The sequence below is a fragment of the Acomys minous genome, assembly GCF_964271855.1.
Source record: "Acomys minous genome assembly, chromosome: 18".
NCBI lineage: Eukaryota > Metazoa > Chordata > Mammalia > Rodentia > Muridae > Acomys > Acomys minous.
In genome coordinates this window covers 49084267-49143491 of record NC_140501.1, presented here as the reverse complement: position 1 = coordinate 49143491, position 59225 = coordinate 49084267, and the positions used below count along the sequence as shown (strand labels likewise).

General features: G+C 51.2%; 2 protein-coding genes across 5 annotated transcripts; both read right to left on the bottom strand.

Moving 5' to 3' along the window:
* Window positions 1–5356: 5356 nt before the first annotated feature.
* On the bottom strand, window positions 5357–52963 carry BMP1 (bone morphogenetic protein 1). Of its 3 annotated transcripts, XM_084768234.1 has the most exons (20): window positions 51979–52963; window positions 43388–43501; window positions 40114–40278; window positions 39821–39938; window positions 39340–39518; window positions 38844–38949; window positions 36464–36588; window positions 35772–35887; window positions 26393–26495; window positions 24166–24282; window positions 23827–23972; window positions 23513–23708; window positions 22421–22546; window positions 21627–21787; window positions 21199–21379; window positions 17187–17312; window positions 10710–10837; window positions 10111–10324; window positions 8507–8757; window positions 5357–6045 (listed from the first exon to the last, which is right to left on the bottom strand). In XM_084768234.1, exons 1-20 carry the CDS (start codon window positions 52157–52159, stop codon window positions 5911–5913), a joined length of 2988 nt encoding a protein of 995 aa, XP_084624360.1. In that variant the 5' UTR covers window positions 52160–52963; the 3' UTR covers window positions 5357–5910. The 3 variants fall into 3 exon arrangements, with proteins under 3 accessions (XP_084624360.1, XP_084624361.1, XP_084624362.1); XM_084768235.1 differs by lacking the exons at window positions 43388–43501; window positions 51979–52963 and having other exon boundaries at window positions 39340–39555; window positions 40114–40252; XM_084768236.1 differs by lacking the exons at window positions 5357–6045; window positions 8507–8757; window positions 10111–10324; window positions 10710–10837; window positions 17187–17312 and adding an exon at window positions 17639–17996.
* A 130-nt stretch (window positions 52964–53093) lies between these two features.
* SFTPC (surfactant protein C) lies at window positions 53094–56126 on the bottom strand. Of its 2 annotated transcripts, XM_084768237.1 has the most exons (6): window positions 55969–56125; window positions 54704–54862; window positions 54283–54405; window positions 53947–54057; window positions 53497–53647; window positions 53094–53243 (listed from the first exon to the last, which is right to left on the bottom strand). In XM_084768237.1, exons 1-5 carry the CDS (start codon window positions 56035–56037, stop codon window positions 53507–53509), a joined length of 603 nt encoding a protein of 200 aa, XP_084624363.1. In that variant the 5' UTR covers window positions 56038–56125; the 3' UTR covers window positions 53094–53243; window positions 53497–53506. The 2 variants fall into 2 exon arrangements, with proteins under 2 accessions (XP_084624363.1, XP_084624364.1); XM_084768238.1 differs by lacking the exon at window positions 53947–54057 and having other exon boundaries at window positions 55969–56126.
* Window positions 56127–59225: the final 3099 nt, after the last annotated feature.

Here is a 59225-nt window from a genome sequence, read left to right as displayed (position 1 = left end):
AAATTTCTTTTTGAAATTTCATGTATATGCCAGTATACCATGTGCATGCCTGGTACCTGGCCAATAGAAGGCACTAAAGGCCGTGAGCCACCATGTAGGTGCTGAGATTTGAACCTGGGTCCTCTGGACAAGTAGCCCATGCCCTTAACTGCTGAGCCATCTCTCCAACAGGCCCTCTTTTTTTTTTTTTTTTTTTAAAGGTAGGGTTTCTAGTCAAAGTCTAGCCTCCAACTTCCTATGTGAGATGAACTTGAACTTCTGATCCTCCTGTTTGTGCCTCCACAGTGCTGGGGTTGCAGATACGTACTGCCACGGCTGGTTTGTGTGAGCTGGAGATTGAACCCAGGGCTTTTTTGTGTGTGTGTTTTGCATGCCAGACAAGCACTCTACTGAGCTACATCTCAGCCCATCCCACCCCCACCCCCTTTCCTAAGGGCACTAATCCCATTCATAAGGCTCCACCCTTAAGAAGGGTAATGCCTCCTAAGTCTATCACTGTGACATGGACTTTGGGTTTGGGGCACATGTAGGGCAATCACAGTAGTGCCTCTGATGGAGGAGAGCTGTCCAAATCCTACAGTGGATGTCAGGGCTCAGAATACAGGCTCACAGCTTTACCCGTGAAAGAGACTTTGAAAGCCATGTGGTCTCACCCCATACTTCCCAGATGTGGCATTGAGGCATCTAGCGAGGCTTCTTTGGGACCTATGCCTAAAATCCCTGGACCCCTGATGGAGTCCTCCCTACAGGCCCAGCCTGCCATGGCTCAGACCCAGGTGCCACTGGATTTCCCTCTCCAAGAGCCCTGTGTCCCCTCCTCCCTGGCAGGGCTCCTCGGTTGCAGATCTGAGTCACCTCTGCGCCTATTATTATAGGCTTATTAAAATGGTTCTCGGCTGCAGTGGAAATGTTCCAGAACTGTCAGAGGCACCTTACCAGCACTGCCTGAGTCAGGGCCAGGCTTACATGTGTCACGGGGCATGGCTGCTTTGGGATAAAGGAAAACTGAAGGGCAGCTCACCACTGTTGAGAGCCTGGGCAGGCACTGGGTTGCTCCATCCACAACAGCAGTTATGCTGGTCTGCATGGAGTGGTATTATTTCTACCTCACGTACGGGAAACTGAGGCACAGAGCTTAGAGGACTGCACATGTCTATGCCAATTCCGAAATGAGAATCTTCCATTCAGTGTCCCCTGCGGCTGCCCCCTATAGAGCACGTCAGTTTACATGTGGGACAGTTAGACACAGGCAGAGCCTATCTCCCACACAGTGGCCCTTCCCACTGCTCTTTCAACTAACCAACCATGTGCCTAGCTTCAGAGTGACACCAGGGGGGGGCTGTAGAGTCACAAATGTCACCGAGGTTTATTTTAAAGGAGTGGGTAGCAGCGCAAGATTGAAGGATGGGGGTGTGTGTGACTCTTTTGCCTCTGGGCACCGTGGCATCTCAGAGTCCTTAAGAAGAGTGGGCAGAATTCTGTCTTCCCTTCGAATGCCCTTCTGGGTCTCTTGGAAAGAGGGACTGGCTTTCAGTCCTCATTCTAGGGGACAAGTAAGCTTGCATCTTTCTCCATCTGGATGGCCATGACCATCTCTGGACTGGAAGTACCTGTCAGAGGACCCACTACAGGCCGTGCTGGCATTCTTTCACTCCTAGGGTCTAATCTGACCCAGGAAAAGGAGATGCATACTACATACACACCATCCATACTGGAACACACACACACACACCTTCTCTTGGTCTGGCCTTGGAGGAAGCATAGGAGGCTCAAGGATTGACTATAACTAAAGGGCCTGAGTTTGTTTCCAGTGCTGACTGTAAAGGGAACTAGAGGCTAGGCTCAGGGTTGTTGGAGATGACTGTTCCCGCTGCATAGGCACAAAGATGTGGACCTACTCATTTCCCTCTAAGGCACACTTGACCCTCGCATTCTCCTCTGCACTGCTGTCCACCCAACTTCCCTGCTTCCTCTTTCCTCCCTTGCCAGTACCTATACTTTTAGTCCTTGGTGGAAAAGACTTTTGCCTGTTAAAGCAGAGTGAGCAGAAGGCCAGCCCCAAGGGCTTCAGAATTTCGTCTGCCTTCTGTTTGTGGCATCTGTCATGTTAGGAAGAGAGGTAGCCAAGGTCCCAAAGAAGGGGACAAAGAGGAACTGTACCCTGAAATGGAGAGAGGCCTGATTTAGGAAGCTGAACTGAGGTGATTGCCCATAAGAGTGTGGCTGCAGCAGCATCTGGAAAAGATTGGAGCCAGATGTTCCAGGATGGGGGCAGGGAGGGCGTCATGCAGGAACAGCAGTTCTGGGCAGGAGGAGGCTAGGATTAGGGGGGCTCGTGGCACCCTGGGGAGAACACCTGGCTGCCCTCTTCCCCCCCAATTCTCCAAGGCAGGCACTACTATTTTTGCAAACTGGAGCAGCCAAACTTTTCACGGATTCCAGAATCTGCCTCGTGCGTAGGGACAATCAAGCACAGGGCGGAACTTGGGAGGTACCCAGAAAGGCCACCAGCTGGCTAGAAATATGCCTTGCTACAGGCTGAGCATCCTCCCCCTGGCAGAAACCAGTGTACCCAGATGTGTTTTCAGACCGGGGAGGGGCAGAGAGCAGGACAGGACAGAGAAAGTCGCACCATTAAGAACTTACTCTTTACTAGACACGGTGACAGTCTGTCCTCAGAGGTCCCTTCCTTGCTTCTCCATAACCATGTCAGGTGTTCCTATCATTAGGAACATTGACAGTATGACATGACCAAGGTTAACTGAGCATTCGGTGATAGAACCAGGGATCGGAAATGTGTTGTTGGTGTTGAAGCTTGGGACCTTCCTGTTTCTGAGAAAAGGAGGGAGGAAAAGATAGTGAGGGGCAGAGTTGGGCACCCAACTTTTCTTATTTGGCAGTCGAGGCCACAGTGGGCTCTGAGTTCCTCAGAAAAACTCCCAGGGCCTTCCATGGCCTGGGCTGCATCCTGGCGGCTTTAGAACCTCGGTGCTGGGGTTTCTTGACTATCTCTGACTGTGTCAGGAAGGGAATTGAAGGCAGGTGGCAGGCTTAGAGAGCAGACAGCCAGAGGTGAATTGCCTGGGCAGTGTCACAGAGGTTACTGTCCCTGGGTTGTGCTGGCCTCTCTGCCGAGGGTTGAGATGTGCTTCCTGACTCCGGGACCGGAGATGAGGTGAAACTTATCCTTGGCTTTTCCATCATCAGCTCTTCAGGCCCTAGGGACACTCAGGGAGACATGAAGGAGTCCCTGGGCCTTCTCGGCCATGGCATCACATGGCCTGCTCTGGAGTTGTTCTAGTGTGGATTGCTAGTAGTTTAGAGGTGACAGTGGGATGGTTCTGGGGAGCACCGTAATTTACTTAACTCCTTTTTTTTTTCCTCTTTCTTACAGACAGGGTTTGTGTGTGTGTGTGTGTGTGTGTGTGTGTGTGTGTGTGTGTGTGTGTGTAGCCCTAGCTGTACTAGAACTTGTTCTGTAGACCAGGCTGACCTACCTCTGCCTCCCAAGTGTTGGGATTAAAGGTGTGTGCCACCACTGCCCAGAGATTTACTTAGCTCTTAAAAGAAAATGTTTGTGCATCCTGCAGTCAGCTTGAAATAGCTCCCAACACTCCAAGGAGAAGAGCCCCGGTCTAGTCTAAATGCTCTACCTCCTCCTCCTCTTCTCCCACCATCTTACTTTGCATCTACTCCACACACTTGTTTGGGAGCCCATGCTGTGGCTCTAGTCCTATGCAAAAGCTCCTCCATGCTGCTCTGTGCCTTCTACTATTGGCACAGTGCCCCCTATTGGTCACTGCCTGGAACTGCGAGGCCACAGCTCTGAGTCTCTGGGATGGACTCAGAAAAGGTCTGGAGGCTCACTCTGGAGTCCTCTGAGGAATACAAGACTTCTTGGGTGGTGGAATCTTGGGGCAAGTGCCTGGGGGAGGCTGCAGGGGTAGGTATCTACCTCTAGCCATGCTATTGTTGTTGTTGCTCATGAGACCCACTGCCCCTGCCTTCATCAGAGTGGACGAACAGGTGCGTGTGAGTGTCTGGAAACCTCTGGGTTTAAGCAAGGCTGTAATCTCCTTGGCTCCTTTGGGCCTATGCTTTGAAATCTGGAACTGCATTCCTTTGGATTTCACAAGAAGCTGGAAGGTTGGCAGGAAGAACTGTGAGCACTGACTCTATATTCTGTGACAAAGGAGTCAATGCTAAGTTGGTAGGTAACCAGAGGGTACGGGAGATGCCAGGAGCATCTTGGATTCAGCTCGAGGACCTATAGGCTGCATTGAACACTCGTACCATAGGAGTAGGATTAAGGATAAGTGAAAGCACCTCCGGGCATCTTCTGTGTGCATGTAGGTCTCCAATGCCTCATCTATGCTCATGTCTAGCGGGCATGGCTTCAGGCTGGCAGGGGAGCATTTGGTGTTCCAGAAGGCTCTGGGTGCATTGGCTACTTTCCACCAGTGCTTTCTGCATACAAGGCTTATGTGAGGTCAGTCAAGCTATGTTGCTCCCTAGGGGTGGGTCCAGATGGCCCCGGGAGAGTGCATACATCTGCCACAGGGAGGAGTTTAGGGTTGATGGGAGCCTGTCAGGGAGCCCTGCCTCAGGGCAAGCCACTGGCTTGCTCCAGCATCAGGGTCTAGCTAGAATGGAGAGAAAAGCCCGGTCCTGCTTCTTTCCCCTGTAAGATGCAGGCAAAAATCCTAGGAAGAGCCTCCTCAGAAAGGAGGAGCCAGGGCTCTCTTCTGGCTTCTCGAGGCTCCAGTCTGGGCCTCACTGTTGGCAACAGGAGGAAGGAGGAGACTGGACAAGACAGCAGCCTTTGTCGCCTGGGGAGAGCTAACCCCCTCCCTCCCCAAGCTGGAATGTTTTACCCAGTGACTGCTGAACCATCCTGGCTTCCCTCTCCAGAAAGCGTAAAGGATAGCTGACGTGGGGACCTGTCTTAGCTGATGCAGGTCTTCCACTTCTAGAGGGCTTGCCAACTAGACACTCTCACACTCCCTTCCTCCCCTCCCCAGACCAAGAGACAGATGGACAAACATACCCTAAGCCTCTTTTAAATGCCTCCACCCTCCCCCAGACAGCCTCTTTATAGAATGTTCTACTCTGGTTGTGTGGGAGGGCTATAAGCTGTGTGTGTGTGTGTGTGTGTGTGTGTGTGTGTGTGTGTATGTGTGTCCATCCACCCTAGTGCAAAATCGCACCCTTAGGACTCCTGGAATTTTGAGAGGGAAGGGCAGCCAGCAAAACCAGGTGTATTGGCTCCATACTGGCTTTAGACGCCCGGAAAAGCTGGCCCATCTGGAAGAAACCACCCTGCCTCCACATCACAGACAGCATCTGGCACAGGATATTGGCTGTAACACTCTCTGTTTATTGGCTGGTGCCCTGGTATGGCTGACAAGCCAGTGGGCCCAAGAGAAGCCCTGTCTTCTTTATTCACTCCCCCCTCTTCAACTCCCCCACCATGGCTCCGAGGGGATACCCAGAAAACATGGAAGTGGGGGGGGGGACAAAATAAAACCAAATTGAGGCTGGAAAAGGGACAGGAAATGTACGTTACAATGAAGATTAGGGCCGCCGGCTATACACAATACAGTGTGTAGAGACGGCAGGGAAGGCGGCAGGGTCCTGTCCCAGGCAGGATCCCAAGGAGAAATGGTCACTTCAAGTGTCTTGGTGAAAGCTCTGGTTCCCTGGTCCCTCTGACGGGAGGCTGTGAGGAACCGGCTTATAAGGAGTCCAATTCCCCTACCTCACTCTGACACCTGACCCACTGGCCCTGTGGGTCTCGGTGCCAGGGAGGTGAGGGACACTGTGTCACCATCTGCCTGTCACCACCATTGTCCAGTCTGGGTGACCGAGGGAGGCAGGACTCCGGTTCCTGCTACCGTGCAGGGGCAGCGGTCACTTCCTGCTGTGGAGCGTGTCCTGGAACTTGGTGCTTGTGTAGCGCAGGTGGAAGCCTTTCTTGGAGATGGTGTCATCAGAGTGGAACTTCACCAGGACGGAATCTCCGGCTGAGTACACTTCCTCAGGAGGCTGCCATGGGAGAAGGGTGCCCATGAGGAGCTGGGACGGGGCTGGGGTTGCTGTCTTCATTCCCTGAGGTCCTCAGTGTCCCCAGATTCCCCATGAAGCAGGGTGGGATGTGCCTGTAATCCCAGCACTCAAGAAGCAGAGCCAGAAGGAGAGCGTTCTGGGCTCTCTAGTGAGAATGAGACCAGCTTGGGATGGAGATGATATATATATATATCCATATCCATCCATATATATGGATATATATAATGTGTGTGTGTATGTGTGTGTATTTTTTTTTAAGAAAGAAGAAAGATGAATGTAGGGGTTGAGGGATGGCTCAGCAGTAAAGTCCACTTCCACTCTCTATAGGACTTGAATTCAGTCCCTCACAACCACCTCTAACTCCAGTTTCAAAGGATCTGATGCCCTTGTGTAGTTTCTTCTGCTTCTTCACAAGCCACCTCCCCTACCTCCTCACATACCCACAATTAAAAAGAAAGTATTTAAAAAAAAAATGAAGCAGAGTTTCATGTGACCAGGAAGTTAAGGTGAAATCTGAGAGAGGGCAGCTTGTTTTAAGGTCAGAATCAGAGCTGGGCAGGTGTAGTGGCCTTTAATCTCAGCACTTGGGAGGCAGAGGCAGGCAGATCTCTCTGAGTTTAAGGTTAGACTGGTCTGCATAATGAGTTTGAGTCCAGCCAGGTTTTCACAGTGACACCCTGACTCTAAACAAAACAAACTCACCAACCTAAGCTCAGAGTCAGCCATTGCTTTATTTTACATTTGTTTACTTATTCACTCTCTGTGTCTGTCTGTCTGCCTGCCTGCCTGCCTCTCTCTCTCTCTCTCTCTCTCTCTCTCTCTCTCTCTCTCTCTCTCGTGTGTGTGTGTGTGTGTGTGTGTGTGTGTGTGTGTGTGTATGTGTGTGTTTGTGTACAGGTTCAGAAGACAGCCTTGGGTGTCATTCCTCAGGTGCCATTCATTATTTATTAACTAATTAGTGAGACAAGATTCCACTGGCCTGGAGCTTGCCAAGTAGTGACTGGCCAGTGAGCCCCAGGGGTCTGCCTGCCCGTCTCCCTGGTGCTGGGATTACAAGTACATGCCACTCAGAGAGGAGGGAACAGCACACGTCTCCGTCTACCAGGCTAGGCAGGGAGCCCAGTTGTGGGCTCCACACTTCTCCACCTATTTCCACTCCTGCCCTGGTTCCAGTTCTAGACTCAACTTTTGCTCTGCCTCCAGACCCTGAAAAGCTCTCAAGCCGGGGGCCAGGGGCTGAGGAAGATAGACAATGTCCCTCTGAGGTGACTTTATGCCGTGGCCCTCCAATCGTAGAAGGAATCATTCCCAACAGAAATATTGAAGACATTTCCAATAACTGGGCCAAGAAGAAACCACATGCCCTCTGCTGGCCCCGGCCTGGGGGTGTCCCTGGAAGAGCCTCCCCTGGAGACACGTCATCAGTGGTGCAACTAAAAGAAAGGGGCTGTGCAGGGAGGGAGCACTGCCATGACAGCCAGGGATGCCAGAGAGGCTGGGAGGCAGGCTGAGGGCTGTACATTGCCTCTGCCCACACTGCCTGCTCCACCTTGGCCCAGCCTCCGCTGCTCATGCTAGCCTGAAGTTCGGCCTCTAAGGAGAGGTTAGGCCAATGCTAGGTCTGGCATGGGGAAGGATGACAGGATGAAGACAGAGAGAGGGGAAAGGGGGGTGAGGGAAAGGAGGGAACAGGGGAATGGAAGGGAGGAAAGGAGAGAGAGAGAGACAGAGACAGAGACAGAGACAGAGACAGAGACAGAGACAGAGACAGAGACAGAGACAGAGACAGAGAGAAACAAATGTATCCATGAGCTGGGCTTGGCCTTTCTTACAAGCCAACCAAAGTGATCGTGCCCACAGTTAGAAAGAGTTGGAAGCCGCCCCTAGGTCCTACTTGGATAGCAGCAGCAAAGGCTTTAGGACACAGGGGTCTCTCACCAGGGGAAAGACAGGAACGGATAAAGTTGTTTATAGTCCAAGTATTCTGTTGAGTGTGACAGCTCAGGGCTCCTGGCCCTGGCCTTTGTCCCCACCCTCTATCAACCAGTTCAACCCCAGGAGCGGTGGTGATGGTGGGGTCAAGGGTTGAATGGCCCAGAGAGAACTGTATCACCTCCACTTCCAGACGTATGCAGTTGTTCAGCAAGCCAGGTTAAACTGGTCCTAAGGAGACCTAAGTCTGGATGGCAGGCCCCCTGGACCAGGGGTTGTGGAAACTTTTATGCTGCCTGGAAAGGACCCTGGTTTCCTGGGTAAGGATGGTCCAGGGTGTGATGGCCTCTGTGAGTGCCCCGGGTTTTACCATATTTAGTTTTTGCCGAGGGCCAGGCAAGTCTTTATGCTCAATCTAGTATCCTAAGCCTTCAGGGATGCTCTGGGTCTGGGGAGTAGGGTGAGGATTGGAAGGCAATGTGAGGTATGAGGTCAGAAGGGTGCTCACCCCAGAGCCACAGTAGCGCCCCAGTCTAGGAGCTGTGCTGTCATAGCCGTCGAAGAGTTCCATGTAGTCATAGCCACAGTCAGTCTCCTCCTCCACCTCGAAGGTCTGAAACACCAACTCCACACCATAGCCTTCCTCAGCCACAATGACCCACTCGCAGTCCACGCCTCCCGGGTAGTTGTTATCACCAAACTGGGCGTGCGAATAAAGGTCTTTGGTCTTCACATCTGCCCGCACTTGGCCCCCACACTCTGCAAGGGAAGACACGACAAGACAGAGCACCGCTGATGAAGACACCGGATTTACAATCCTGGGCAGTACCACCCAGAACCACAGAGACAAATTGGCCAGGGCTGCGTGGGATCTGGCCCAGCCCCAAGCTATGCCACCTTGGGATAGGGACCTAAGGAGGAGGCTGGGAATACTCAAGGGTGAGACCCTGAGTAAGGGGTAGCATGGAGCAGAGGGGTTGGGAAAAGGTAAGTTTTAGCCGAGAAGGAGCTGTTCCAGCTGAGGGCTGTCATGGGAGAGCACGGCCCAGCACCTGCAGACTTTAAACTTGAGAAAAAAGCGATACATTTGGGTTTTGTGTGTGAATTGATATTGGCTCACAAACAAACAAACAAACAAACAAACAAAAACAAAAATCAACCAAACAAGAACAAATAAACCCCGCTACTCCACTATGAGTCAAACACTGAAGATTTGCAAGCAAGATGGAATTCCAACTTCCGGTTGGTAAACTTGTGCAGGGCAAGGCAAATGGCCTACAAAAGCACAGACCTAGCAACCAGCCTCCTCTGCACGTCCCTGGCCTTCCTCCTATACCCAGGCTCAGTTTCCGTGGAAGAGGTGAGGAAGGGAGGCAAAAGGAAGAAGGGTGGGGAGGCTGTGGACCTACCAGATGGGGATGCCCAGGACCCACCACCAGGAGACAGATAGATGAAATTCAATACTGCTATCCTTGGCCTGCCTTCTGGCTTCCCAGGACTGGTCCCCAGCTCTCCTCTGCTCTTCTCACCCATCCCCTGCTCTAGTCAGACCCGCTAACTTGCTGTCCACTCGAGTGTGCTGCTGGAGCTTTGCTTCCACCACTTGGAATGGCTCCAACAACTCCCCCAAGTCAGTTTTTTCCCCCCTTTTCTTTCCGCTCTATTTTGTCTTTCGCTGTAATCATTAATGCCTGGCTTATCTCTCTGCAGGACTATGAGTTCCTCGGGCAGGTACGGTAAGAGCTGGTTCACTGCCACCAGGTCAAATAAACAAATGCAGAGCGAGCTCCTTGTGGGCCGAGAGCTCCCGCTAGGCTCGCTTTCTGACTGTTACTTAGAATGAACCAACCGTTCCGAGGTTCCTTAACCATGCCTTCCTCCGATGGCTGTCACTAAGCCCCGTTTCCTAACCTCCACGATCTCTGTGATTTCTTCTTCATCCCTTGGTGGTCACTCCGAGTACCTGGTCCTCAGAACACAGTATTGGCTCTGGGGCTACCAGGCTCTGTTCTATGGACCTTCAAACTCAAGGCCAGGGTTGGCAACCAGGGTCAGCGCTGTACCTGGAGCAAAGCTCAGTGTAAGCTCAGTCTAGCCCAAGGCTGGCCTCACCTGTGGAGTGGGATGCCTGGAAACCTTTCCTCTGTACAGAGTTGTCTGAGTAGAAACGTAAGAACATGCGGTTGCCTGTAGCCAGGACGGGCTCAGGCTTCTTGCTCCCACAGAATCGGCCGAGGACCGGCGCCTTGGCATCACGTCCGTCGAACACCTCCAGGTGGTCATAAGTGCACTCCGGCTGAGACTCTATATCCATCTCCACGAAGGTCTGGAGAATACAAGAAAGGGGTCCCAGGTTAGAGGCGTGGCTAGGGCAGCTGGGGGAGGGCCGGGCAGGGGTTCCCAGATCTCTACATCTTTGGATCCCAGCTGGTACACAACAATGGTAGCAATCGGGGCTGTGGGGTGATGATGGTGAGGGAGGACTCAGGAGTAAGCAGTGGCAGAGGCATCCTCAAAATATATTTGGCAAGAGGGCTCCTGTTCAGGAAGACTTGTTTCCATATGGATGGGCAGGTACTGGGGCTCAGCCAGGCCACCCTGCCTACAGAAGACACCCTGGACTCACACAAGTCTTTGCAGATGGCAGAAGCAAATGGCCACATGCCCTGGAAGAGCGGGGTGTCCACGCAGGGTGCCAAGTGGTATCTTACCAGCTTTACCCGATGCCCAGGGGTGCTGGAGATAGCCCATGTACATTCCTTCTTGCTGGGGTACTTGTCAGGCCAGTTGGGGCTGGTGATGGTGCCACTGGTGGATGTCACCTTGTGTTCACAGCCAGCTGTGGGATATGAGTGATGGAAGGGGGTCACCAGGGACCTCCCACCCCACGGCCTCCTGTCAAGAAGGAGCTCCCCTCCTACCCACTCCTCTGCTCTGCCTCTCGTTGTCAGTTACAAAACGAAGACACACATCATTTCTTCTTCATTGAGTTACCCCTTCTAGGAGAGAATTTAATGACTTACTTACTTACTTTCTTTCTTTCTTTCTTTCTTTCTTTCTTTCTTTCTTTCTTTCTTTCTCTCTCTCTTTCTTGGTTCTTCGAGACAGGGTTTCCCTCTGTAGCCTTGTCTGTCCTGGACTCGCTTTGTAGACCTGGCTGGCTTTGAACTTCTGCCTCCCTGAGTGCTGGGATCAGCACGCCCGCCCAGCTCAATGAGTTGGTTTCTAATGAAGCCCTGCGCAACAAATGAGGTCCACTACCCTTTTCTGACCGTCTGGCCACACCACTTCTGTCCGGCTGTCATACTCTTTCTCCGCTCTGCAACCTGGGAACCTTTGTGCACTGAGAGGCTCTGTCATGCTCCGGAGTCACCAGAGACTTTAGCACCTGACTCGGCCATCTACAAACTGCACTCCTGCTACCATCACAGGTGACAGCAACAAACAAGCGCCCCCCCATCCTTCTCATTATGCCCTCTCTGATTTCTGACCATCTCAGTTCTTCTGGTTCCTATCTCTCCCTACAACTTCCTTCTGGATTTTCCCAGTGTGCATCACGCCTTGATTTTTGCCCCCCCCCCCCCCGCCCCGAGAATACTTAGAAGTCTCCACAAGGGATTTGAGCAAGAATCTTGACTACCAAAATCCATAATGCTCAAGTAAGTCTCTTACATAAAATGAATATTTGCAGAGACCCCACACATACCTTCCCATATTTATTCCCCCCTCCCCTCTCTCTCTCTCCCCTTCCCCACCCCAATGGTCTCACATAGCCCAGGATGTTCTTGAACTTCCAATCCCTCTGCCTCCATCTCCTAAGTGCTGGGATTGCTGGCATGCGCCTGTCATGCCTGCTTTTATATGGTTCTGGGAATCAAATCCAGGGCATTGTACATGCTAGGCAAGCACTTTGAGCTACCTTCGAAGCCCATCCTGTGCACTTTAAATCTCAGGGGTCCTTATATCATATTTAACATAATGTAAATGGGATTTTTTTTTTCATTTGTTTGTTTAGATGGGGCCAGGCAGGGCTTGAACTCTGAATCCTTTTGCCTCCTGAGCACTGGGACTACAGGTGTATACCACCACATTCAGCATTATACTGCATTGTTTGAGGAATAATGACGGGAAAAAAAATGAATCTGTGCAACATTAATGCAGATGGCCCCATCATGGACCTAGCTGTATTTTCAGATAGAGGTTGGCTGAATTCAGATAATGGAGCCACCACCTAGAGGTCTGTCTCCTCCATAGCAGATCAGTTAGCTGCCCTCTGCAGCTGGAGTACACGGCTGATCACCAGAATGCTGACATACTGCCTTCAGCTGGGGCTGGTAGCATATGCTGTAATTCCGGCTACAAGGGAGGCCAAGGTAGGAGGATCACAAGCCAGCTAGCTGTGGAGTGAGATGAAGGCCAGAATGGGCAATTTAGCAAGACCTTCCCTCAAAATAACAACTAAAAGAGAGATCTGGGAATGGACCTCAGTGGCAGAACACTTGCCTGGGATGTGTAAGGCCCTAAATTCAATCCCCAGTGCAAAGAAAATGAACAGGAGCCAGGTGTAGTGACACACGCCTTTAATTCCAGCATTCCAGAGGCAGAGGCAGTGGCAGTTGGATCTCTGTGAGTTCAAGGCCAGCCTGGTCTACAAAGTGAGTCCAGGACAGCCAAGGCTACAGAGAGAAACCCTGCCTTGAAAAACAAACAGAAGCAAAGCAAATGAACGAACAAACAAGAGGAAGATTGTAGAGAGATGGCTCAATCAATAAAGTGCTTGCCAGCCAGGCAGTGGTGGTGCACACCTTTAATCCCAGTACTTGGGAGGCAGAGGCAGGTGGATCTCTGTGAGTTCGAGGCCAGCCTGGTCTACAAAGCGAGTTTCAGGATAGCTAGAGCTACACATAGAAAAACTGTGTTGGAAAAATTAAAAACCAGCAAACAAACAAGTGCTCGCCACACAAACACAAATATGAATATCAGAATTCAATCCCCAGCGCCCACATAAAAGCCAGGTGTGGTACCACACACCTAAAATCCCAGCTCTGGTAAGGCAGGGACAGGAAGATCCCTGGAGACTGTTAGCCTTCTAGTCTAGCCAAGTCACTGGGCCCCAGGCTCAGGGAAAGACCCTGTCTCAAAAAATATAGTGGAGAGTGATTGAGGGAGACACCTGATGTCAAACTGTAGTTTCCACTTGCAGCCCCGCCCCTCCCCCTGAGTTGAACACATACACAAAGTGGAAAAAAAAAAGAAAGCAGAAAGTCCATTTGTGGTGTCCTACCTCACCAGGGCCCCCACATCATTAGATCCTCATTACATTTGTCCCTCACCACCCCCATCTTTCAGCAATTGTTCAAACCTCTAGCCTTCTCTATCTATTATCTCAACTACCTTCGCCCCAACTCACACCCCCCTACCCCAGCAGCAGCAGACCAGTCTCCCTCCTGAGCCCTGAAGAAATGAGGCCCTAAGATGTGAACGCTCCTTGCTGCTCCTTCCATTCCATCCTGGGGCCTCGTGTAATGCCTTCCTGTGAAAATGGACTGTGCTTTTGGGAGCTGGTGTCCACTGCTGCCAGTAGCCAGGGTCTGCTTACACAAAGAGGACTGACCCATGGCCACTCTCTCCCAGTTCTGGAGCCCATGAGCTCCAGAAGTCACCCTCCCAAGTCTCTGGAGCCCCCCACCTCGGTTCTTCCATCTGCTTTTTTCTTCCAAGCTGACCCCACCCCCACCCCAAATATCTGGCCACGGCCATATTCGCTTTACCTACGCCTCCCCTATCTGTAGCAACCTGACTCCCAACAAAGCGTGGCCTCCCAAACACACATTTAAAGCTGATGCTCACTGCTACAAGGTCACGTGAAGGCTAGCCCGGACTGTGGTGTGAGACCCTTGTCCCCAAGCAATGTGGGACAAAGCCAGTGCTCACTATTCACAATCATACATTAGCAGGACCCTTAGAGACAAGGGTATGAATTAGATCCAAAATGTTCCCTAAACACTCAAGAGATAAAAGCTGCGTCCCCATGGCAGCAATATGGCTTTTGGAATGTCCCTGGACCACAAGGGATCTGATCTCATCAATGGGTTAATACACTGACCTGTTCATAATTGAACAGACTGTTGCGGGAGAGAGAGTTGGGAACACTTGAAGGTAAAGCCAATTGGAGGAAGAGCACCTTCCTTTTTTTTTTTCTCCTTTCTTTTTTTCTCTTTCTTTCTTTCCTTCTTCCTTCCTTTCTTTCTTTCTTTTTCAAGATAGTGTTTCTCTGTGTAGCCCTGGCTGTCTTGGACTCGCTTTGTAGACCAAGCTGACCTTGAACTCACAGAGACCCACCTACCTCTGTCTCTCCCAGTGCTGGGATTACAGACATGCGCCACCATGCCAGGCTAAGAGCGCCTTTCTAAAGATATGTTCTTGAAGGGTACATATCTTGTCCCTGGCCACTGCTGCCTGTCTGCTCCCCACCCCCTTCTGTGTCACCATAAGTTGAGCAGGTTTGCTTGTTGCTCCATCATGAACTCTCTGCCATGATCTTGGCCTTGCCTGAGGTCCAAAGTGACTGAGGCAGGTGACTAGGGACCAAAGCCTGCATGAGCCAAGGTAACTCCTCTTTAGTTTTTTGGGGTTTTTGGTTTTGTTTTGTTTCGTTTTTTCGAGACAGGGTTTCTCTGTAGTCTTGGCTGTCCTGGACTCCCTTTGTAGACTAAGTAGGCCTCTAACTCATAACGATCCACCTGTCTCTGCCTCCCGAGTGCTGGGGATTAAAGGTGTGCGCCACCATGCCTGGCCTACTTTAAAGCTGTTTTCTTCAGATAGTTTTTTTTGGATGATACAAAGCTGGCTACTACAGAAAGCAGTCAGTCAGCGTGTGGTGGGGTTGTCAAGGGAAAAGAGACAGGCAGACACAGGCCACACACTAGAGCCAAGGCTCGCCTAACCCCTGAGCCCTCAGATCCCCGTGGTTGTCTCACATACCTGCCTCCCTGCTGCAGTGTGCAGGCTGTCCCCATCACTCACCTGTAGGTCCCGACGGCCACTCTGCCCACCCTACCTCCACAATGGCTTTCCCGATCTGCCTCCCATGCACCCCCACATGTCTTCTCAGGCTTGGTGCCATATCTCTGTGCTCATTCCCCCAAAGAAGCCTTAACAGAACTAGATCCTCGGGGGGTGGGGGTGGGGGCAGAGATGCAGACTGATCTGCCATTGGCCAACCTCCAAGGGAGGGATCAGGAGCGTTTCTGAGCATGCCAGAAGGTGGACGGATGAGCAAGCCACCATCCCTTTCCATCTGACTGTAGAAGTAGAAAGCGGCTTAGAAAACCACTGCAAGCTAAAGGCAGTGGGTGTTCTGTGAGTCAGAGGCTCCGTTCCCGGGCACCCTCGGCGGTTGGCAGAAGCTCTCATCTCTACATAGCTTCCCTGTCGGGTGCTTCGGCCCTCTTAACTCTGCTCAGAAGCTTATTTATTTATAGTTGGGCTGTTCAGCTAATGATAGTGAAGAGTCATTTGTTAGGGACTATCTCAGTGTGCAGAGTATAGCTGTAAAGCTCGGCGCTCTGAGGAGTAGGGCTATGTTTGTTTATCATGTAGTGAATGAAGAAACGACCTCAGAGGGGTTAAGTGATTCACCCTAAGTCACACAAACATTCAGTGGCAGAGGCAGGCCTGGTAAACTGCTGCGATTGCAAGTGCTCAGGACACAGGACACAGAACTAATGAGTCGGAGCAGTGTTGTATCATGTCCAAGGAGGCACTGGATGCTTCAAGTGTTGGGAGGGAAGCCGCCTTAGTAAATTGGCTGAGCATCCTTTATCCGAAGTGCTTGGGACCAGAAGTGTTTGCAATATAGGAATGCAGGTAATGAGCTCTAAGGATGGGAACTCAAGCCTCAACTAAATTCATTCATGTTTTGTATGCGCCCTATAAACATAGTCTGAAAGCACTTTTTACATTTGTAAAATTCGGGCCTGGAGAGATGGCTCAGTGGTTAAGAACTCATACTGCTCTGCTACAGGATCAAAGTTCAAGTTCGAGCATCCACATCAAGTTTCCAGCCTCAGGGGAATTCAGTGCCCTCTTCTGGCCTCCACTGGTAACTGCACTCAGTGCACATGCACATGCACACTCCCACAATTAAAAATAAAATCTAATTTAAAATTTTATGATGACGTGGAAGTCAGAGGACAACTCTGTGGAGTTGATTCTCGGCTTCCACCTTTATAATTCTAGGACGCAGACTGAGCTGTCTTGACAATCCCTAAAGGTATTTCCCACAATATTTTTAGTGTGCCTGTGCTTTGACTACAACCAATCACATGAGGTCAGGGGTAGAAATTCCCGACTTGTAGCGTCAACATGGTGTTCAAAAAGTTTCAGATTTTTTGAACATTCTGAATTTTGCATGTTCAGATTAGGGGTGCTTATCATTTATATTCGGGGGCTCTATTGTCAGGAAAGTAGCAGCCCCACTCTGAGAGTCCCCAGGGTGAACAGTGTGGCCAATAGAGGCAATGCACTTGAATTGACTGTGTTGCTGGGAAAGCTCCCCTACTTCCCAGCCCTGCTCTCATTTAGGAGTGTGCGTGATCTTCATTTTATACAGGAACAGTCCAGGCACAGAGTGAGTAAGCAGCCACTCAAGGGCACACAGTTAGCCAAGTGACAGATGCAGGCCAGGCCACTTAGTTTCAGAGTCCATTTGCTTAGCTGCTATCCTATCTGTTCTGTGTGTCAGAGGAGGCCATAACAAACAGAAAGGCTTGGATTCAGGAGTTTGGGGGATTTTTTTTTTCTCTTTCAAGACAAAGTTTCTCTGTGTAGCCCTAGCTGTACTAGAACTTACTAGAACCAGGCTGGCCTCGTACTCATAGTGATCTGTCTACCTCTGCCTACCAAGTGCTGGGATTAAAGGCATGTTGGATTCGGATTTTTAAAAACTAGAACTGGACCTTCAGCATCGGTGGACTCTTCTCCTGATGTGGACAAGGAGAGAGCACTTGTGTACCTGACCTGGGTACCATAGTAAGTGAAGATGGACCATGCACCAGATGGGAGGAGCTAGTCTTCCATCCCTTGGGATGGAGATATCCCAATGAGGATGTCTCTGGGCATTGTGAGGTGCCTGGCAAGCTCTGGCCAACCCTCTCCACTTTCTTCACCGTCTACACAGGTCTTACCTTCCTTGCAGTCATGTTTGTTGTCATGAAGGACAAAGCCACTGCGACACTGACACTCGTAGCTGCCAAATGTGTTCACGCAGTCTTGCTGGCAGCCGCCGTTGTCCTTGGAGCATTCATCCTTGTCTGTAAGGGCACAAATAAGATCAATAATGGGTCTGCGTGGGCTGAGGTCTCGTCACCCCAGGGAAAGTGGGAGGCCTGTCAGGGCTTCCTCCGGTGGGAGGGAGTTGCGCAGGAGGACTGGGCGCTGAGTGGGAGCTCAGGACGATGACAGAGTTCCGGACATGCATCAGTGGAACCAGCTGAGTGGGCCTCAGCTTTGGGCAGAGAAGGTAGAAGTGGGTGGAGGGAGGGCTAGGGTCTGGAGCTGACCAGCCTGGGGACCTCTACCATTACCTGCTTACTGGACAGACGGACAAGTGGAAAAACAGACACAGGGACAAGCAGACTGCAAGAGAAAGGAGTAGGACGCAGGGTCCCCTCTTTTACTTCACAACAGGAAATGTCACAGACACCATCAAAAAACGGGAGGAGGGGCAGGGAAGGTTCCCCTGTCTGCTGAAGGGGGCAAGGGGAGAGGAGAGCACCAGTTCTGTCCAGCCCAGGGAGGCGGCTGGAATGGCAGAGTGGAGGCAGGGAGTGGGCGGACTCCAAAGCCCCCAGCCCACTCCGTCCGAGGGTAGCTTCCTGAGTAATGAAGGGTCTGGGGGCCTGGCCGGCCTCATTGGGGGGTCCGGTTTCTTTTCTGCACTCGGAATTTGAGCTGGTGGGGGCGTCCCCGAGGGGGCTGCAGAGCTGGCCTCTTTTCTGAAATGAGAGAGAGAGAGGGAGAAAAGAGACCAAGGAGTGGGGGGGTGGAGGGCAGGAACCAGGCAGGGAAATCAATACAAACTAGATCCCAGGTCTCCAGACAGGTGGACAGGGCAGTTGGGACAGGAGGGCAGGCAGACCCACATGCAGGACGGCCATGTCACTACGGCTGGGTTAGCAGGAGGCACAGCAACGGGGAACAAGTCTGAGCCTGTGGCAAGGAGAAGGGCTGGGCGGACGACACGCTCTGAGGCGTGCACACTGCGGAAGAGAAACTCAGAGCTGGTGGCAGAGGGGAGCAGTGGAAAAGACTCTGTAAGAGCCCTGCACAGCCTCATTCTGACAGAGTGTGTGAGACACAGACATACACACCCACAAACACAACCATAAACACCGCCCTGTGCGTGCAAGAACTGATGTACAAATGTGGAGGCACAGATAAACATGTACGCATGTCCTGTATCACACACACACACACACACACACACACACACACACACACAGGCAGACATGTACAGTAAACCATGAAGGCTCAGACACAAAGTCATAGTCACACACAGACAACTTACTCGCCCATCTGTGTGTGGATGCACAAACAAGACCCACATGACCTGTTCAATGTGTGTGTGTGTGTAAACATATGCAGATAGAAACACACAGGCAGGAGCAGACACATATTAGGGAGACAGACGAACCTGCAAACGTGGAGTCATGAGGACCCAATGTGGATTCAGACACTCATCCATGCAGAGGTGCTCATGCTCATCATATGGGCCCTTACACAGAGCTGTTCACATGCACGCGTGCACACGCATGCATGCACGCACGCACACACGAACGCACACACACAGGTACACAGTTGCAGGCTTATGTGTGCCGCACTGTTGTTCTACGCCTGTGTCCCTGGCCTAGAAGCAGGCACTCAGGACAGGTGTGTGGATCCCAGTCACACCCACAATTCCAGAGATGCACAGTGGAGTGGGAAGATGGCTGCTGGCATTTCACTGACCAGGCAGGTCTGTGCTAAGTGGACCTTGTTCCTAGTCTACCTTGAGGAGAGGAGCCTGAGGGCTACAGCGCTCTCCTGGAAGGCCCTGTTTCTCTCACCCATGCTGAGGTGGGTTAGACTCATCAAGAGTCCGCAGGAGCATGTGACTAAGAGGTAGAGTTGGCAAGCCCCTTCTCAGAGGCTTCTTCTCTGGATATCAGAGCCTGACAAAGGAAGAAGCTGCCATTGCCCTGGTCTGTGAGACGTGTCCTGGGGTATTTGGGGTACCTCTCCTAGAACTCTGCTAGGAGTTCTGGGTCGGGGGCTCAGCTCATGAAGTAAGTCACAGTTTCTCTCGCATGTTTGGAACCACAAAGCCTTCATATATTCTCCCCCAAAAACCTCGTCCAGTGCCTGGAACACAGGTGAGGTAAAATAAGAACATTAAGTCAATGAGTGGGTGGGTCAGTGTGTGAATGTGAGAATGCTGGTTCTGCGGATGGCTCCCTGAACATCTGGGAGGGGACTCTGGCACACCTTGAAGAGTAGACGGCCCATTCTGTGACCGGAGAACACATTGCAGGGGGGGGAGGTCAGGGCAGGGGAGGTGGCACAGACCCCAACAAGGAGATGGCACTCACCCTACAGTGCCCAAATGCCCCGGACGTGCTGGGGTCAGACCGAAGGTCTTCAGCCTCTTGCTTCTCCTTCTTGTCTTAGGGTCTCCTCGATGGGTGTCCCACAAGTCCATACAGCCCCATCCTGGGGGCCAGAGTCACATGCCCCAGACCCCGAGGCTGAACCCTGATGCCCATCGATGAGGGTCCTCTGCGGGTTTTTTGTGCAAGGGGCAATGCATACGCATGCGTTGTGTGTGTATGCAGGTGTGTATGCATATGGTGTGGGCATGTGTCCATACATATACATATACTGTAGTGTTGAGTATTATATTATGTTAGAGATGAGGCGACAAGGCAGTAACTCCAGACAAACATGAGTACTGCCCTATCCTCGCCAAGACTGGACCAACAGAAGGGTAGAGACAGACAAGAGTAAGCAGGTAATGGTTTCTCCGAGAGGCCCACCCTGGCAGGTATTATATCTCCCTCGGGCCTCTGGAAAGCACCTTTTTTTCTAGGTGGGCCTAGGGAAGGATGGACTCGGGGTGACAAGGACAGGGTCTCAGCAAGCAGTGGGGCAGGAGGCTGGGGGCAACAGCTCAACGTTAAGCAGAGCAGGGCAGCTGGCAGTGCCAAGCGGGGAACCAGTGCACAGGGGCAGGTGCATGGCATCCAGGTGGGACAGGCAAGGGTGCAGGGCAGCCACATAGGGGGCTGAAGGATGCAGGACCCTGGGTAAGGAGGGGAGTAGGGAGGCAGCATGGAGGAAGTCATGGGTTTCCTGCTTCCTGCCCACCCTGTGTCCCCCACACCAGGAGAAGTCGGGGTGAAGGTCCCTAAGCCACCCTTCTACAAACCACCAGCTCCAGCTGGTCCACTAGCCTCCTGCTTTCTTCACACCCCACCTGCAAAACGTTCCCACCCTTCACTGTTGGGTCTGGCCCTTTTGCTCCTGGTGGCTTCGTACTAACTGGGGGTGGGGGTGGGGAGGTGCAAAGACTTAAGGGATTCCTAAAGCAGGGGAGAAGTCTCCCAAGACCCCAGAGGTTGAGCTTGGGAAGGCTGGGTTTGGACCACCCAGAGAGGGACTGCAAAAGGGCCAGATGAAGCTAAGGGATGGATCAAGCCAAGCCTTCCATTGGCTGGAGAAAGGGCCGCTTTGGTACTAAAGGGCGGAGGTGACTCCTCTTTTGGGAAGGCCTGGCATGGACCCAGTGGGCCGGGTGGGGTCTGATTAGAAGTCAAGCTGCTGCCACATGAACTGCCCCCACATGGTCCAAGGCCAACACCTCTCTTCTCTATCCTCGTGTTCTCAAGTAACTGACCCCCCCCCCCCCAGTCCCGGGACCTCCCCGTTCAGGCCTTGGCTTGCAGGTCTCCTCATTTCTGCACTTAAATGCTCAGCCCCTCCCTAGCCCTGGCATAACTAAGGGTTTAAGGGCTTCCCAGTGAAGAGATTCAGATGCCCCAGGGGCTAGACTGATGAAGAATAACAAGTTGAGGAGGCAGAGAGGGCTAAGGTGACCAGGGAGGGCAGGGGAGCCCCATTTTCATGGAAGGCGGGGCTAGAGACCAAGGAATCCAGGGTTACCTGAGAAGAAATGGGCCTTGAAGCCCTTTTTGGACACGGTATTGTCAGACTTGAACTCCACACGCATATTGTTGTACTGGGAAGTGATGACCTCTGGCTTCTCGGAGCCACAGAACTTGCCATGTAGCTTAGAGTCAGCTGTGAGTCCACTGCGCACCTCCACAAAGTCGTACTTGCACACCTGCAGGAGAGCCTCAGCTCCAGCCGCTTCCTCCAGGAAGCCCCTCCCCTGGCCACCCACTTCCTAGGAAGCTATCAGGGTGAGCTTCTGTGTGCACTGCAGAGCCCCAAGGCCCCCTCAAACCCTCCAAGCCTCCACGCATCGGGTAACCTCCCCTTGGGTCTCCCCCAACGGTAGTAGGCAGGCACTGAGCCAAGCCCCTGTGCCCCCACACCTCCCTACCCACCTTGGCTCCAGAGGCACTTACATCATTGCCCTCAGTCTCAAAGAAGTCAAATTGCAGGGAGATACGGTACTGCGTGGGGGCCACCAACTGCCAGATGCAGTTTTTGTTGGGAGGATACTCTTTGGGCCAGCCGGGGCTGGTGATGGAGCCATTGAGCTTGGTGAGGAATCCACCACAGGCAGCTGGAGGGGCAAGGGAGTGACGTCATCTACCAGGAGCCCCCACTCTAGGAAGGGGCCTGAGCCTAGGCTGGGCAGCAGTCAGTGGAAGATGAGGGTCTTCAGGGCAGGGGTGGGGGGATGCCCAGGACATGGGGCAGATGGTAGGAGCCTTTGAAGGTGAGCCCAAAGTTTAAGAGCAGAGGGAACTTGTACATACGGTCATCTCTACCACCATTTTGGAAAATGGACCAACAATCTGCTGGGAGGGGACACAGAGGGGCCTGGAGCATGTGTATAAGTGGGCAGTCCTGGGAGGCACCCAAAGGAGCTTTTCAAAGGCGGTAAGACCAGCCTGACCTGGAGCTGCTACCCCAAAGAGCTGTCACTAGCACAGAAGGCAAACAGTGGCTTCCGAACTGTGGGTCATGAGCCTCTGGAGGGTGGTGACATCAATCACCAGGAATCAGAATAAGACCCCCTCATGGCAGCGTGTTACACACTCTGCCAGCGTTCTGGGGCCTGACACGTAAGACAGCCTTCCCATTCATGGCTGGGAATGGTACTAGAAAACGTCTCCAGCTTGTCCTGGAATGAGATCTACCGACGGCCACAGGAAAGAAATCAAAAGCCCTGGGGACAGAGTGGGGCGCTCACCCTCGCATCGACGCTTGTCTGGGGCCAGCTCATACCCGGGGTCACAGCTGCACTTGTAGCTGCCCAGGGTGTTCAGGCACCGCTGCTCACAGCCCCCGCGGTTGGGCCTTGAACACTCATCCACCTCTATGGAAAGAAAGGGGTGTCACGAACCACAGGCCGGGCTTCGCTCCTTCTCCTACCCTGTGCTTCAGGTTCAAGGCCAGAGGCTCAGGGTTCTTGTGACCCCGCCCCATTGCAGGGGGGAGTCAGCTGAAAACCTCACTTGCCTGTTCAGCTCTTAACTACCCCAAGTCCCCATGGCAGCTGAGAACAATACGAAACCTTCCTTTTGGACATGAAGGGTTGGGGACAACTACCATCTCCTCCGAGGGACTAGATGCCCTGAAGTCTGTCTTCTCATTTCTCCTTCATTCATTTTTTTCTTTTATTTATTTTTTTAAAAGATATATTTATTTATTATTATGTACACAGTGCTCTACCTGCAGGCCAGAAGAGGGCATCATATCATAGTATAGATGGTTGTGAGCCACCATGTGGTTGCTGGGAATTGAACTCAGTACCTTTGGAAGAGCAGTCAGTGTCCTTAACCTCTGAGCTATCTCTCCAGTGCCTAATTGTTTGTTTTTTTGAGACAGGGTTTCTCCATGTAGCCTCGGCTGTCTTAGACTCACTTTGTAGACCGGGTCAGTCTCAAACTCACAAAGATCTGCCTGCCTCTGCCTCCCAAGTGCTGGGATTACAGGCGGTGAGCCACTGAGCCTGGCTCTTCATTAACTTCTTGACACCTAGTCTGGGGGCAGCTATTGTGTCCACTGTATAGGTGAAGAACCGAGGCTTGGGAAATAGTGTGTCCTAGACCACACTGGTTCACAAACATCCTCCTCTGTCTTGCTCTTCCCCTCCACAGCTCTGCTTCTCACAGGACTGACCTTTCTAGTGTTTGTCCACAGTGTTTTCATAGCATCCCTGCACTTGCATCTATCTCTCTCACAGAGTCCCACATCGAATGAACGAAGAATAAAGAGGGAAGGGACTCGGTATCCACGGCAGGGGAATGCACGGGAGAAGGGGCACGGGAGGTAGAAGCACCTTTGAAAAAGTTGACCGCGAAGCCAGCTTTGTTAATGGACCCGTCGGAGACGAACTTGAGCCAGAGGCGGCTAGACGTGCTTTTGATGTCGTCAGGCTTCTCGTAACCACAGTAACGCCCAATGAGGTCGCTGCTCTCGCTGTGCCCGTCACGGACTTCCAGGTAGTCATAGGCACAACTGTCGTGGCGCTCAATCTAGGCGGGAGTCAGGGGCTTTATCAGGGAAAGGAGCTCGGGTTTCCAGGGTCCCCAACCCCGGAGCCTTCGGGACCAACGCAGGCACCGTAGGGTAGATCACAGGGTCTGTGGCTACCTCAAAGGACTGGAACGTGAGGCCCACGTGGAAACCCTCAGACACCTGGATACGCCAGATGCAGACTTTGTTGGGCCGGTAATCGTCTGGGTAATTGGGTGACTGGATGTGGCCATTATCCTTTTTCACGTCACCACCGCAGATGGCTTTGGGAAACACAGGGTAACGGTGGTCAGCGTGCTCTGCCCTGCCTAAGTGCCCCTTGCTCGCTCTTCCAACATACCCCGCTCCGCATTGCCCACCCGGCAGACCCTGCCGGAGGAGCCACTACCCGGACCCTGGAAGCAACAGGAAGGTTCTGGAATGCCCAGGGACCCCCCCCTCCCCCTCCCTCAGTACCTTCATAGACGGCAAAGAAGCCCTTTCCAACCCAGTTGCTGCTGCTTCGGAATTCCACCCAGAGGCGGCTGTCGGTGGAGACAATGGGCTCGGGGAGTTTGCCCCCACAGAACCGGCCTGCAGACAGTAGAGGCAGATGACTCCCGAGTCCCAGGTTTCTCCACTTAAGCCCCAACTTTCCAGGAGGCCTGGGGCTCCAGTCTGCAGCCACTCTACTGCACAGATTCCTTAGACGGCCAGAAACCCCATAAGAGACAGGGCAGGACCGTATGAGACAGGGCAGGAGTTGACAGACATAGGTGTTTTACCGATTTTGGCTTTTTTGGTTATTTGGCTTTATTGGTTACTCCCCCCCCCCCACGTGTGTCTCTCTCCAAGTCTCACTATATAGCCCAGGCTAGCCTTGAACCAAAAGCTCAAGGCCTCAGCCTCCCCAATGCTAAGATTACAGGCCTGAGAGACTGAACTAAAGCATGGCTTTGTGCATGTTTGGCAATCACTCTTAGCAGATGAGCAAAACTCCAGGCCCTAGCCTTGAACTTTTGTTCTCAGCCTCCAAAGTCCTGGGATTAAAGTTTTATTTACCTGCTTTCTTATTTGTTTATTTATTTAGGTTTTTCAATACAGTGTTTCTCTGTGTAGCCCTGGCTGTCTTGGAACTCATTCTGTAGACCAGGCTGGCCTCCAACTCAGAGATCTGCCTGCCTTCCTAGTGCTGGGATTAAAGGCCTGTGCCACTACCACCTGGCATTACTGACCTTTTTGAAAAAGTATATGGCCCACAGCTTTGATCCCAGCACTTGGGAGGCAGAGACAGTCAGATCTCTGTGAGTTCAAGGCCAGTTTGGTCTATAAAGAGAGCCCATGACAGCCAGGGTTCAGTTAAACAGAGAAAACCTGTCTAAAAAAAAAAAAAAAAAAAAAAAAAAAAAAAAAAAAGCATGTTACTGTCATTACTAATCTTTATGGGATCTCATGCAAACAAGCAATGAGAGGGAAACAGGCACAGCTTTCTCTACATATAATGTCACAGCATGCTCTGCCAGGCATGGCACCACTGGGTCAAATTCGGGGGGATGCCTTTGGAGCCCCAAAGTTTAGAATCTGGGGACAAGATTCTGTTCAAGTAAAGCCCAATAAGAATCAAAACGAGGGGTGAAGTGGTCATCTGTAGAGTCATTAGCAGTCAAGAACTCATTGGGGATGACTTGTGTGTTCCCAATAAGACTGGGTGCTTCTCAACTGTCAGACAGAAGGCGGGTGCTGGCCTAGGAATGCCAGGTATGAGAAAGAAATTGTAATCTTGGAGACAGAACACATTTCGGAGGAAATGTAATGTCCGTTGCTTTGGGTGAGTGACAGGTCTGCTCGAATATCAGAGGCGGAAGTGAAGAGATAAACATCTGAAAGCATCTTGCTCCTTCCGCACAGACTACAGGACATCCCCTGAGGATGAGGGTAGGCAGCTTTGTGTCACTTCCCATGGCGTACAGATGGAACAATGTACAGCGTCACACAACACCTCAGGCTCGATGCAGACGCCCTTTTTGCTCTAATTCTATGTCCACTGAGCTGCCTCTGTGTCCAACGGTGCTTTTTAGTTTTTGTTGTTAAGAGCAGGTCTTGCTATGTAGCCCAGGCTGCCCTCAAACTCAGGATCCTTCTGCCTTGGCCTCCCCAAAGTTGCAAGTACAACACTACCATGCCTAGCTTTGGGCACCCCTTTCCACTCACTTTATACACACAGATACACACACACACACACACACACACACACACACACACACACGTGACCAAGCAAGCATCTTGTACAAACAGAGCCAGGCTACTGTTCCAGGCCTACAGTTATCAAGGTAAGTCAAGGGCCTGCCCTAGTAGGTTTAGAGCCAGGCCATATCACGGGCACCCAAAAGTTGGACCTTGTAGACCCAGGGAGCTCCAGTGAGGGTGCGAGCCTGCAGCGATGGGATATTCCTGTGACTCCCCAACCCACATAGTCAAAAGCATCTTTGAAGGGTAGCCCAGAAGCCTGCACTAAGAACTGGACGTCTGGATCACAGACAGGCTTCGCCCACTGTCACGGCACAGTGATAAAACCATCTGGGATAATCTACACCCGAGCTTGTAGCTTTCATATCAGGGTACCACCCCACCTAGGGTACTGGGCTCTGGAGTGTTCCAACAAAGAACCTGGGGCTGAGGAGGCTGAGTGGCCAGTGCCTCTTACCTCGGAGGGGCGCCTTCCTCCAGAAGCCGTCACGCACCTCCACGTAGTCATACCAGCATAGGCGGCTACGGTACAGGTCCATGGACGTGAAATTCAGAATGATCTAGGGGAAGCAACAGGGGTGGGGAGAGAAGGTTACGTTGCTCCCACTCGGGACCTGACCCTGGAGCCAGGTGCATGTCCAAGTGCCCGTCAAGTGGGAAAGTTAACTGCAACCAGCCGAGGTCAGCGTTGTTCCCACACAGCCCTTGTCAGACTGACTGAAAGCACCTGTGTATCGTTCCCATTACCAAACAAACACCCAGGAGAGCTCAGGGCTTTCTCTGCCTTGCACTCCTCATCCGAGTACAGGGCTATTGTGCTAGGTTCAACAACAACCAGTCTTTCCTTACAGTCAGTGTAAATAGTGATGTCCTTAGAGAAGAGGGCAGAGTCAGGATGGGCCCAGAACGGTGTGAGGGTAGTGGGGTGGGGGAGGGGTCTGAGATGGCCGAGGAAGGAGGTTGAGACACCCTGGGCCCTGACTGACTCCCACAAGGGGCATGGTGTCTGCAGGGAGTGGATCGAGGGTCACAGTTCCTCTGGGGAATGGGTTTAACGTATGTCTCCTACTTCATGGAGCCTAGGGATGGAAGACTGTACAGAAAAAGAAATGTTAAAGTCCAGCCCAAGGGCCTGGGTTTGAACCTGCTGTATATTTCCTGTTAAGTCCTAGGGTGAATCACCAACTTCCCTGATCCAGTATCAACCAGCTGACGTTGACAGCCTCTGACACATTCCCTGGAGACAGAAAGGATCATGCTGACTTGACACCAGACATGGTCCCTTGGTATGTCGCAAGGACCCATAACCCAAACCAAGAACTTTTAAAAAAAGGATTTTACTCTAGAACCAGGCACGGTGGCACATGCCATTAGTTCCAGAACTGGGAAAGCAGAGGCAGGAGGATCTCTGAGGCCAGACTGGTCTACATATATATTTCTAGGACAGCTAGGCCTACATAGAGAGATACTGTGTGTGAGCTATAGTTTATGTGTGTCTGCGTGTGTCTAAATATATGTATGTATAACACCTCTCTCTCTCTCTCTCTCTCTCTCTCTCTCTCTCTCTCTCTCTCGTTTTTTGAGACAGGATTTCTCTTGTGTTATCTTGGCTGTCCTGGACTCGCTCTGTAGACCAGGCTGGCTTTGAACTCACAGTGATCTGCCTGCCTCTGCCTCCCGAGTGCTGGGATTAAAGGCGTGTGCCACCACACACCCGGCTCAGCATGAGTCTCTTGAGCTGGAGTTATAGGTGGTTGTGAGTCACCCCAAGTGGGTCCTGAGAATCGAACTTGGGGCCTCTTAACCACTGAGCTAGCTCTCCAGGCCCCAGGCCAGCGGATCTTTAAAAGGCAGGGTATTTCTCCCTAAAAGAATTCACTTGTCTGGAAATATCCAGAGGGCTTCCCCAAGCCCCCTGTGCTGTAGAGTCCCCACAAGGTTCCAGGGTCAGGTTTGTTGTGACCTGTGGGGTGTGTGTGGTGGGCTTTCCTGCCAAAGAAGGGACAAAGACCCCTTGTCCCCTCTGTTTCAGTGGAGGAAGAGATGCTGACAGCAGAAGCCAGAATGGGACAGATTCCACGGCAGGCACTGGCACCCAGTGTCCGTATCACTGTCAACAGGTCAAAGAACTGGTTCCTGGACTTTCTCCTGAGCCAGCTTTGTAAGTGCTGGGCGTGGATGGTTTGCTTATTTACTTAGCGTGCGTACGCACAGGCACATGGAGTTCAGAGGACAGCTTTCAGGAGTCAGTTTTCTCATTCCATCAGTGGGTTCCAAGTATAAAACTCAAGTTGACAGGCTTGGTGGCAAGTGATCTTGCCAGCTCAACTGAATGATTTTTTTTTTTTTTGAGACAGGGTTTCTCTGTGTAGCCTTAGCTGTCCTAGACTCACTTCGTAGACCAGGCTGGCCTCGAACTCACAGCAATCTGCCTGCCTCTGCCTCCTGAGTGCTGGGATTAAAGGCATGCGCCACCACATGCAGTGAGTGGTTTTAATTATCACCTAGCTAGTCCTCTTCCCTGGGCTCTCAGTTCTACGGCGTCTTCGGTCCCATTCTCTAGATCCTTCTGGGCCACACCCCAAGCACACCACGCCCTAGACTCATTAATATGCATGGATCCCTTCCATAATCTCCACTCCGAGGACCCTGCTCTCATATCCAAACTCCACCTAGATTCAAGCTCATACTGCCAAGAGTTCTCAGGGTGACCTTCAAGGTCTTGAGACTATAGGCATTTCCATCACCCCTCCCTGCCCACTCCTTAGACCACAGTCCTTTTTTGTTGTTGTTGTTTTGGTTTTTTGTTTTGTTTTGTTTTGTGAGACAGGGTCTCTCTGTGTTAGCCTTGGCTGTCCTGGAGTAGCTTTGTAGACCAGGCTGGCCTCGAACTCACAGCAATCTGCCTGCCTCTGCCTCCCAAGTGTGGGGATTAAAGGCGTGCTCCACCACCGCCCGGCTTCCTTTTCTTTCTTGCTTTATTCGTGTGTTATTAGTTGTGGTAATTGGAGATGTATCTGAATGAGACTGTACTTATGAAAAGTGCATTACGTGTTGTGCTCAACTATTAGTCACCATTATGGGAAGTCATTGCTACTGTTACTAACATCAGCATTTTCTAAGAGTGGAGCTGCAAACCCATTCTAGCCCTTTCCATGGAATCACCATGTCTCTCTCTCTCTCTCTCTCTCTCTCTCTCTCTCTCTCTCTCTCTCTCTCACACACACACACACACACACACACACACACACACACCCCTACCTCCTCCCAGAGACTCCCTTTGGAGAAAAAGTCCTCCCTTTGAAGGACCTTTTCCCATCTCATCTGTTACCTCTGACCTTGCCCCCCACCATTCCTCCTTACTAGGCTCCAGCCGTGTGGACCATGCTCACCCTCAAACACACCAAGCCTATCTCAGAATAGTTGTCTTTAATGGCTGGAAGCTCTTGCCAGATTCCTGCAGGTGCCACGTCACTTCTGGTAGACCCACCCATGAGTGAGATCTCTGAAAACCCCATATGAATCACCTTCCTTCCTGGTGATCTCCGTCTCCCTGCTCTCAGGGACTTGCTAATAAGTTCTTTATCTGTTTCTCCTCGAGACACAGAAAAGCAAACCCAGGCAGGCAGAAATCTCATTTGCCCCCTCTGCATTGTAGCACTTAGGAAGTACTTAGTAACTATCTCTCAAATACAATTTTGCTTTTAGGGATCTTCAGGCAGGCTTGTCTGAATGTTTAAAGATGGAAGGATAAATATGTCCACTGAAGTGTTTTTTTTGGGGGGGGTAATAATGAAAACTCAAAAAAACTCACAATCAACCATCCTTCATTAGAGCCTGCAAGGGGTGGTTGAAAAATGAAATGAAAGGAGGCAGGTGGAGGTAACTACCCACACCTTTAATCCCAGCACTTGGGAGGCAGAGACAGGCCTCTGTGGATTCTGTGAGTGTGAGAGACAGAGAGAGAGAGAGAGAGAGAGAAAGAGAGAGAGAGAGAGAGAGAGAGAGAGAGAGAGAAATGGCCGCTGATGGGTAAGCATCCATGAAAATAGATGAGGCAAATCTATCCCAGCTGATGCAAAGCAAGGGCAGGGTCTACTGTAAGTGCAAGTCAAGCTGCAGAAACCCATTATGAGAATGCGAAGCCCTTTTTGGCTTTATGTGTGTCACAGAGACAAACTCATCAAAGCTTAGTCCCTGTTGAGAGGCTGGATATAAAAGATTAAAGAGGAGAATATTCATTTTTTACATTGTGTTTATGGACTGTTCAGGCATTTTATATCATGCACATGTTATTTTTATATATCTAACAAGTGACAAAAATATCCTTCGTGGAATGCCAGATGGAGGAAGGGATGTAGAAAGCCGAGGCGCAGCATCCCGACTCCCACACTCACACCCTCTGCCCCTCATGCAGGCGCCCCCTCTGGGCTGCCCAGCAGCTGGAGTAAGAACAAACATCTATTTTTCCTCACACAGATGTACATGGAGGTTGAGCTCCAAAGTCACCACACCCAGAGTAGAGAACCCCAGAGGGCCCACCCAAGATCTCCCAAGAGGCTGAGACGACGGTCACCTGACTTGGGAGGAAGAGACCTGTGTTGGTGGTCAGCAGCATCCTCAACGGAGCCACAGCAATGGCTATATTGAGACCAGACATGTCTAATTAGGAGTTGTACTGACTTCTGTCATGTGGACACAGCTGTGCCCTGGTGGCAGGGGTGCTGTCCTTTGCCAAAGAAAATCTGGCTAGCTCTACTGTTTCCTGGCTGAGGACTTGGGGTATTTAGCTCAGCTTCCTTGAGCCTCTACCTATTTGTCTACAGACTGAATGGGGTCTCAAAGGCTGCACTGGAGACACAGGGGACTAAGTGAGGTATAGCGTAGCCATCTGTGGAGAGGTTCCCTCACACATGGCGGGTGCTCTCAAGGAAGAACCAACAGAATACTCCCCTTCTCATTTTGGGTGGAAGCTGCATGAGGCCTTTAACCTCATCACCCCTTAGACTCACTGGCTTCGAGGCGGCCTCACCTCCACAATCTTAGACACATTATTGAAGTCCTTGGTACTATCTCCCTTATCTGTGAGTGGGTAATAGGACCTGCCTCACAGGGCTCAGGGGAGATGAGTAAAGCTTACATCGTCAACTGTGACAAGCTAGGCAGACAGTAAGCATGTTTTTCACTTTTAGGATTCAATTTACTCAAGTCTTTGTAGCATCGGGGATTGAATGCCACATGCTAGCCAAGTGCTCTGTCACTGACCTGCACTTCGCTAGCCCTTCTTGGGATTCTAGTCCTGTGCCACCAACCCTAAGCTGTTTAAGGCATCTGCACACATGCAGTGGTTCAGGTCAGAACCCTGAAAGCAGAGAGAGAAAGAGAGAGAGAGAGAGAGAGAGAGAGAGAGAGGGGGGGGCATCCGGGAAGCTGACTAGCGCTTACCCATCTAGCATTGGGAATACAGAGAAGACATCCGCAGCCAGCCTTCGTTGAGATGTCTCTTCGCGCTAGGCACTGCCCAAGCCCTTTCCGGATATGAGCTCCTACAATCCTCATATAAATCCACAAAGTACAGGCCCCATTTTTCAGGTAGGAAAACTAAGGCGCAGAATTGTTCCATTGTCTGGGAAGCACTGCCGAGTCCCAAGGGCAGCGGCTACTGCCTGAGTGTTGAGAGGCACTTGGTTTATACCATAAGGCCTTTGAAGGGACTGATTCTCAAAGGTGACATACCCATGTCATGCCGAGATGGGCCTATCATTCCCACTTTGGGCCATAAACCAAGCAGTAGATAGCAAGTGGAAAACACCTTCCCCACAGCCAGATTTGATGTCCCCTTGGGCAGGTAGCTTTACTGCTGACAAATCAGGCTTCAGAGTGACACAGTTTAGAACTCCCTGGGTAAACCTGGTCCGATTCACATGTGAGCGCTGTGAGCCTCACTTCCCTCATCTACACAGTAGAGGTAGCAATGACAAGCTTGAAGAGGGATACGGGCTTCAAGAGAGCGTGTGTGTCATGTGCCTGAGTCATTGCTTGGTGCATGACTGTTCCAACTACAAATCCAGTGCCCAAGGTTACCATTTTTAATGTAAGATACAGAACAGGAATAAGAGAAAGTGGCCATAATTCTGAAAGTATCAGCCTCCAGGGTCCTTTCAAGGTTCCTGTCCCCCAAGGTGCCATCTTGGATTTCTTTCTTTCTTTCTTTCTTTCTTTTTTTTTCCAGACAAGTTTACAATGTAGCTCTGGCTGTCCTGAAATGCACTATGTTTCTGCCTCTGCCTCCCAGTGCTGAGATTAAAGGCCAGTGTCATGGTGTTGGCCTGGATTCACCATTTTTTAATTGATACTTTATACAACCATGCACTGTTGTATGGTGCATTTATGATTTTTATCTTGAATCCACTTCTTGCCTTGGAGCCCTAAGCAGGGTTTTGAAAAAGGACGAAGGTCTTTCAGAAGTTATGGAGGGTTTACAGGCCAGGAAGACTCCTGATTCAGGGCCCTGTGATGACTAAAGAGCCTAGAGCCGCCCAGCCCATGCCGTCAGCAGCTTCTGGGTAGAAAGCTGATCTAGGCCTCACTCTTGATGACTGGGTCACGCTCCTGACCAGGAAAGGAAGCCATGTTGTACCTTGACGGCCCTGGTCCTTCCTTGGCCCTGCACTAGGAGGCACTTGGAAGGCGTACAGGTTTGCCTGCACTAGGCACTTAGTACGCTTACAGGTTTGCCGAAGAACCCCAGAACAATTGTTGAAAGGCTGCCACACAGCATCAGAAGAGTTTTGTAATCACAGACCTGCCTTTTCTAAGTTCACTTTCTCATACGCAAAACAGAGGCCATGTTGGTACCAAGACTATAATGCTGCCTTGCTAATTCAAAAGCACAATCCAGGCTGGGGATTAGAGCTCAGTAAAGCCTTGGACTAGTAAAGCCTTGGACTAACTAACCCTGGGTTTGATTGCCACAAAACACACAGAAATCACTGCACACATGCTTGACAAATCATAAGCTCAATAACCGTTAGTTATTGCTATTATTATTCCCACTTGTGAATGTGATTTCCAGAGAGTGGAGTAGTAGAACCCCTTGGAAAAGCAGGGAGGACTCAGTAGTAGAAACCATTGGAAAAGCAGGGAGGACTCAGCCTATTCAAAATAGCAGAAAGGCTTGCAGTTTTGAGATTTGGAATGAGGAGACCAAGGGACGAGATCGTGTTTGAGGGAAGATGGCAGGATGCCAACTAAAGGAGAGATACCAGAATTACCAAATTCTCAAAAAGAGTCTGTCACATGAAAGCACGGTCTTCAAACTGCGAAAGCAAAACCACACACCATTTGGAAAGCCGCCACCCAGTCAGACAGAAGGGAGAAGAAAGAGTTCTACGTTGACGTTTGTCTGTCTCTAGGCTTCACAGATGACGTCAGAGGACAGTCAAATAACTTGCAGATGTGATCAGTGTGTGTTATCTCAAAGCTCACAGCAAAAGCTTTCTCAAGTTCGAAGAGTGAGTGAGAGAGAGAGAGAGAGAGAGAGAGAGAGAGAGAGAGTGTGTGTGTGTGTGTGTGTGTCTGCCCGCATGCATGTGCATGTTGAAAGATGGGAACTGCAAACCATAGAGTTGAACATCAATCCATAATTAAAAAGAGAGTCTGTGGCTGCTTAAGAAATAAGTGCTTGGGGATGTGTGTGTTGGCGGGGGGGCGGGGTGGGGGTGGGGGGGGTGTTGGTGCACTGAAACAAGGCCCATTGACCAGTACATTTGCTTCTTTCTAAAGGGACTTTTCTCAACATTGGGGACAGTGGGGGTGACCTGGCAATGCATTCCAGCTCTGTAGGCTAGGGGAAGGTACCAGAGGTTTCAGAGGAGTGCAATACCCATCAACAGGTGGTGGCCTGTGGCTAGGGGTGATGTCATCAAAGCTGGTGAAAACCTGCAACTTAGCAGGGTGGTGGCAGTTTGGAGGAAGACCCTTAGACCCACTTTGGCCTGTGTCCTGCTCAATATTCTGATTAAAACTCAGGATGGGGTGGCAGATGACATACCCATCCAATGAGCAATGGTGGGGTGAGAAGGTAGTAGCACTTACTGGACAGAGGAACTCTTTTGATTCTAAACCCTCTTTGCAAGAGGTGTTGGAAAGCTCCTATGAAAACAATGTAACACTAAATTAAACACCCATTAAACACCACATTCCAATTATGGAAAAGAATGTAGCAGCTCACTCTTGGGAACAATAAAAGTATGAAAGGTCAGGGTTGGCTGAGAAATCTAGACTCCATGATACAAGCCCATGCCTGGGCCTAAGAAGTCAGGAGAGAGGTTTCTGCACTTGCAGAGGACCCAGCACCCTTACCGAACAGCTCACAGCTGCCTGTCACTTTAGCTCCAGGAGGTTCCGATGGCTCTGGTCTCCTTGGGCACCCGCCCTTACATACCTCCCCTCTCCCACACGCACATGATGAAATGTAAAAAGAATGGAGAAAAGTAGCCTTCCCAGGTCAGGAGGGCTGCCTGGGAAACAAGCTCTGAAGGAGGGCACAGTGGCACAAGCCTTTAATCCCAGCATTTGGGAGGCAGAGGCAAGCAGGCAGACCTCTGTGAGTTGAAGGCCAGCCTGGTCTATAGAGTCTTGAGAAAGAAAAAAGAAAAAGAAAGAAAGAAAGAAAGAAAGAAAGAAAGAAAGAAAGAAAGAAAGAAAGGCAAAGAAAAAAGCACTGAAGGTTTTCAGGGGTGAAAGCTCCCCTTTTCCCTGAGAGACTTTGTAGCATTAAGAGTTAGGGAGAGAGATGGCTCAGTGGTTAAGAGCACTGGCTGTTCTTCCAAAGGTCCTGAGTTCAATTCCCAGCAACCACATGGTGGCTCACAACCATCTATAGCGAGCTCTGGTGCCCTCCTCTGGCTGTAGGCACACACCCAGGCAGAATACTGTATAAACAAATAAATTATTATTTTTTAAAAAAGAGTTGGGGAGAGAACAGAGCAGACTAGTAAGAGGGGTCTGGAGCTCTTGTTGCCTCAGGCATTCAAACAAGGCTGATCAACCGCGCAGTGGGAGAGCGCACTAGGCAAGCTCTAGGGTCTCTCCTGCATTTGGTGTCTATTCTGCTCAACTGCATGAGCATCAGGCAGAGAAAGGCCCAAGGGTCCCAAAACTGCCAGGAAGAACAGCCAGGACCAGAAGCATCTTGCTGGAGGCATTTGCCTTGTTCTTAACTGTTCTCAGGACCACAGCTTGGGAGACTTGAGAAGGGCCCTTTGGGAAACCCTGACTCAAGCTCTGCTGATACAGAGCAGAGCCCCAAGGGCTGGGCTGAGTGGTTCACTCAAGGCCACCCAGGGCACCTCAGAAAAGGCTGGGTCTGAACCCTGCCCTAGAATCCTCCCCTGTCCTTGTTTACTGTATGACCTGGGTAAGTTACTTAATTAATCTATCTCCCTGTGACTCAGTTTCCTCCTCTGTAAGATGAAGACCCAGGTGGCCATAAAATATAAAAAGAGGGGCCACGTGACGGGCACTTTAAAAAAGCAGCAGAGACGAGCTAGACAATCACAATAGAACTGCATGGCAACGCTACATAGCAACACTATCTTCGGATTAGCACTGATTGCACAGCTTGCCGGGGAGGAGGGAAGCAGAGCAAGGCAGCTAGCACTGGTGGGAGCCCTCCTTATCACATACTTAATGCGTTCATACAGATGACCAGGCAAGTCACCCTTGTGTCGGAAGTCCCTGGGTTGGAGCCCATGAAGGGTGATGCTATCCCATTGCTGGGATCCCAGTAGAGGAAGGAAGGGAGAGGCAGACAGGTGGGCAGTCCCAGTTACCTTTTCCCCGGGTGTGACCGAGATGCGCCATACACAGTGCATGTGGGCAGAGTAGCCATTGGGGTACTCAGGGGAGGAGAAGTTGCCAGTGCTGTCTTGGAGGGTCTCGCCACAGGCTGTCAAGGCAAAAAAAAAGTAGCTGCTGACTGCAAGTGCCAGACCACCATCACCACCACCACCACCAGACCCCTCCCCACCACCCTTGGCTCACCCCTGAGCCTTGGAACCCTTAGGGGAAACAAAAGCAGCTGAAGAGAGGTGTTCTGTCCCTTTAAGATGTACCCCTCCTCCTTACATACATGCATAAGCCATCCTACTCCTCTGGTCTAGTGCTGCCAGGGTAAACAGATGCCCTGTTGTCAAGGCAACTTGGATTCCAGAGTTCAGGTCACACTCTTTTGGTGGGCCTGGCCTCCTCCTCACTAACCAAGAGAGAGGCTAGTTGCACCCCTCCCTGCCCCTCTTCCTCCTCCTCCCCCTCCTCCTCCTCATTTTTCTAGGCCCTCCCTACCATCTACCAGCCCAGGCCCAAGATGGTCCTTTACCAGAACACTGTCCTTCCTCATGGTCCCTCTTCCCTTCCTTCTCTGAGACTCACAGCTGTGACTTTCTAGGGGGTTCTGGGCCCTGGCTTCTGTCTTCCTTGGACCCTACCCTCCATCCCTCGTGGTCCGTCCCTTCCTTGTTCCAACCTGGGCATTTGTAGAGCTTCCGGGCCTGCGTGATGTCCCCCTTGCTGAGTCGGGTCCTTTGGCCAATGGAAGGCTTCACCCCGTTCACCTCATACTTGGGAACAATGGTGTCCAGGAAGATGCCCCTGAGGAGGACATGAGGAGACCGAGGGCATAAGTCTGCTGGAAGATGGGGGAAGAAGGGCGGTGTGCACATCTGCACCCACAGGGCATGGCCGCCAGGGCCCAGACATTCCTCAGCCGGGTCAACGAAGGGCGGAGATGTCTCACCCTGTCATTAAGCTGCCCACTGACCAGCAGCCACCCTGTTCCGTGGCAGCTATACCACAGGAAACTGGTGGGGGGTGGGGGTGGGGGTAGGGGTGGGACTGGGGGAGGTGGGGGGGAGAAGCCCCAGAAATTCTTTGAGAGATCAGGGGCCCAGGCCCTTATGCTCAGACTGCCTTCAACTCCATCTGCCATCTCTGCAGCGCCATCCCACCTTCCACCTCCAGACCTCAAAAGGCTGATTCAGTCCCGGTCAGCTTCTCTCTTGACTGCCCAGGTCAACTCATTACCGTCTAACATGGCTGTGACTGGAGCAAGGGTCAAAGGGTAACATAACGGCAGCTCCCGTAGTAGCCAGTCAGCTCTCAGGGCTCAGTGTCCCTCTTTCCCAATTCCTTCCTGCTAATCTCTGTCGTTTCATAAGGGAGGAGCAGAACAACAACAAAAAAAAAAGAGAGAGAGACAGCAGTTCTCCCTCCCCACCCAAGGTCCTTGACTCATATCTGGCTAGGAAGGGCCCAGCAGGGGGTGTAGGTATGATGGGAAAGAGAAGGAGGGCCTGTGGGGGTGGAGGGCTGGATGGGTGAGTTCACCCCTTTTCCCGGTCTCCCCCCATTCCCAGGCCCTGAGCAGGAAGAAGGGGTCTAGAGGAGTTTAGAGATGTAGGGGGGAAGGGCCAGCACCCAGATAGGGACCAGATAAATGCAGGAAGGCCAATCCAGGGAGGAGTGTGAGAAAAAGTGGGGCATCACACCCCCACCCCCAGTTCTGCAGGAGGATCTTCTCACATCAAGCCCCGGTTAAGGAGGTATCTTGTGAACTGACAGTGGGGACCAGTCCAGGGCAAAAGCCAAGCTTTGTACAAATTAGCCAGTCCCAAAACAGACAAAGCCAGTCCTGCGTGTAATCTCTGCTACTTGAGGGGCTTTAATCCCAGCACTCAGGGAGGCAGAAGCAGTCAGATCTCTGTGAGTTCGAGGCCAGCCTGGTCTAAAAAGAGAGCCCAGGACAGCCAGGGCTACAGAGAGACACCCTGTCTTGAAAAACCAAAAAAGAGTTCAAGTTCTGCAGATTAGCAGGACAGCTCAGAGAGTCAAGACACTTGGCACCAAGCCGGTAAATAGAGTTTGATCCCCAGAGCCCACATTGTGGCAGGAGAGAAGCAACTCCTGCAAAGTGTCCTCTGACCACCACAAGGTACCGTCTGGCACGTGTGTGCATATATGCACGCAAATAAATAGATGTAAGAGAGAGAAAAAGAAAAGAGAGAGAGAGAGAGAGAGAGAGAGAGAGGGAGAGAGAGAATTTTAAGTTCAAATCCTGCCTGGGTTACATAGTGAATTCAAGGCTAGTCTGGGTAACTTATAAAGACCCTCTTCCAAAAATAAAAATTAGCGGGGGGGGGGGCAGCTGGAGAGATGACTCAGGGGTTAAGAGCACTCTTTCAGAGGACCAGGGTTCCATTCCCAGCAGCCACATAGCAAGCTCACAACTGTCTGTAACTCCAGTTCCAGGGGATCTGACAGACACATGTGCAGGTAACACACCAATGCACATAAAATAAAAATAAATACATTTTTAAAAAATCAACAGTACTAGGCATATAAGCTAGGGGTACAGTATTTGCCTCCTGTCACAAGGCCCTGGGATCGATTGCTAGTTTTGTGAAACAAAAACAAGCTGGGATTTGGGGGGGGGGGGGCGGCGGGGTGGACAATTAGAAGGAGGTAATCCCCTCTGGCCACCACTGGGAAAAGAAACTGCCCTGGTGGCAGATGAGGAACAAACCTGGCCACTTTGGCTTGGCACACTCTGGAGACCCCACACAGCAGGATCTGTGACCTCAGGTTTTCGGTCTTCTAGGCCACAAACCCTTGCTTCACACAGCAACAGGCATAGACCTGGCCTGCCAGCTCCGCACTAATGAGAGAGACTAGTAAGACAGACATAGCCCCCCCCCTTTTTTAGGGGCTGCAGGCACCCTGAAGAATACCCTTATCTTTGGTGCCTTCTGGGGCAGGGCAGAACAAAGAAGAGGAAGTCAGCAAGGGAACAGCTTTCAGATGGCAAGCCGGGGCTTCCTTGGGCAAGGACCAGACCATCCATTTCTCACCTGGAGAACGTGTTCCGGGCATAGTGCATGATACTGTCAAAGTCATAGGTTTCTCCCAAGGACTCCACTTCCTGAACCTCCATCTTCAAGAAGTTATACTCCTGCCCTGCAAAGACCGGTGAGAAAAGTGGGGGTGTGCAGTCAGGGGAGTGGCCTGTGTCCTCCCTGTACCTGAGAGGAGCTGCCCTATCTGAAGGCGCAAGGAAAGTGAGGGGAAAGGGGCGTCTACAGAGGAGGCCTTCCCAGCAGAAAAGGCTGAAGAAGATGCTGAAGCAGGGTCAGGAGACCACGAATAAGGAGGAGGAAGGACAGAGAGAAGCAGAGTAATGATGGAAGAGTGCAGAAATAGCAAAGGAAGGGAGGGCAGGTAAAGAGATAAGTCTATGGGGCTGGCTTCTGGCTACTTAACCTGACCCCTATGTCCAGGACCTGAGTCAGACCCCCCACGCAGCTCCATAAGCCCTAGAATAGGATGCAGACCCTGGGGTGTGTGTACCTGGCTGTATGTTCTCCCGTACAATAGAGACATGGCGGTCCCGGTCGGGCCGCGTGTGCTCGTGCCAGAAGCCAATGACATGGCCCAGCTCATGGACCACGATGCCAAACTTGTCACAGTTCTTGCCGATGGAGATGGCCTGGGGGCCCCCACCTCGGCGACCCACGTAGGAGCAGCACCTGGAGGGCGGGGCCAGCTCAGGGGGGTGGTCCCGAGCTGGGGGAGTGCATCCACTCAGGGGCCGGGCCAGGCTGCTGGGGCTTTGTTGTGGGGGTGCGACGGGGGTGGGTGGGTGGGGTGGGGGTGTGTGAAGATGGCCCTGAGCACTCAATGCTATGGTCTGAGCCATGTCTACGGGAGATGCCCATAGCAGGGAGAGGGCATGGGCAGGCCCAGCTGAGGGCAGCAAGAGTGCCTAGGACAGAACCTGGCTTGGGAATGCCACCAAGGGAACAGTGCCCAGGGGTCCCTCCCTGCTCACCCGCAGGGTCGGTAGGTGAATACAATATAGCTGTCCTCATCTGTGCGCTCTAAGAAGGTGACACAGGTATGCTTCTCCCAGTGTCTCATGGCCTGCCGGAAGACCGCCCTCTGGCTGCCTGTGAGAGGATAAAAAGCCAGGCTGTCATAGGGTCAAGTGAGTGGGGGATGGGGGCACTTTCACCCACCGATACAGTGCCTGGCAATTTGCATGCGCACTGCCTTGCCGGGAGGGCAGGCCAAAGGAAACAAGGCCAAGGCCAAGTGTAGACTCTCTCAAAGCAGCACACTTACCAGTGAAATTCCCTCCAATAACAAAGGGGATGACCCCATCAGGCCACACTCGCTCTGGTCTGGATGTCGCTGCCCGCCTGCTCCGAGGCCTGCCCCTCCACCTGCCCCGGGTTTCCCTCTGTGGCTGCCCACTGGTGCTCTGACCACCCAGGGCAGATGAGTTCCCTGGAATCAGAAGAGTTGAAAGAGTCGGTGGTAGCAACTGATTGGCTAGGAAGAGGAGTAATGAAACCCATTATTTGTAGATTCTGGATTTGCAAATTCGCCTGCTTTGCTAAACCTTTATTTGCACCTCTCAAATCAATACTGTCAGGCTTTCATGGTCACCCATGAACTTGCACAGGGCAGTGAAAAACAAAGCTGAGTGGTCCAATGTGTGCCCGTTCCCAGCCAAGGCTGAACAAGGAATTCTGTCTGCCTGTTTCACCTCTCACACTATAAAGAAGTATTGGGGGTTTTTGGGTGAACCGAGTGCCACTTTTTTTTTTTAGTACTATTGTTGTTGTTATTGTTGATTTGGCTGTTTAAAATGGTTCCTATGCAAAGTGCTCCTGTGTTGTCTTATGTGTGTCGTCCCCCACCTCCTGCAAAAAAAAAAAAAAAGCTGAGCCCAGCCTGGTGATACAAACCTGTCATTCAACTCCTAAAGAAGCTGAGGCAGGAGAATTATGACTTCAAGGCCAGCATGAGTTCTACAGTGAATTTAAAGCCAGCCTGGGCAACTTTAGGGAGACCCTATTGCAGAGTAAAAAGGTAAAATGGAGCTGGGCTTGTACCTCCGTGGTAAAATGCTTGCCTGGCATGCCTAAGGCTCAATCTCCATTATCACACGCACATACGAAACCAAAACAAAACAAAAGCTGGGGTAAGTCTTACCAAGAAATACCCACATTCACGAAATTTGTTCTGGCTGAAGTCAACGCTGCTAACCACAGCGTTGGTTAACTAATGAAGCAACTTTATATTAAATAAGGCATCTTTAAGAGAAACACACATAAAATGTGGTCATATAGGGATCGGTTTACCAAAATGTGACTAAAGGCTGGTGGCAGCAGCCGGGCGGTGGTGGCACACACCTTTAATCCCAGCATTTGGGAGGCAGAGGCAGGTGGATCGCTGTAAGTTCGAGGCCAGCCTGGTCTACAAAGTTAGTCCAGGACAGCCCAGGCTACACAGAGAAACCTTGTCTTGAAAAACCAAAAAAAAAAAAAAAAAAAAAAAGGCTGGTGGGAGCTTTCGTTACTCCTACAAGCAGTGACTCAGTCTTTGCTAATACATTCTTCACGGTGACTATGTAAAATAACTATAAAGTTCTGTAACAGTTGTGAGGTTGCGCTCTAAGTGTCTGGAGCTGCCGAGGACAGCAGGGAACTAAGCCATTTCCCAGGAACTGTGGGGGGCCTGAGGGATCTGAGGTTTGGAAAATGTCCCTTTTTGACTAAGAAGCCTTGATACCAGAGACGACTACAGAGCTACATGCTTTCTCAGGGCTTCTGGGCTCTCGTTCCCACGTGACACAGCAGCTCTATAGCCCTGGGGCAAGTGCCACTGTGTGCATCTGAAGGAAAAGGAGGCTAAGGTCAAAGTTTAACCCCAAATCGCCTGATGGCAATAGCGCCCTGGTAAGACTTTCCCCTTGTGCTATTCCCACCAGCCTCCACGCACGCAGCTCCTGTAAACGTCTCTTGTCATTGAGACACCAGAATGCCCTTTGATGTCAACCGTAGTTGACTTAAAACCCCTACATTGCCTACACCCAGGATCATCCTTCCTGCAGGACAAGGAAGATGGCCCGGCACACCCAAGTGTGCCCAGAACTGACCCCTCGGTGGGAATCTATTACTTGGGCAATGGGAGAGCTCTATACCGGCTTTCTGAACCAGGGTCCAGGGCCATCCTGCTGATAAGACTGCCCCTCAGCGTAGCAGTAAGAGGGCTGGGAAGAGCCAATCCAGGCACTCTCTTTCCCCACCACCAATGCCTCATAGGTTGGTAGTTACTTGGGAAACTAGGAAACAAAGAGCTTTGAGGTCAGCTTAGGGACATGTGAACAACTCCTTTCTGTGTGGCATGGAAAGATACTAAGCTGTACACACAGAACACAAGAACGAAGAAAGCAAAGGTGGCCGGTTGAGTCTTGGTGACAGTTTGGGAGGGGGCGCTGAAGAGGCCTCTGAGGATGGCTCCGGAGAACGCATAGAAACTCATATGCAGAGGGATTGTGATATGGGCACAGCATCATGGATTGGAAGACAAAGGTTTGGAGTCTAGCTCCAGCCCTGCCTAATAGCTCTGGCTGTCCTGAACCTCTCTTTATAGGCCAGTAGACCAGGCTGGCCTTGAGCTCACAGCAATCCGCCTGCCTCTGCCTCCGGAGTGTTTGGATGAATGGCGTGCGCCCACCACTCCTGGCCCTGGAAGAATTCTTTTTTTTTTTGTTTTTTTTTTGTTTTGGTTTGGTTTGGTTTGGCTTGGTTTTTCGAGATGGAGTTTCTCTGTGTAGCCTTGGCTGTCCTGGACTAACTTTGTAGACCAGGCTGGCCTTGAACTCACAGTGGTCCACCTGCCTCTGCCTCCTGAGTGCTGGGATTAAAGGTGTGCACCCACCATGCCCGGCCCCGGAAGAAGAATTCTTAACTGACAAAATCTCTCAGTAAGATTGGCTTGTAGGCAACTCTGTCTAGTGTCGTCTTGATTAATGATTGATATGGGAGGGACCGCTTACTGTGGGAGGTGCCACCCCTGGGCAAACAGTCTTGGGATATATAAATAAGAAAGCTGAGCAAGTCAGGAGGAGCAAGACAGTAAGCAGCATTCCTCCATGGCCTCTGCTTCGGTTCCTGCCTCCAGGTTCCTGCCGTGAGTTCCGGCCCTACGTTCCCTCAGTGATGGAGTCTGACCTAAGCTGAGGTAAACCCTTTCCTCCCCAAGTTGCTTTGCCTCATGGTGTTTTATCACAGCAATAGAAGCCCTAACTAAGACACTCTTGGAGGTGGTTGGAGACAGCCAAGTAGGATAATACTTTTCAAAGTACTTTGTAAGCTGTATGCTTGAAAAATACTGCCTTTTGGCTCCCATGGATGTCAAGGTTTATTTCTCTTCCGGGGGTGGGGGGAGATAAAGCTATCCCAGAGGAAGACAAGGCCCTGTGATGGGTTCAAGTTTATGGCCTCTGTCCTGGGAGGAGCCTAGCTGAAAATGGGGGAGGGGGAGCTTGATTCCCAAATCTGAAACACATTTCTGAGACACAGAAAGGCAGCCTGTCCCAGTGTACCTGCAGCTTTGATGGATGACCTCCGGGCTGTTTGCCGTCTGAGGGCTGTAGCCTGCTGCACCCGGAAAGCCCTCAAGTCCTCTTCATCCAGGGCAATGTCCCCAAGGAAAGCAGCTGGAGAAGAAAAGAAGTGGCCAGAGGCTGAGTTAATCCTCTTACCCTGGGCTGCACTCACTCCACTTAACCCTGAGCCAGTGGGTACACAGCCCTACGCTTACAGCCATGCTGATCCTCGAACGCTGGCTGCTGGCTGCTGGCTGCTGGAGGAGGAGGATGGCAGGTCAGCCTCCAGAGTCTCTCTAGAGATTATACTTGATGCTTACTTCAAGTGCCAGCAAGAGTGAAGTGTGATAACACATGCGTATAGCCACAGCTATTCAGGCAGCTGAGGCTGAAGGACCATGTGGGTCTGGGGTTTGGAGGTTAGCCAAAGAAGCATAGCCAGACCTAGCCTGTCTCTTAGATAGTGAAATGGCTCACCGAATAGAAGTGTCTGCCTTTAAACCCAATGACCTGAGGAAGGAGAGGACAAACTCCTGCAAGCTGTCCTCTCATACACACACACACACACACACACACACACACACACACACACACACACGACGCAGTTGTGTCACCCTTCCCATCGTCCTTAGCAACTGCTAATTATTACCTACTATGGGCCAGTCATTAAGTCAGAAACTAGCAAGGCAGAAGACATTTCTAGCCCTATGGAGCTAACCTTTACAATACAAAGTTCACACAAATACTGACTCAGCGAGGTCCTCCGAGAGACAAGTGATCTGTGAGACACTTGGAAGCAAAGGTGCTTCTAGCGTCTAAGAGCACATGTGGCTTCGTCCCCAAGGTGGCGCTCCTGAGAGGTTCTGTGCATTCTTAGGAAGTGGACCCTTAGAGGTACTTATGTTGGTGTGTGTGTGTGTGTGTGTGTGTGTGTGTGTGTGTGTGTGTGTGTAGCTATGCACGGGTGCGTGTGTGTGCACCCTTAAAGGGGATCATCATGAGATCTGGCCCTTTCCTCATCCTATCTTTTTTTTTGTTTTATTTATTTATCATGTATACAATTTCTGTCTGCACATACACCTGAAGGCCAGAAGAAGGCAACAGATCACATTATAGATGGTTCTGAGCCACCATGTGGTTGCTGGGAATTGAACTCAGGACCTTTGGAAGAGCACATAATGCTCTTACTCTCTGAGCCATCTCTCCAGCCCCCTCATCCTATCTTTGCCTCCTGGCTGACTAGATGAGCCATTTTGCTCTGCCAAATGTTCCCACCACAATCTACTAGCTGTAAGAGGCTCCACTACCATGTCTTCCACTATCTTGGACTGGAAACCCAGGAACCGGGAGCCAAAATAAACCTTTTCTCTAAGCCAGTCCTCTCAGGTGTTTTGTTACAGTGTCGGAAAGTCTCTCTGTGAGCCTGTGCTGAGTATGTGGTATCACATAGTAAATGCCATTTCAAGCAAATTGGGGATATGGAGTATCGTAAGATGTCTAGTATACTTACCTGGTCTAACAAGACTTGGCATGGGTACACAAATCTGGGAGGCCAAGGAGGTTCCCAGCTCACAGGGAAAGGTGTAACAGTTGTCAAACAAACCCTAAGTTTCTGAGTCCTCCCTCTGGAGGGGAAAGGCCCAGTGGTAGGACACCGTCCCCTTCATTTCTGAGCCTGAGAAAAAAAAAAGCTTCTAGAAAGATGGGCTGAGGAGCCCCTATCTTTTTTCTGAAATGTCTAGAGTAAGAGGAAGCCGAGGCATAACACTGCCCGCTCTGGAAGGAGCCCAGATAGGAGCTTCACACTGGGCTGGGCTGGGCTAGGGGAGGCAGGAGGCCAAGCTGGAGGTGGAGGCATGGGAGCATCCCTGCAGCGGTGGTGACATCTGCTTCTCATCCCGCAGAGTCAGCACTACACAAATTGTTTTAACCTTGAGGCCTTACACACGGGTTCCTCCTCCACAGTTGGCCCCACTGGGTGGATACACATACATCCACTCTATCACACGCTTAGTCAACACAGATGGCTAATGGTCCCTATGGGCATATGGTGACATCCAAACCCATGCCGTCTGGGCAGAGCCATTGAGGTCAGAGACTACACCCCTGCACATGCAAGCAGTACCCAGCACTGGATGTGGGGTAAAAAGAACACGCTGAAGGAATGAATGAGATGTCGTGTCAGTTTTCTTCTGGTCTGCAAATGCATGCCCAGAGACACACACTTACCCAGACACAGATCACTCGAATGTGGGGGTAACCCTAACAAGCATCAAGCCAGTCTTTCATTGAACAATCTAGGAGACTGAGGCCCAGAAGGAAACTGACTTAAGTTAGACTATCCTAAGCTTTGGAAGGATTGATTTATACTCAGCCTTAACCATTCCTAGTCCAGTAGATTGACTCAAGTCAATTGACTCAAGTTCCCTCTTGGGAACCCATATTGCAAATAGGTATATACAAAAATAGACACTCACTCAGACACACACATCCACAGAAAAATACACACACAGTCCAGAGTTCTAAAAAAAAAAAAAAAAAAAAACCAAACAAACAAACACAGATACAAGCTCCAACACACACAAGCCAGTGGCAAGCTCTGAACTCATTAGGCCAGTAATAGTAGCAATAATGACACCTTATGTAAATGTCTGTTGAAATTTGCCCAGCGCTTTCCAGTTCACACAGTGTCTGCTCACTAATGAGTCCATTTAATCCTGGCCCACCCACGGCATGCTCAGTAAGCCATATGATACCCCTAGGAGTGTCTCACTACAAACATTTAGAGAGATAACCTGGAAGCCAGATGCCAGCTCCCTTCCTTGACTCCTCAGAGATCAGGACCCTGGGGTATATCCAAGGTCACCAGCCTGTAACTAGTCAAGAGTCTCCTCTGGTGCTTGGGAAGCTTCTCTCAAGACGACACTCTGCATGACCCAGGCTTATTAACTGAGGTTACAGTGACAGATGTTTCTCAGTTGTGTACAAAGGTGGGTGCAGGTGAGACAGGAGAGACTCCAGGAGGAGAGGGTAGGTTCCTACATGCCATTCTCACAGGCGCATGTCATACGGCTGTACACTTTGTACTTCTGCACACGCACGTGGCACCTCCAGGCTTCTACACCCACACCCATGAGCATCAGCATACAACGCTGTCCCTCAGTCTCCCTGTGCTTTCGATTCCAGGACCCCTACAGACACTAAAACCTTGACATGCTCAAGCCTATATATAAAATAGCATGGTGAGCCAGGCATGGTGGCATTTGGGGTGGCAGAGGCAGGCGGATCTCTGTGCATTCCAGGCCAGCCTGGTCTACAAAGGGAGTCCAGGACATCCAAGGCTATACAGAGAAACCTTGTCTCAAAAACAAAAACCCACCACCAACAACAACGCATCGTGTTTGCATAGAACCTACACATACCCTCCTATGTTTTCTAGTTTTCTTTTTCTTTTTTCTTTTTTAGATAGAGTCTTGGGTCGCCCAATCTACCTTCAAACTCCCTATGCAGCCAAAGATGATCTTGAAATTCTGATCCTCCTGTCTGTACTTCCCAAATTCGAGGGCTACAGACATCAGCCACACCCTACCTGCTCAAACTCAGAGGTCTATGCATGCTAGGCGAGCATTCTACCAAGTACCCTCACCATTCCTATATACTTCCAATCATTTCTAGATGACTTATAATACTTAACACAATGCAAATGCTAAATAGTTATTACACTGTATTTCTTAGTAGATAATAAAAAGGTCTGTACACCTTACAGACCAAGTTTATACCTTCCAGAAGGCAGTTGTACCCATGGGGATGGAAGCAGAGACTGGTCTTTGAATCCGGGGTTTGGCTCCCACTAGCTGACAATCCTGTAAACTCTTTGAAACCTCTGCTTTCTCCCATCTAAAAGAAGGCACATGATAGAGTGCATGCCCTAAGATTACTTTGAGAAACAAGGATGTGCCTAACGAAGCATCTAGCACCAAGCCGAGAGCACAGAAAGCAACTGCTAAACATCCAGCTCGCTGTGCTCACCTCACTGACCCTGGAGGCCCAAACCTTCCCTAGACATAGTGGGTCCCTTGCACTATACTCTCTATCTGAAGGAATCTATGGACAGAGACTACAGCACCATGTTGGCCGGGAGTCCAGGCAGTGTGGGGCCAGGGCAGGGCAAGTAGAAGGAACAGGGCTAGCTACAGAGCTCAGCTGGATGCCCTGTGGTGGAGATGTCATGGCTGAAGAATGCATGGGAACAGAATGGGGGCAGGGTGGGGTGGGAGGCGAGCCTATGGCCAGGAGTGGGGCTGACAGCTGGTGCATCTGGGATCCTAACCTTAGGAAGCTGGACAATCTAGATGCAAGAGAGTTTCAGGATGCTTTCCTGGACCAAAGGAAGCCCTGGGGTCAAGGTCAGGGTCAAAGTAGCAGCTGTTTTCAACACAGGATCAAAAGTTTTTGTTTTGCTTCCTGGCTGTAAAACAGCCAGGAAGCACTTGAGGGTGATCTGTAGCCAGGCCCAGTGTTGGATGGGAAAGATCACAGAGTCGCATCAATGTGTATGTGGACCTACAGAACAATCTTTGTCCCCTGAGTCAGCTTCTGGACTCCAAAGTCCCTTCCTCTTGGCATGGCCAGGTCTCACCTCCTGAGTGGAGCCTGGTTGGTGTGTGCTCCAAGGCCATGTATGCAGGGCAGGCTTGTATCTCTCCCTCAATGAATGCAGACTTGTAGCCATGGGAGGAAGTATTTATGGCCCTAGACTATGCAAATGGCCTTATTCTCACGTCCATGTACACCGGTGCACATTTGTGCCCGTGCTCAAACAAAGGCCCAACATCTATAGGTGAACTGACCTACTATGAAGGCAAGGCACATATACAAATATACACAACCAATTCCCTGCACAACTTCCAGTGTGTTCTTACATGTAAGAAAAAGAAAACAAAAGTAGTCCATTGCATTTCACAGCCCACACTCCTCAAAGGAAAAGGGATCCTAGGAATGGACAGGTGTGCACATGTGTAGGGAGGAAGAGAGACCAACTGAGCCTCCATATACCTATTCAGGAGATAGCCTCCTTCACACCACCACCACCACCACCACCACCAAAACCACCTCCACCACCAATGTTTTCCCAAATCACTGGAGAAACAGGATTCCTAAGAGTCCCTTCTTCCTGGCAGCCACGGTGGTGCATGATTTAATCCCAGCCCTCAGGAGGCAAAGGCAGGTATATCTCTGTGAGTTCCAGGCCAGCATGGTCTACAAAGCAAGTTCCAGGTCAGCCATGGCTCCACAGTGAGATCCTATCTCAAGCCAAAAGAATGATCCCTTTTTTTCCTGAGGCATCTAACTGGTCCCCCTCCACTAGGGCCCATAGAGGTGTGTGTTTTACCCTCACCATTGGGACACCTAAAAGTGAGGGTGACTCAGGCAGAAAACAGGGTCTTAGGAGAGAGGGGTGACTCACTCAGGGTGTCTGGAAGAGGGAATGTGGTCTGGTGAGAGATAAGATCGTGTGCTTCCTCTGGACTCCACACCTGGGCCCCAAGGTCCCTGGGTGAGAGTGGTAAGAAAGAGCCGTGAGTGCTGTCCATGTCTCACTCTGCAGACACACTGGCTACCAGCTGAGGTCTAAGTGGGAGGCCCTATGTGCCAATGTCAAGACGCTACGCTGGGAATCTCTGAAATCCTCATCCATGGCCCAGCATTCAGCAGAAGAAAACAGAGCCTCCAGTACAGAACCTGAGAGTGGGCTTGGTGGCTAAGAGAGCCTAGTCTGACAAGGCCAAGCTTCAGTGTCAGATCAGGCACACCAGTAGTCCAGTTTTCCTGCTGGCCCAGAAGTTCAGGACCTTCCCCCAGGACATCAAGGGTCTTAATTTCTGCCCTTACTTTTTAGCAGCAGCCCTAACTGGATGTGGTGGCTCACCCCTGTAATCTTAGCACGTGGGAGGCAAAGAGCAGAGAGAATGATGAGTTCAAGGCCAATCTGGGGAGACCCCCCCCCCATCTACAGAAGTAAATAAATCAATCTAGCTCAAACAGTAACTAAAGAGGTAGTTTTGAATGGTGAGGCCTGGCTGCGTTTAAAATAAGCTGGGAGAATCAAAGGGCTTTCGTTGCTAGTCCCCTGTGGGGGAAGAAGCAGCAGGAAGATGAAGAAGAAGTAGCAGAGGAGGAAAAAAAAGGGATGTGTGTGCACCAGCCAAAGGAAGCAGAGGCAGGCACCTGCTGCAGGCAGCCCTAGCATCTGGTGGCCAAGGCTATGGAGGGGCCAAGAAGCAAACCAGGCAGGAAGAAGCACAAAGAAGAGGGTTGGTGGGCCTGGAGCCTGGCAGGGACAGTGGATTAGGCTCAGGAGACGTGTGTGCACACGCTAGCCCAGTTTCCTCTGGAGTGGGCCACAGGGCCTAGGCATCAGTCACACCCAACAAGAAGGCCTGATCTGACACTGAAGCTCTTAGCCACCTCAGGCCTGGCCGAGCTCCCCATCAGCCTCACTTCACCCTGGTAGAGAACTTTCTCCAGAGCTCTTGTTTGAAGGCTCCAGCTCAGCCAGGCCCCACCCTAGCATGAAATCTGAGACTGGAGAGATGGAGCCCTGAGCCTCTTGCTATTCCCAAAAAATCACTCCCATTTTCGACATGAGCGAAGCTTCCTATTCGTTCTTTGAGTTTGTGTTCCTGTGCCACTTCCTCCACAAAGCTTCCACTCTGCAAACCTTCCCAGAGCCCCTGTGGTCACCTTGCTCTGCCTTCCCCATCCCCAGGAATAAAGGGGTGATGAGGGACCCCTATTCTTCCCGGCTTGTGCTGTGTAATGTTAGTGTACTCTTGGGTCCTTCTTGCTTAGAACGTGATCTCTTTGAGGACAGAGATCTGTCTGGCAAGTCTCTGCATCTCCCACAACATCAAACCCAGCCATGAGACATATCAGGAAATGTACATCACTTAAAGGGATAAGAGACACTGAACAGGGTCGAGGAGGTGTTGGCTTTTTTAAAAAATCCAAGTCTGTACCCTCTCAGAAGAAATTATTCAAGAGCCGGAGGCACAGAGCATAGGGGGTAAGCATTTATTTAGTGCGTACTGTATGCTGGTAAGAAATGATTTATACATGTTTTCAGACTTAGCCCTATGAAGTGATTTAGCTCTATGAAGCGATGTACTGTCAGTCCCATTTTACTAACGAGAAAACTGAAGTTCAGAGACTCTGCTCAGCTCTCCTGGTGGTTAATGAGTCCTTCAGGGTTCATGCCTTGCTCATCTTTCCTCCCGCCCTCCCACCACACACAACCAGATGGAGACTTGTAATGTCCTGATTTGCCCACAGCCCATCAGCCATGGAAGAGGAAAGGCTGAAAGGGTTTGGCTTATCCTGATCACATTAGAATGGACCCTATTCTACCCAGGGGTCGATGGAGCAAGGAAAGTCCCTGATTAAACCCCATTGTGGTCAGGACTATAGCTGCCTATCCCAAATCTTTGTGTCTACTTCCCTGTGTCCCAATCCCTGGCTCTAGCTTTTCCACACACAGGCTGAAAGTCAGAAGCAGGAAGTTGAGGAAAAGTTGTGCAATCTTGTCTGCAATCTAGGTAGCCTGCTCAGGAACATCAATTAGGCCAGTGACCTGAGTGCCTGGTCATCTGGTCACTCCAAGGGGACCACAGCAGGAGGGTCCTCATGAACAAAAATCACACACACACACACACACACACACACACACACACACACACACACTGTAGAAGCCCCAAGACCTTGACTAATCAGCCTCAGGTGTCTGTCGGTTGAGAGGGTTGATGTAGAATATCTGAATTCTCTTTTGTGCGGTTCATTTGCTATCCCAGCCTGGCTCTGGCAGAGCTCTCCTGGCATACAAGGGCACAGGTAAGTACTCTCCCGGGTTGATTTCTCTGACTTTGACAGCTGTCTCTTGAGTGCCCCAAGAGCTGCAGCAGCTGGCTAGATTCATAGGATTGTCCACAAAGGAGTATCCATGGAACACCCTGGAAAACTTTCCCTTTCCACCACTGGGCTCAGTAGACGGGAAGTCTACTCCTTTGGAGCTGCAGGCCTTCTGGGCATCAAACCAGACAGATGTGCAGCATTGTGGCAAACAGACAAGCAGGCAAGCACCAGTATTCCACAGAGCAGGAGGGATAGGAGAGAAGGAATGGACACACACACACACACACACACACACACACACACACACACACACACACACACACTCACTCACTCACTCAGTTTGGCCAGTGAAGTTTCGCGGTGGAGAAAAAGCCTCCTTGCCAGCGGGATTCACTGGGACCTAGGGAGATTTCCCCAGGAATCCTCTGGGAAGGCAAGCGGCAGCCGCAGCAGTTTCCACAAACAGCAGCAAAACTTCAGTCCTAAAAGTCCCCCAAACTTCCCCCTCCCTTTCTCCCTCGGTCTTTTGTTCCCCCACTGCATTGCCAACCAAGCAGCTCCCAGCTTCCCACACTGGACTGTCCTCCCCCAACCCCAACCCCTGCCCGGCCGGCAGCCTCGATCCTAGACTGCCCACGCCCGGCTTCCGTGCGCCCCTGGGGAAGTCGGGGGTCGCTCACCCGCCTTGCAGGGGTCTTTGTAGTTGAGGAGCTCCGGGGCGTCCTCTTCGCCCAGGTCGTAGGTGTAGTCGGCCAAGTCCAGAGGCCGGCCGGCGCGCGGGAGCAACAGCAGCAGCAGTAGCAGCGGCAGCGACAGCAGCGGCAGCGGCAGCGGCAACGGCGGGCGGGCCACGCCGGGCATGCTGGCGGGCGGCTGTGGCGGTCGCGCCCGGACGCGGGAGCGGGGCGACAGGGAAGGGAACGCTGGAGACGAAGGGGAGGCGCTCTCCCACCGCGGCCACCTCTTCCCGTCCGGTTTCCTGTCTCCCGCCCCCCGCTCGGCCGGGCTTGCTCTGGCCCTGGGCTCCGGCGTCCCCCTAGCCCTCGGCTCGGTCGCTCCCTTTCTTTTCTCGCCGCCCTCCCACTCCCCACCCCCCTTTTAGGGAAATGAGCTCGCTGGAGGGCGGGTTTTCGCCCAGCACGGCCCCCCTCAGGGCCGGGACCGTGCTCGGCCGGGCCGGGAAGCGCGCCAGCCGGGCGGGGAGGGCGAGAGGAGCGCCGCCCGCCCCGGAGCGGGATCCGCTGCCTGGGGCCGGGGCCGGGGAGGGGGCGCGGGCCCGGGATGCCCGGAGGCACCGCTCCGCGAGGGGCCCCCTAGTGGCCGCTGTCCTGCGCGGAGCGGACACCGGGCACCGGGCACCGGGCACCGGGCACTCTGTCAGGTCGGTTCCTGTCTTTTAGTCCCTGGACCAGCGATCTTTCTCTCAGCCTGAGACTCCCAAGTCTGTCTGTCTCAGACTCCAAAGTCTGTCTGTGTCAGACCTCTGCTCTCCAGCTTCTCGCTGTCTGTCTAGCCGTCTCTTTGCTGTCTCTGGCGCTGTCCTTCCCTGCGGGCACACCGCTGGAGGGCGCCTAACACCCGTGTATGGCACCCAGGTCCTGTCCTGTCCCCTATCCTCGACTTTTGCCCCTTCTCCACTTCCTAGAGTAGGACAAAATCCCCATCACTCTTAGACGGGGAGGATGTGGCAAAGCACCCCAACTCCCCAAACCCTCTCCCTCCCCGGAGGAGCAGAACTGAGAAAATGTGGAAGGAAAAAAGTACCACTCTTTTTTTTTTTTTTCAATCAGGCCACTTTATTCTTTTGTGGTAGAAGACAACTCTCTTCTACTCCGATGGGCTTCCACCCTGTCCTGTCGGGTATGGGCAGAAGCAGCTTCCTGATTGTCTGCCAAAGACCCTTTTGGGGCGGGTCTTTCCTGTTCCGGTGCGGTTTCCACCCACCCTGTGAAATAAATAAATAAATAAATAAATAAATAAATAAATAAATAAATGATGTTTATCAGGTGAAGAAGGGGGACAGAGGAGTCACCTGCTTGATTCCCATGTGGGCTGTGTCTGTGAGCCTTCCATCCTCCGAGCTCCCCAGACCACTGACGTCAAGAGAACCCAAGTAGGTCCCCCCCACCCCCGGACTAAGCAGGCAGCCCAAGCTTTCCCAGTGTAGCCCAGGCACCCTGGAAGGTACTGTTGCTCACCTGAGGGGTCCTAGATATAGTACACTGGTAGCTCTCCACACAAGGTGCTCACAGCAAGGCCCAGGAAAGCCAGGTCTCGCCCAGAAGACTCGGGACCAGAATCATGCCCTTCCTCCTGGTCTAGCTTGGAAGTGGGTGCGGAGGGATTGGCCTGGGGGGAAAAAAAGCGCCTATGTTCAATCTCACCTTCAGTTCTTGATGGGACACTTAGCTAGCTGGTCAGGCAATTCTCAAGACTCAGTTTCCTCACCAATATGGACGGGCTGGGCTGGAAACAGAAGCCCATACATGGTGTCTGAACTTAGCCAAGGCCAGCTGAGAGCTGGTAGGGAAGGCGTGACTGATTCATGTGAGTGTAGAGAGGAGAACACATCTGGCCCAAGAGAATCAGTACCACCTCTCCCCAGCCCTTGGAGGGAGACAACTCATGTCCTTTGCTCACACACCCACCTGGAAGTTCTGGAATTTTCTAGTGAAAGCCTCAAGGCTAGGGATGTTCTCTGGAGTCATCCTCAAGATGTAGCAGCAGGTTCCCGGAGCCGGCTTGTAGGCAGTCAGGAGCTAAGCATGGAACCCCGGAGGTCATTCAGGAAGGCCTCACTCACTCCCTAACCCTTATCCTCAGCCAACTCCCTGAAGATTGGCCATGGGATACACATGTTTGAGTCAGTGATTCAAGCATCTGAGGGGAAGTGGCCAGGCACAGAACGGGAAGAGACTTCTGGGAAGAAGTGGTACAACTGGACAGTTCCAGTAAAGTCATGTTGGTCCCTCAGGCATACGCACCCGCTGGTAGTCATACAGGACAGTGCCAGTGGAACCAATGGAGAAGGTAGCGATGGTGTCCCCGTGTTCACTCAAGGCTAGACGTTTCTGAGTTTCCGGTGCTCCTATGCTCATCTCAAGGACCTGGGGAAAGGGTGTTAGGGTGCTGCCTGGCATTCCTCTTTCTTCTTTCAGCCTTTTAGTACCCATTTCTACCCAGAGCCCTCTTTCCTGAGAGCCTGGAAAGGCTAAACATAACAGGTGTTGGAGTGACTGGTAGTTATCATACTATAGGCCAGGGTCTGAGGGAAAACATCTATGCTGGGCTGCTACCCCGCTTCTGCTTGTGTCACCCAAGCTATGCTCTTGTTTGTCCGCCCATCTGCCCATCTCACCCAAGCCTCTCTGCGACATGCCTTGTAGCCACTATTTGCCTGCTCACCATCTCGGTGTGTTTCTGACTCATGTGAAGGCCCATGAGCAGGGCCCCTACGATCACCACGACAACGAGGACCACCACCACCACCACGATGAGAAGGCGTTTGAGATGCACGGGGCAGCAGGGGATACGGAACTGGCTCCTGGGGCCTGCCGAGTAGTCCTGAGAAAGGGAGGAAAGTGGAGAGACAAGCAGGCAGTTGAGAGGACATCCCTTCCTCTCCCTGTACAAACTGGACACCCTCTACTACCCGGTTGGGCTATGAATAAGCAAAGAAGGACTGGGGAGAGCAGAGAAGGCTTTGGGGAAGGTTGCTGGACTCTAACAACGCCATAGATACTTCGAACGTTAAACGTGAAGTCTAGATTTAGAACAGTCCAAGAGAGCCAGTCACCGATCTCACCTTCTGTTTCCCCAAGATTCCTGGCACCCCAGACATAGCTAAAGTCTTTGTACCCTCAAAGGATCCAAGCAGCACCAACTCCATGCCTTTATATAGATTCCTTTTTCTTCCTTCCCAGTCCAATCCATGTGTCATCTTCAAATTTTTTCACATTTACTTATTTAGTATGTAGGTGCACGCACACACATGTGTGCCTGTGCGTGTATGTCTGTGTGTAATTCAAAAGCAGCTCCTCTCCCTCCATCATGTGAGTTCCCGGGATTAAACTCAGGCCATCACATTTGGTGGCAAGCACCCCTACCTGCTGAGCCATCATCCTCCTCTCTCTCCTTCTCTCTTTCTCTCTCTCTCTCTCTCTCTCTCTCTCTCTCTCTCTCTCTCGGATGATATCTATGACTCAGGCTGCCTTTCAGCTCCTTATATATCTAAGAATGACCCTGAATGATTATCTTGGTTACACTTCCAAACGGTGTGCATACCCATGCCGGGTTTATGTGTTACTGAACCCAGGTCCCTGCACTTGCAAGGCATTCTACCCAGTGATCTATACATCCCAGCCCACATGTCATTTTCTCTGTGATACTTCCTGGAACTTCCCAATTACTTGGTGGCTCTATCACAGACCTTTCTACTGACCCCTATGGTAGCTCTCAACCCCTTTATATACGAATTCATGGCTGTCATACTTGTCTCTATAAGGGACTCAATGATCTTGGTCTTTCTATCCTAACAGCCTAACTCTAAGCTAGTAGGGTATATGAGTCTAGAAGGAGAAAAAAAGCCTATGGAGGATGGAGTGGGCAAATCTAGTACGCGTACGTATGTACGTACACACGCACACACACACATACACATACTCACTCACCGGTGGGCTCTCCATCAAGACCTCTTTGCTACCCACGTCCATTTTGTAGGCTCTCTCTCCTCTCCTCATCTCTCTGGTGTGACCAGTGTCTTATATATATACCATTAGGGGGAGAGTGGACAGAGGTGAAGGACCTGAGTCTCCTGCCTGCCAGCCAAGTCCTCAGCTTTGAAGCTTGTTTGTTCCTGGCTTCTTAGAGCTTAGACTCTGATAAGCCAGCTGCAAGAGCCCCCAAGGGCCCTTGGCCTAGGCACATGAATCCTCTTGTTCCTAACAAGAGCAAACCTGGGTGAGGTGAGCAAACTCCCCCTCGGGCCACCTGCTCTTCTCACCGTGGGTGTCTTCCTGGCAAGCCTGCCTCTCTTGCTGGCACCTGCCCTGCAACCCTGTGGCTTCTCTTCTTCTGACAGGCCAAATTGTTCCGGCAGCAGGCAGCAGCCGAGGCTCTAGCCTTCCCCTTCCAAAAGATTATCTCCCAGGCTCAGGCACTAAGAAAGTGGTGTTTACTGATGGGGTGGGGGGGGTGGCGGGGGGGGGGCTGTCTAGTGGAGGGACAGGGCCCAGGACAGCAGCTGGGGGTGGAGGGGGGTGTCCATTAATGTGGTTTCCTACACAGGGTCAGATTCCTCTTTACCTAACGTCCTCCCACGCGTGCTGTCCCTAACCACAGATTTGCTCCAGTCATTTTTCCCTAATTCTGGAAACTCTGTCCCCACCGATGGGAAACTCTTACTCCTGGGTGATGAGTGCTTTTGCATTCTCTACTCTGGGCTTGTCTGTATGTTGAAGGCTCTGATGGCTTATCCATGCCTTCTAGTGCTGAAGATCAAACTCAGGGTCATGAGCACGCTTGGGAAGCCCTCTACCCCTGAGCCACATCAGTAGCCCCTGACACGAAAGCCAAGGTGACCTCGCACTGAGTGTGGTCCACACTTCTACTGTCCTATCTAGCCTTCTGTACTCTTTTTTTTTTTTTTTGTAACTTCTAAATGAACCCAATGTGCTTCAACCACATCCCATCCACTTTCCTTCTCCTCTTTCTCCCCTCTCCTTGCCTTCTCTTTCCCCAAAGCCTCTTCTGGGCTTTGGGGGTACTAAGTCACACCTACCACTGACTTAGGATTGCCTGTACCCTTTCAACTTGGGGTTGGATAAACTCCTCCAATTCCCTTTTATTTATTTTTATTTTATGTGTGTGAGTGTTTTTCCTGCTTGTCCGTGCACCCCCTGAATGCCTGGTACCCTTGGAGGCCAGAAAAGGACATCAGATCCCCTGGAACTGGAGTTATAGACAGTTGTGAGTGAGCATCCATGTTGGTGTTGGATATCAAACCTGGATCCTCTGGAAAGAGCAGCCAGTGCTCTTAACCACTGAGCCATCTCTCCCGCCCCTCCAATTCCCGTGTAGCTGTCAGCCAGCTGGTCTCCAAAAATCCTTGCGCATCTGAACTTTAAAGAATGCATAAGCCAGATCCCAGTATTTTCCTGTGTTGACCTGACACCCTGTTCTCCTACACAGCTGCCCCTTATTGTCTCCCAGATTGTTTCCAGGACTCCTTGTGGGCTGATATCCCGGGCCCTGTCCCTCCACTTGCCACAAGTGTGCAAGTCTCTTATACAAAATAGCCTAGAGAAGTTACATCCATGCGCATGCTCTCATCTATGCTTTTAAAAATGCCTTTGAGGGCTGGAGAGATGGCTCAGAGGTTAAGAGCGCTGACTGCTCTTCCAGAGGTCCTCAGTTCAATTCCTAGCAGCCACATGGTGGCTCACAACCATCTGTAATGTGATCTGATGCCCTCTTCTGGCCTGCAGGTGTACATGCAGGCAGAGCTCTATACATAATAAATAAATAAATCTTTTTTTAAAAAATGCCTTTGAAAGCCGGACGTGGTGGCTCACGCCTTTAATCCCAGCACTCGGGAGGCGGAGGCAGGTGGATCGCTGTGAGTTCGAGGCCAGCCTGGTCTACAAAGTGAGTCTAGGATAGTCAAGGCTACACAAAGAAACCCTGTCTTGAAAAACAAACAAACAAAAAGCCTTTGAGTAACCAACAACTCTCTAATTTGACTTAAGACTCCCTTAACAAGAAGAAATCCATACCAAGCTAACTACTCAGTCAGTGCTAGTGATGTCATGTCTATTGGAGGAGAATTCACAACCACTAATTTACTAAACCAGCACAGCCCCCAACAATAATGTATAGGCATTTGTTCTGACACCCACAGATAACTGTAGTCTTCACCCCTCATCAAAGAAATGTCTCTTTACAACAGAAACCACTACAGAAAACCATGACCAATCAAAATGCAGAGTTATAGCGCCCAGTCCCAATGGCTGCATCTACAAAACACTTCACACCTAAGGCTCAAGAAACATTGCAAAAGAGGGAGTAGAAAGATGGTAAGGACCAGAGAATCAGGATTGGGGAATTTTCCATGAGACTCTGTCTCCTAAGTAACATCAGAAGCTGCACACAGAAAGTCTCACCAACATGACCACCCAAATGTGAGGTGGACAAGGCTGACACCAACAAATGTGCCAAACTGGATGGGGAAAAAAAGCCCACAAGGCTTAAATCCTACACAAAGTACTACCAGAAACTGAGGTAAGCTTGGGGATGGGAAAGGTGGCCTTCCCCACGGAAGAATATACCAACTGATTTTCCAGTGCCAAATGGTTCAGCCCTGAAAACAAACATTCAGTATCAAATAAATAAATAAATAAATAAATAAATAAATAAATAAATAGAGAAAAGGTGTAAAAACTTTCTAATTTTGTTGTTGTTGAGATTCATGTTTTGCCCGCACGTGTATCTGTGGCCGCAGTTCCTGGGGAGGCCATAGAATGAGTCAGATCCCCTGGAAGTGAAGATGAACTGCTGCACTGGGGAACTGAACTCTGGTCCTCTGCAAAGGCAAAACACGCTCTATTGACCACCCCACCCCACAGCCCACCCTCGAGCAATTGCTTAGGCCCTTGTTTTTATTTTAAAACAACCTTATTTGGGCCTGGAGAGATGGCTTGGAGGTTAAGAGCACCAGCTGCTCTTCCAAAGGTTATGAGTTCAATTCCCAGCAACCATATGATGGCTCACAACCATCTGTGAGATTTGGTATCCTCTTCCGCTGTGCAGGCCAGAACACTGCAAAGTAACTAACTAACTAAGTCTTTTTTTTTTTCTTATTTTTTTCCCTCAGATTGGCCTGGAACTGGTGGCAATTCTTTTGATTTAGCCTCCTAAGTGCAAGATTACA

Excerpts from the sequence above, each read along its gene's own strand:
- BMP1 (XM_084768234.1), bottom strand. The coding sequence starts at position 52,159 with ATGCCCGGCGTGGCCCGCCCGCCGTTGCCGCTGCCGCTGCCGCTGCTG. Across the intron at positions 21,788-22,420 it reads AGACAAGCGTCGATGCGAGG|CTGCCTGTGGTGGATTCCTC; the intron begins GTGAGCGCCCCA and ends TTGCCCCTCCAG. Across the intron at positions 10,838-17,186 it reads CAAACATGACTGCAAGGAAG|CTGGCTGTGAACACAAGGTG; the intron begins GTAAGACCTGTG and ends CATATCCCACAG.
- SFTPC (XM_084768237.1), bottom strand. The coding sequence starts at position 56,037 with ATGAGGAGAGGAGAGAGAGCCTACAAAATGGACGTGGGTAGCAAAGAG. Across the intron at positions 54,863-55,968 it reads TCTTGATGGAGAGCCCACCG|GACTACTCGGCAGGCCCCAG; the intron begins GTGAGTGAGTAT and ends TCCCTTTCTCAG. Across the intron at positions 53,648-53,946 it reads GAAAATTCCAGAACTTCCAG|GCCAATCCCTCCGCACCCAC; the intron begins GTGGGTGTGTGA and ends TTTTCCCCCCAG.